The sequence below is a fragment of the Salvelinus sp. IW2-2015 genome, unplaced genomic scaffold (genome assembly GCF_002910315.2).
Source record: "Salvelinus sp. IW2-2015 unplaced genomic scaffold, ASM291031v2 Un_scaffold743, whole genome shotgun sequence".
Lineage (NCBI taxonomy): Eukaryota > Metazoa > Chordata > Actinopteri > Salmoniformes > Salmonidae > Salvelinus > Salvelinus sp. IW2-2015.
In genome coordinates this window covers 26778-87911 of record NW_019942602.1, presented here as the reverse complement: position 1 = coordinate 87911, position 61134 = coordinate 26778, and the positions used below count along the sequence as shown (strand labels likewise).

The window sequence follows — 61134 nt, the reverse complement described above, 5'->3', positions numbered from 1 at the left end:
ACGATTCCAGTGTTTTTTGCCTTTCCACCCAATACAATGGTCTGATCCCAGCCGGCGACCCTGTGCGACGCCGTAAAAGGGGCAAACGAGGCGGTCTCCTGGCCAGGCTTCGGAGACGGGCACATCGCGCTCCCTCCCTAGCATACATACTCGCCAATGTCCAGTCTCTTGACAATAAGGTTGATGAAATCCGAGCACGGGTAGCATTCCAGAGAGACATCAGGGATTGCAACGTGCTCTGCTTCACGGAAACATGGCTAACTCAAGAGACGCTAACGGAGTCGGTGCAGCCAGCTGGTTTCTTCATGCATCGCGCCGACAGAAACAAACATCTTTCTGGTAAGAAGAGGGGCGGGGGGGTATGCCTTATGATTAACGAGACGTGGTGTGATCATCATAACAACACACAGGAACTCAGTCATTCTGTTCACCTGATCTAGAATCCTCACAATAAAATGTCGACCGCATTATCTACCAAGGGAATTCTCTCGATCATAATCACAGCCGTATAATTCCCCCCCAAGCAGACACATCGATGGCCCTGAAGAACTTTATCTGACTCTTTGTAAACTGGAACCACACACCCTGAGGCTGCATTCATCGTAGCTGGGGATTTTAACAAGGCTAATCTAAAACAAAACTCCCTAAATTCTATCAGCATATCGATTGTGCTACCAGGGCTGGAAAAACCCTAGATCATTGTTATACTAATTTCCGCGACGCATATAAGGCCCTCCCCCGCCCCCCTTTCGAAAAGCTGACCACGACTCCATTTTGTTGATTCCAGCCTACAAACAGAACTAAAACAACAAGCTCCGCGCTCAGGTCTGTTCAACGCTGGTCCGACCAATCTGATTCCACGCTTCAAGACTGCTTCGATCACGCGGATTGGAATATGTTCCGCATTGCGTCCAACAACAATATTGACGAATATGCTGATTCGGTGAGCGAGTTCATTAGGAAGTGCATTGACGATGTCGTACCCACAGCAACGATTAAAACATTCCCAAACCAGAAACCGTGGATTGACGGCAGCATTCGCGTGAAACTGAAAGCGCGAACCACTGCTTTTAACCAGGGCAAGGTGACCGGAAGCATGACCGAATACAAACAGTGTAGCTATTCTCTCCGCAAGGCAATCAAACAGGCTAAGTCCCAGTACAGAGACAAAATCGAGTCGCAATTCAACAGCTCAGACACAAGAGGTATGTGGCAGGGTCTACAGTCAATCACGGATTACAAAAAGAAAAACCAGCCCCGTCGCGGACCAGGATGTCTTGCTCCCAGACAGGCTAAACAACTTTTTTGCCCGCTTTGAGGACAATACAGTGCCACTGACACGGCCCCCTACACAAACCTGCGGGCTCTCCTTCACTGCAGCCGAGGTGAGTAAAACATTTAACGTGTTAACCCTCGCAAGGCTGCAGGCCCAGACGGCATTCCCAGCCGCGTCCTCAGAGCATGCGCAGACCAGCTGGCTGGTGTGTTTACGGACATATTCAATCAATCCTTATCCAGTCTGCTGTTCCCACATGCTTCAAGAGGGCCACCATTGTTCCTGTTCCCAAGAAAGCTAAGGTAACTGAGCTAAACGACTACCGCCGTAGCACTCACTTCCGTCATCATGAAGTGCTTTGAGAGACTAGTCAAGGACCATATCACCTCCACCCTACCGGACACCCTAGACCCACTCCAATTTGCTTACCGACCCAATAGGTCCACAGACGACGCAATCGCAACCACACTGCACACTGCCCTAACCCATCTGGACAAGAGGAATACCCATGTGAGATGCTGTTCATCGATTACAGCTCAGCATTTACACCCATAGTACCCTCCAAACCTCGTCATCAAGCTCGAGACCCTGGGTCTCGACCCCGCCCTGTGCAACTGGGTCCTGGACTTCCTGACGGCGCCCCCAGGTGGTGAGGGTAGGTAACAACATCTCCACCCCGCTGATCCTCAACACTGGGGCCCCACAAGGGTGCGTTCTGAGCCCTCTCCTGTACTCCTGTTCACCCACGACTGCGTGGCCATGCACGCCTCCAACTCAATCATCAAGTTTGCGGATGACACTACAGTGGTAGGCTTGATTACAACAACGACGAGACGGCCTACAGGAGGAGGTGAGGGCCCTCGGAGTGTGGTGTCAGGAAAATACCTCACACTCAACGTCAACAAAACAAAGGAGATGATTTGTGGACTTCAGAAACAGCAGAGGAGCACCCCCTATCCACATCGACGGGTCAGTAGTGGAGAAGGTGGAAAGTTAAAGTTCCTCGGTGTACACATCACGGACAAACTGAATTGGTCCACCCACACAGACAGCGTCGTGAAGAAGGCGCAGCAGCGCTCTCAACCTCAGGAGGCTGAAGAAATTCGGCTTGTCACCAAAAGCACTCACAAACTTCTACAGATGCACAATCGAGAGCATCCTGTCGGGCTGTATCACCGCCTGGTACGGCAACTGCTCCGCCCACAACGTAAGGCCTCCAGAGGGTAGTGAGGTCTGCAGAACGCATCACCGGGGGCAAACTACCTGCCCTCCAGGACACTAACCACCCGATGTCACAGGAAGGCCATAAAGATCATCAAAGGAACAAACCACCCAAGCCACTGCCTGTTCACCCCGCTATCATCCAGAAGGCGAGGTCGTTTCGGGAAAGTCATATTCCTGGTAGGAACGATGATGAGTTGACGTTAATCGTATATTCAGTAGTTCCTCCCGACTGTATGTAATGAAACCTAAGATTACCTGGGGTACCGATGTAAGAAATAACACATAAAAAAACAAAATACTGCATATTTTCCAAGGAACGCGAAGCGAGGCGGCCATCTCGTTTCGGCGCCGGATGTCAATGTAGGTGAGTTTAACTGATCTCTCCTACCCAGGTCATGTCTCTAAATACACTGCAGATACCATCCTGTCCACACTGTCCCTCCCTCCAAAAATGAGAGTTGTTATTAACTACGAGCCAGACAACTCTGACAATGGGAGGCAATACTCAGATGAAGATGAATGCATAGATAATGGGGTATGTGAAAATGAAGACCACAATGAAATCCTGGATGAAAGCACTSATAGATGTTTGGAGGATCTAGGACTGTCAACATCAGAGCAACAGCAACAGGAGGGTCTGCCACCTGCAGAGACCTCAGTGTTGGTTACTCCAGTACCCTGTGATGGTAAGGAAAATAAAAAGGTCAAACACTCATCCATTGTTTGACTAATATAGCATCTAATTTCGAAATTATATACTGAACAAAAATATTAACGCAACATGCAATAATTTCAACGATTTTACTGAGTTACAGTTCATATAAGGAAATCAGTCAATTGAAATAAATGAATTAGGCCCTAATCTATGGACTTCACATGACTGGGCATGGGCGCAGCCATGCCTGGGAGGCGGTCCCATGGGAGCCAGGCCCAGCCAAACAGAATTAGTTTTTCCCCACAAACAGGATTCATTACAGACAAATACTCTTCAGTTTCATCAGCTGTCTGGGTGGCTGGTCTTAGACGACCAGGTGTGGAGGTGAAGAAGCCGGATGTGGAGGTTCTGGGCTGGCGTGGTTAGTTGGACATACTGCCAAATTCTCTAAAACGATGTTCGAGAGGCGGCTTATGGTAGAGTAATTAACATCCAATTCTCTGGCAATAGCTCTGGTGGACATTCCTGCAGTCAACATGCCAATTGCACGCTCCCTCAACATGAGACATCTTTGGCATTATGTTGCGTGACAAAACTGCACATTTTAGAGTGGCCTCTTATTTTCCCCGGCATAAGGTGCACCTGTGTAATGATTATGCTGTTTAATCAGCTTCTTGATATGCCACACCTTTCAGGTGGATGGATGATCTTGGCAAAGGAGAAAGGCTCACTAACAGGGATGTAAACAAATTTGTGCACGAAATTTGAGAGAAATAAGTATTTTGTGTATATGGAACATTTCTGGGATCTTTTATTTCAGCTCATGAAACATGGGACCAACACTTTACATGTTGTGTTTATATTTTTGTTCATATATACCATATATGGCATATATGGTGGTTATATAATCTGTTCTCCTGTATTTTCTCCTACAGAATTGAACTTGGATCGTTCTCTCAACGTAATGGTGAATGCTGACGAGCCATCCCAGGTTCTTACCTGCACTGGCCAACCTCTGCAAGGACATCAAGACGACCAAGTAGAAAAGGACAGCAAGCAGGTTGACAAGAAAGAAGAGGTGGTCAGAAAGGGAGACAAAAAGAAGGTGGTCAAAAAGGTTGACAAGAAACAAGAGCGATCCCCTGCACCCCAAAACAGGACTCATACATGTGAGTGTGGGAAGGTTTTCAAAAAACCATCACTGCTGACGCTACATATGGGAGTTCACACGATGCCATATCATTGTGACCAGTGTCCCAAACGATATGCTACTCCTGGGGCTCTGAAAAAACACCAGTTACTTCACACAGAAGAAAGAATATTTGCATGTGAACGCTGTGACCGGAGGTACAGGAGTGCATATGATCTCAAAGTGCACGTACGCATTCACTCTGGGGAGCGCCGTCACATGTGTACTATCTGTGGTAAGAGGTTTACCCAGCAGTGTGCAGTAGTGAGACACATGCGAATGCATGCTGGGGAGAATAATTATTTATGTAGCAAATGTGGTAAGGCATTTCTTAGCTCCGGAGAAGTGCGGCTGCATACACGAACGCACACAGGAGAAAACCCCCACACCTGTAAACATTGTGGAAAGGGTTTCAAAGCATCTTGCCATCTTACGGTTCATCTGCGATCTCACACAGGTGAGTGTCCTTACATCTGCACCCAATCCAAATCTTTCACTACTTCAGACTCTCTTAGAAAGCACATATATACTCACACTGGGGAGAAACCTCACCAGTGCTCAGAGTGTGGGAAAACATTTACTCAAAGGTGTAATATGGTAAATCATATGAGAAGAGTTTAAACTGGTTAAGATTCTCCAAAAGCACTCCAACAGAAAGAAACACAGAACGTTTATTTCAAACTCAAAGCATTTTTACAAGACTATGTAATAGGTAATTCCAATCGAAATATTGATTGGAATTATTGAGACAAGAAATTCCATGTATAATCCTGTTTTAAATACATGGTTTTACAGGTCCTCTTTTGTATATCAGATTATCATATCAAAACATGTTTTCCATTAAACTTCAAATCAAGGTTTGTCACATCTACACATGATATTCGCACTGCAAATAATGATTAGAAGTGGGATGATGATGACATTTACACAATTTAAACTGTTTGACCAACCAGATTCCTTAACACTTGTAAGATATGCATATACAAAGTATCCCGACTACCTCCAGAGGTCTTCAGGAAGATTTGATCACACTCAGTTCACTATGCGTCAATTGAATTGGCTACATGAGTTTATTTCCAAAATGCTATATCCACCAATTTTTCACATTGGTATTTTTTCACCTGAAATTATTGCTTGTGGGTAGCTTCATGCTTGTGTCAAATATAACTGTTCTCATATTATTCGTAGATTTTAGATGTATATTAAAACTATATATTTTTTAATGCAAAACACTATACAGTTGAAGTAGGAAGCTTACATACACTTACGTTGGAGTCATTAAAACTCGTTTTTCAACTACTCCACAAATTTCTTGTTAACAAACTATAGTTTTGGCAAGTCGGTTAGGACATCTACTTTGTGCATGACACAAGTAATTTTTCCAACAATTGTTTGCAGACAGATTATTTCACTTACAATTCACTGTATCACAATTCCAGTGGGTCAGAAGTTTACATACACTAAGTTGACTGTGCCTTTAAACAGCTTAGAAAATTCCAGAAATGTATGTTATGGCTTTAGAAGCTTCTGATAGGCTAATTGACATAATTTGAGTCATTTGGAGGTGTACCTGTGGATGTATTTCAAGGCCTACCTTCAAACTCAGTGCCTCTTTGCTTGACATCATGGGAAAATCAAAAGAAATCAGCCAAGACCTCAGAAAACAATTGTAGACCTCCACAAGTCTGGTTCATCCTTGGAAGCAATTTCCAAACGCCAGAAGGTACCACGTTCATCTGTACAAACAATAGTACTCAAGTATAACCATCATGGAACCACGCAGCCGTCATACCGCTCAGGAAGGAGACGCGTTCTGTCTCCTAGAGATGAATGTACTTTGGTGCGAAAAGTGCAAATCAATCCCAGAACAACAGCAAAGGACCTTGTGAAGATGCTGGAGGAAACGGGTACAGAAGTATCTATATCCATAGTAAAACAAGTCCTATATCGACATAAGCTGAAAGGCCACTCAGCAAGGAAGAAGCCACTGCTCCAAAACCGCCATAAAAAAGCCAGACTACGGTTTGCAACTGCACATGGTGACAAAGATCGTACTTTTTGGAGAAATGTCTTCTGGTCTGATAAAACAAAAATAGAACTGTTTGGCCATAATGACCATCGTTATGTTTGGAGGAATAAGGGGGAGGCTTGCAAGCCAAAGAACACCATCCCAACCGTGAAGCACGGGGGTGGCAGCATCATGTTGTGGGGGTGCTTTGCTTCAGGAGGGACTGGTGCACTTCACAAAATAGATGGCATCAATGAGGAGGGAAAATTTATGTGGATATATTGAAGGAACATCTCAAGACATTTGTCAGAAAGTTAAATCTTGGTTGCAAATGGGTCTTCCAAATGGACAATGACCCCAAGCATACTTCCAAAGTTGAGGCAAAATGGCTTAAGGACAACAAAGTCAAGGTTTTGGAGTGGCCATCACAAAGCCCTGATCTCAATCCTATAGAAAATTTGTGGGCAGAACTGAAAAAGTGTGTGCCATCAAGGAGGCCTACAAACCTGACTCAGTTACACAAGCTCTGTCAGGAGGAATGGGCCAAAATTCACCCAACTTATTGTGGGAAGCTTGTGGAAGGCTACCCGAAAGGTTTGACCTAAGTTTTACAATTTAAAGGCAATGCTACCAAATACTAATTGAGTTTATGTAAACTTCTGACCCACTAGGAATGTGATGAAAGAAATAACAGCTTAAATAAATAATTCTCTCTACTATTATTCTGACATTTCACATTCTTAAAATAAAGTGGTGATCCTAACTGACATAAAACAGGGAATTTTTACTAGGATTAAATGTCAGGAATTTTGAAAAACTGAGTTTAAATTAATTTGGCTAAGGTGTATCATTGTTTAGTTGAAATGGAATGTTTGAATACGGTATTTGACTGTGATATGTCGTGGTTGTCTCACCTAGCCATCTTAATCAGGGCACTTTAAAACCTCTACAGGGTTGGTGTCCCTAAACCAGTACAGTTGTTGCTCAATATGCGATAATGTAACGAGAATGACGTTGTAAACAACAGCCAACTTTCCAAAACATAGACATGTCTTATATGGGCAGAAAGCTTACATTCATGTTAATCTAAATGCAGTGTCCAATTTACAGTAGCTATTACAACAACAACAACAAAAACATGCAATTGTTTGAGGATAGTGCACAACAACAAAACACTTATCACGGCAACTGGTTTGATACATTCACCTCTGAAGGTAAATAATGTACTTACATTCAGTAATCTTGCTCTGATTTGTCATCCTGAGGGTCCCAGAGATATAATGTAGCATAATTTTGTTTAATAAAATCAATTTTATATTCAAATGTAGGAACTGGGTTTTACAGTTTGACCCCACTGCTGTCTCTGGCTCCACACCCACCCTTCCCGGCCATCTATATGTGTGAAGGTTAGTGTGTTTTCTGTAGGGAAGCTAATACTCCATTTGTGACATTCCTGGGAGTGTGTAAACTTAAATGTTTTATTACCATAGCATTTTTGTATGTTCTCTATAGGTATGTACTTGAAAATGTATAAATTGACCAATTCGGCACATTTGAGAAAACTGGCAGACTTGATACAAAATATCGTGTAGCGATGTAATTCTTCAATGGATCAGTTTGAAACTTTGCACACACACTGCTGTCATCTTGTGGACAACATCTAAATTACACCTAGAATCCTATCAATGTATGGCCAATCTCTTGCATTTCAAAGATGATGAAAAAAAACAAAAAACGCATGTTTATTTTTTGTATTTGTATTCATTTCACATTTCCACAAACTTCAAAGTGTTTCCTTTTCAAATGGTATCAATAATATGCATATCCTTGCTTCAGGTCCTGAGCTACAGGCAGTTAGACATGTCATTTTAGGCAGAAATTGAAGAAAAGGGTCCGGATCCTAGAGCGTTTGGTAACCTTATCCACGCTTTAAATCATATGTGAAATGCAAATTAACCCCGGCTGAAATGAATCCTCGACCTGCGCGAGTAGCGGGTCCAAGATCCAGGACCAGAGTGCCAGGTATTGTGACGCAGGAGCGCGAGTCCCGTGAAACTTTTTTGCCAGTTATAAACAAACTAGCTAGCTCACTAACATGTAGAATCTGCAAATTGTGTACTAATTGTAAATCGCTCGGGACAAGAGTATATGCTTAAATGACTAAAATGCCAAATGTAAATGTTTTACATACACATCTCATTACTGTATCGATGTCACAAATGTATAATTCGTACAGTTAAAAATGTAGCTAGACTTTGTTACAATCGACTACATAGCAGTAACCTAGGCCTACTACCTATTTCTCTGAGAGAAATGCGATATACCGTTTTGCAAAAAAAAAAAAGATTTGTCTCTGAAATAAAACCAAGTGATAGATTTCAAACAAATGTATGTCATTCAACAGCCCCATGCCATGATTAGGTAGCCTAGTGAAAAAAAATACCAATGTCTCATAAGTTCTTTAAACAATAAAAGATAATTTACCAACATTTCTGAAAATGAGAATGTCAAATGTGGGCACTGTCAGAGTGTGGACAAAATCAAGACAGGACTTACAGTACGTTAGCGCAAGGTATAAATGGCGCTTAACTTTGGGAAAGGCGTGCTGCAGGCGGGACACCTCGACAACATCCGGTGAAATTGCAGAGCGCGAAATTCAAACTACAGTATTATAAATATTTAACTTTCATAAAATCACAAGTGTAATACATCAAAATAAAGCTTAACTTCTTGTTAATCCAGCCGCTGTGTCAGATTTCAAAAAGGCTTTACGGTGAAAGCACACCATGCGATTATCTGAGGACAGTGCCCCGCGTACAAACTCATGAAAAACATATTTCAACCAGGCAGGTGCGACACGAAAGTCAGAAATAGCGATATAATAAATGCCTTAACTTTGATTATCTTCTTCTGTTGGCACTCCAAAAGGTCCCAGTTACATCACAAATGGTCCGTTTGTTCGATAATGTCCTTCTTTATATCCATAAAAACTCAGTTTAGCTGGCGTGCTTCAGTCAATAATCTACCCAGTTTCCCTCCATCAAAATGCATACAAAATGAATCCCAAACGTTACTAATAAACTTTTCCAAACAAGTCAAACAACGTTTATAATCAAACCGTAGGTACCCTAATACGTAAATAAATTATCAAATTTAAGACTGAGAATCGTTATTGTCTTTACCGGAGAAAAATACAAAAGAACATTTTGTATGTTTCCAAAAGCCAGCCTGAAACTCTTTCTAAAGACTGTTGACATGTAGTGGAAGCTCTAGGAACTGCAATCTGGGAGGACTTCGGCTTATAATAAAAGTGGTAGGCTGAATTTTTTTTGGGGGGGATGGTTTGTCCTCTGGGTTTTGCCTGCCATATCAGTTCTGTTATACTCACAGACATAATGTTAACAGTTTTAGAAACTTTAGAGTGTTTTCTATCCAAATCTACAAATTATATGCATATCCTAGCTTCTGGGCATGAGTAACAGGCAGTTTCCTTTGGGCATGCTTTTCATCCGGACGTCAAAATACTGCCCCCTATCCCAAACAAGTTTTTAAGGATGGATCGAAAATGGCGGAGCTTCGTGCTTTTTCAATTTCAGTCAAGGGGATATTGGTTTAGTTTTTTTTAAAATCTAGTCCAGGGTATGGTCATGTAATTTGTAATTGACGAAATTCATATATTTCTCAGTGTTTTAGAATTAGTTGCTTATTAGGCTATATACATTGATGTTCGCGATGGCGACCGTCATCTATGATTCTCCCCTGGGCGCGCAATATCAAGTGCGCCTATAGACTATTTGTGTGGTCTCAATCAAATTATTCTTAGCCTATAGGCTACGAAGTGCATGTTGAGAGAAGCACAGAGCAAAGTTATATTTCAAACAGTGGCGACGCGTCATTCAGGGCAGGTGAGCCCCACCTGTTTTTTGTGTGTGCCTGTTTTGCATGTTATTTTGGCATTAATACGTGTCACATATGAGTTTGCAAACAATGTAAAAAAACAAATAATCCTTGTGTCGGTGGTAGAAAAAGTACTCAATTTTCATACTTGAGTAGAAGATACCTTAGTAGAAAATGACTCAAGTAAAAGTGAAAGTCACCCAGTAAAATACTACTTGAGTAAAAGTATTTGGTGTAAAATATACTTAAGTATCAAAAGTATATGGAAATACTCAAATGTACTTAAGTATCAAAAGTAAATGTAAAAATTTAAATAAATTCAAATTCTGCTCCACGGGACGGTTGAGCTAACTTGTGCTAATGTGATTAGCATGACGTTGTAAGTAAGAATATAATGTCCCAGGACATAGACATGTCTTATATGGTCAGAAAGCTTCCTCTGACACATTGGTGCGGCTGGCTTCCGGGTTAAGCGAGCAGTGTGTCAAGAAGCAGTGCAGCTTGGCTCTCGACCGTCGCCGAGTCCGATGGGAAGTTGCAACGATGAGACAAGATCGTAACTACCAATTGGATATTAAGAAAAATGGGGTAACACCATGGGCCAGAAATGTTTGAATACATTGGCCATGCTGTCAATCCAGCATGACTTATGCCGCGTTCAAAACAACTGGAAACTCTGAACTAGGAAATCTCGGACTTCAGTGAATTCAAGACAATTGGGAACTTGGATAAATCTAGCTCAGACTGGGAAAATACGGAAAATTCCAAGTCGGGATTTTGGGCCTCTTTCTAGAGCCCACAAGAAAGACCGCCTCGCCACCTTCCTGTTCAAGTGAGCATAGCACAATAAGGTGAGTCCAAAAATGTATTGTATGCTGCTGCATAAATGATGTAATATGCCAGGGAGATATGTATACTGTTGCCAAGAAGGTAATACTAAGTGTATGTTGTGTAGTAAGCTGTTAGTAGCCCTTGTGCCTCACCCTAATAATTTGGTCCCTTTCCTCCCTCATAACTTAGCCTACTGTTCTGACTTGATGGTGCACGTGTAGCCTACAGTCTGTTTTAGAGAAATTTAATCATCGAATATTGTAAGAGCTTTCATTGTCTGCGTATATGCCCCCTTTATTTATCTTACGGTTCTGACTTGGTGTACAGGGAGAATACTGTAAGAACGGACCATGTTCTGAAATCTGTCTCTGTACATTTCAAAAGTGCTGAACAAACATTTACATTGACTATGTCCATCCTAGCTCGCTCATTAATGTCTTAATTGAAATAAAAATCGTTCCCTTATGCCATAATTTGTACATCTCAATTGTCAGTAGAAACCACATTTGTAAGCAAGTCAGTCATATCAGCTATGCTTTTTTAAAGGCAGTAAATGAGACTGCATGAACTGTTTCACTGCCAGACAAGGCTCCGCTGATAGCCAGGTGTAGCAGTGGTAAGAATTCATTAGGGTGCTTTTGGGACAGCTTTATGTAGGCCCTAACAGTTTGTGGGCACCGTTTGTCACCATTATAGTGCAATGAATGTATTGTTTAGTGTTGTGTTGTGTAGTGGTTTTGCTGGCATGCATATTACTTTTTTTTTTTTTTCACCAACATTTACATGCTGAAATCGCCACTGATTTCTAAGATAGCTGCTGGGATGGTGTAAGTAAAACTAGGCTGCATTATACACTGCAATGGATATTCCAAACCTGAAGCCTGGCCTGTTCTGCTCTCGCTGATCAAAAATGTTTTTATTTGCTGCCTAACCCAATGGTTGTGTTGTGTATAGGCCTACAGTGGCTGTTCAGGAGGAGAGTCAAAGGCTTCTTCCGAAATAATTTCTTAATAGGCCTACCCCAAAAAATATTCTGCGTGGACTAGCCTATAACCAATATTCTTTTCAGTTTGAGAAGAAGAGCGTGAATGTGAGAAGGTCCGGACATCAACTTTGATAGCTTGCTACTGCAATAATTGATTTTATTAAAAGCAATATGTTTCTTTCCCATGATGTAGGCTATTTATCAGTTATTGACCTCACAATAAGCCAGATTCGAGTAACTTACATTGTGCTGAAACTTGAAGCTGCAGCCACGGTACAATCAGTCAGACAGCTCATGGTGGTGAAAGTAGGCAAATTTGAGTAGGCATAATTAATTTCAATGTCTTTACTAACAACGAAGGCTTTGTGTTGATACACATTTCTTCCTATTTAGGAATAAGAGGTAGGGCTATCTGTTTGACTAGCGAAATTAGGCTATAGGCTGCTATATCCATAGATTTGTCCGTCAATTCCTTCACCCACCATGCATTCTTTAAATAGCCTACCGTTTCAGTGAAGGACTGTTAAGTTAATACCAAGACACGAACTGAGGGAGTATGAAAGGGTATGCCATAGGCCTATCTTTTTATCTACAAGACTAGTGGTGCAGAGAGTTTGTCTTGAGCCTTGTAGAAATAAGCTTCAAGTTCCTTGTCGTCCACATCACTAAGGAGCTAACACAGTCCACACACATATGCACAGTCGTGAAGAGGGCATGGCAGCGCCTCTTCTCCTTCAGGAAGCGGGAAAGATTTGGCATAGGCCCTTGGATCCTCAAAAAGTTCTACAGCTGCACCATCGAAGCGTCTTGACTGGCTGCATCACCTCTTGGTACGGCAAATGCACCACCCTTGACTGCAAAGCACTATAGAGGGTGGTCCGGACAACCCAGTACATCACTGGGGCCGAGCTCCCTGCCATCCAGGACCTCTATATCAGGCGAGGCCAGAGGAAGGCTGGAAAATTGCCAAAGACTCCAGGCCACCCAAGCCATAGACTGTTCACTCTGCTCCCGTCCGACAAAATGGTACCGGATCATCGGCTTTCGGACCAACAGGCTCCGAAACAGCTTCTACCCCCAATCCATAAGACTGCTAATTAGCCAGACTGCTAAATAGTCCATTAAGGATACCCAAACTATCTGCTTCAACAAAGTACTGATTTAAGGGTCTGAATACTTATGTAAATGTGATATTTCCTTTTTTTATTTTTTATAAATTAGCAAAAATTTCTACCAACCTCTTTTTGCATTGTCATTATGGGATGATGTGTGTAGATTGATGAGGGGGAAAAAACAATTAAATCAATTTTAGAATAAAGCTGTAACTTAACAAAAAGTCAAAGAGTCTGAATACTTTCCGAAGGCACTGTATATACAAACCATATACACACTCACTCACACCACTACATTGACACTCCCACACACATTCACATACACTACATATGCGCACACACACACACAGACCGACACAACACAAACGTACATACACATTCACACACACTTTTACATTCATCATTTGCTGCTGCTCTGTTATATATTTTACTCGTGTTATTATCTATCCTGATGCCTAGTCACTTTACCCTGCCTTCATGTACATATCTACCTCAAATACCTTATTATTATCTATCCTGATGCCTAGTCCCTTTTCCCTGCCTTCATGTACATATCTACCTCAAATACCTCGTACTTCTACACACCTATCTGGTACTGGTACTCGACTCTTGTGTATTTGTTTTCCTCCTCTTTTATTTTTAAACTCTGCGTTGTTGGGAAGCAAGCATTTCATGGTAAAGTCTACACCAATTGTATTCAGCACATAATTACAATGTGATGTCCATGGTTCAAATCCTTGTCTTCTTATCTTGTATTGGGTTATTGAGATACACGATGACTCAACAAATCTGCCAATCCTCAAGTGGCATAGTACAGTAGGATTGTTCAAGATACAAAATCATGTGTGGACAGACGAGATTGTAGCTTAATCTGATCCTGTCAGTTCCTAATTTCTTTACATTAGATAATATCATTCATTGAATGAGTCAGCTATGCCTTAATATTATTGCTGCAGGTCAACAAGATGACTTCTTGCAGTCCAAAAGTTCAAATATTGTCTTTTCATATTTTTTGTTGAAATCTGCTACAACAGAAACAAACACAAGAAAGGACAAACTTTCAACACTGGACTAAATGTATTAATTAAGCATTTCATATTATAACATCAGCTTATTACAATGATGCCATAGACATGGCAAAGTAATTTCTCTCAGATGTTTATGGGGAAAAGGAAGTAGATCATGTCATTCTCATTCACGACAGCTCCGTCCAACATAGAGAGCAATAGTAATGGTGCCTTTTTGTAGGCACTAACTCCGCCATGGTTCATTGGACAAAGCCTATGGGGAAATTAGTGGAGTTTTTGGAGGGTTTTTGGATAAACGCCAAAAATTAGTTCTGTGGTAAACACAGGCTTAGGAGATCTTATACGTTTTGTTCTATGAGGTCATCTTCATCAGCTAACGTCAATTTTTGTGAATTTTGAAGTATTTATGTAATAAAAAAAGCACAAAGCACATAAAGGCTTCATAACTCATAAAGGTCATGTTAAATGACTGATATTATCTCATAGAACAAAACGTTCCAGATCTCCTAAGCCTGTGTTAACCTCTGACCTTATTTCTGACATTTATCCCAAAACTCTATCCATTTTCCCCATGGGAATGGCTGAACGTATGAGAGGTACAGTTGAAGTCGTAAGTTTACACACACCGTAGCCAAATACATTTAAACTCGGTTTTTCACAATTCCTGACATTTAATCCATGTAAAAATTCCCTGTTTTAGGTCATTTAGGATCACCACGTTATTTTAGGAATGTGAAATGTCAGAGTAATAGTAGAGAGAATGATTTATTTCAGCTTTTATTTCTTTCATCACATTCCCAGTGGGTCAGAAGTTTACATACACTCAATTAGTATTTGGTAGCATTGCCTTTAAATTGTTTAACTTGGGTCAAATGTTTCGGGTAGCCTTCTACAAGCTTCCCACAATAAGTTGGATGAATTTTGGCCCATTCCTCCTGACAGAGCTGGTGTAACCGAGTCAGGTTTGTAGGCCTCCTTGCTCGCACACGCTTTTTTAGTTCTGCCCACAAATTGTTAATAGGATTGAGGTCAGGGCTTTGTGATGTCCATTTAGAAGACCCATTTGTGACCAAGCTTTAACTTCCTGACTGATGTCTTGAGATGTTGCTTCAATATATCCACATAATTTTCCTACCTCATGATGCCATCTATTTTGTGAAGTGCACCAGTCCCTCCTGCAGCAAAGCACCCCCACAACATGATGCTGCCACCCCCGTGATTCACGGTTGGGATGGTGTTCTTCGGCTTGCAAGCCTCCCCCTTTTCATCCTAACATAATGATTGTCATTATAGCTAAACAGATCTATTTTTGTTTCATCAGACCAGAGGACATTTCTCCAAAAAGTACGATCTTTGTCCCCAAGTACAGTTGCAAACCGTAGTCTGGGTTTTTTATGGCGGTTTTTGAGCAGTGGCGTCTTCCTGGCTGAGTGGCCTTTCAGGTTATGTCGATATAGGACTTGTTCTACTGTGGTTATAGATACTTTTGTACCTGTTTCCTCCAGCATCTTCACAAGGTCCTTTGCTGTTGTTCTGGGATTGATTTGCACTTTTCACACCAAAGTACATTCATCTCTAGGAGACAGAACGCGTCTCCTTCCTGAGCGGTATGACAGCTGCGTGGTCCCATGGTGTTTATACTTGCGTACTATTGTTTGTACAGATGAACATGGTACCTTCAGGTGTTTGGAAATTGCTCTCAAGGATGAACCAGACTTGTGGTGGTCTACAATTATTTTCTGAGGTCTTGGCTGATTTCTTTTGATTTTCCCATGATGTCAAGCAAAGAGGCACTGAGTTTGAAGGTAGGCCTTGAAATYCATCCACAGGTACACCTCCAATTGACTAAAATGATATCAATTAGCCTATCAGAAGCTTCTAAAGCCATAACATACATTTCTGGAATTTTCCAAGCTGTTTAAAGGCACAGTCAACTTAGTGTATGTAAACTTATGATCCACTGGAATTGTGATACCGTGAATTGTAAGTGAAATAATCTGTCTGCAAACAATTGTTGGAAAAATTACATGCATAAAGTAGATGTCCTAACCGACTTGCCAAAACTATAGTTTGTTAACAAGAAATTTGTGGAGTGGTTGAAAAACGAGTTTTAATGACTCCAACCTAAGTGTATGTAAACTTCCGACTTCAACTGTAACTAATTTCCGTCTTCTAGGACTACAAGCTGGCGAGCTCTATTATCATCCATATTAATTAATGTTGATGGATAAGAGGCAGCTCCCCAGAAAACTGCAGATGACTTTGACATCCGTCTGACAAGGTAAGCAGGCTGGACAAGCCTTTTCCACAATGATGAGCTCTCTAATTTTCTTGGTAAGATGGCAGGAGAACAGTAACAGCAATTCTGTTGACGTTTGAAACAAAAATATATACCATTAATAATATTTCATTATAATACATTTAAAATACGGAAGTGGAGCTGCCTCAGTTAGGGTTTTGACTAGGTGGTATACAGGAACAGTTTTGTAGCAGGTTGGGAGAACTTACGCAGCAGGTTAGGAGAATTTTGCTATTTTAGTGGGCAATATTATAAACCCTCAATTAAACTAAATTATATATTGCAATGACTAAATACAAAGAGAATAATATGTGTGGTATGCATCTTTCTTTTTTAAATGAGGACCTTTATTCTGAAGGATTGTTTTTAAACATCACCCGGAAGTACAGTACTTCGTCGATGTCAATGATTTGTTTGTTAGTAAAAGCACCGATAGATGAGTAGAACATCTTTGGTAAAAGTAATTGGATGTGCAAATGTTGGCTATCTATAGAAAACGGGTTTAGTTTGCTAGCTAACTAGTATAGTATTAGCTAGCTTGCATGCAGATATCAACCTTTTTAGCCACGTTGTAAGCGCTTAGTGTATATTCTAGGCTTGGTCACTCTATCTAACGTTAGCATCAAACTCTTTAGCTAGCTAACAGTAGCTTGTTCCAGTGGCTATTTTTCTTTGCAAACTAACTATGGATAACATTATTGATCCAGCATCAGAACAAGGTTAGTTTGTGTTAAATTTAGCCAAGTAACTAAACGTAGAAAAATTATGTCATGACTCATTTGTTTTGTTTTTACATGGACCATTCATATATGTCCTATAGCCTACACATCGCTTGTAATATTAACTAGCTGAGTTTTGGAATTTATTTGTTTATCTGTTAATTGCTCTTCTCTTCGGTGACAGATCTCCCTCTGTTCTCCTTGCGTCTCCTGGTTCCACCTCTACGCCTGATGTCTGCTTTCATGTGGCAAGTGGCTCAACAACGTAATGTGATGCAATATGGGAAGCTGGAGGAGTTTGTGACTTTTGTGACAGAGATGGTTCCAGAGTTGCTGAGCTCCAGGCAGAGGACACAACTCATTCTTGGACTAAGAGCAAGGGTGAGAGAGGTGGAAATGTTGAGGGTTGGGATGGGAAGAGTCTTATGATGGAACAAACTATGGGCAGCTACTAGCTGCAATTACTGTACGTCTGCCCTGGCCCTGGTCTGATTAATCAGGCTGTAATACACAATTCATTGGTACATACAACCTGCAACGAATGCCTGCAAAATCATGTAAATGTTCATTACAAGCCAGAATGTTGAATAAAATTACATTTAAACTTACTCTGTCTGGGGGATTGTCCTTCAGCTGTTGCGCCAAACATTTCCACAGGAAAGTATTGTTTACCCAACCTTTTAGAGTTATGGTTCAGCACCTAGGTAAAATTAGTTTTATATTGGATATTTGTCATTCTCTCTTCAACAGCTATAGAACCAACCGTTCCGTGACAATGGAAAAGTGTATATTCTGAATCAGGGGAGGATGGAGAACAATCCACACCTTTTTTTGTGAATATTTTTCAATATTTCTTTCCCCTACAATTCCACAAACAAAAAAATCTTCATCCTCCCGATTCAGAATATACCATTTTCATTGTCATGGCAAGATTGGAGAGAGAAAAAATACAATATACAATTAACTTTACCTTAGTAGGCCCTAGACAATACTTTCCTGTGGATATTTATCTAAAATTTCAAGCATCTGAAGGACAAACCACACAGACAACCGGTAGAGTAAGTTTACATTTAACTTTATTCAACATTCTGGCTTGTAAGGAACACTTACACAATTTTGCAGGCATTCATTTTAGGCTGTATGTACCAATAAATTGTGTATTAGAGCCTGATTAATCAGACTACCCTGGCCCTAGTCCTGCTTTTCACATATCCACCTCTGTTCCAGCTGGTTTTAGAGTTGTGTTGCAGTGCGGGCACAGCTGACCTGCTGACCATCCAGGCCCACCTGGACATAATCCACACATTGACAGAAAAGTCTTTAKACAAAGAGGTTAGTTAAATAGGCAACACATTATGAATGAGACACTGGAGAACATTATTTCTGAGGGATAAACTCCTGTACATTTGTCTGATGTTTTGTTTGCACCTAATGACAGAGTCATGGTGATGACTTGGAGGCTGCAGATTGTAACTTTGTGGAGCTGGTCCAAACCCTGCTGGAAGACCCTTCTGAGAGGGAGCATTTCTTCCAGGTGAGGAACTTTCTCTCTAGACTTCTTTATGATCCTTTTGCTTGAATATATTTCTGAAGTAGGCTACCAGTTCAACATCTACTTAGATCAACTGCTCCTCCATTGTTCCCACAATTAAGGGAGGAGGCTGATGACATAACATCAGACCAACTCCTTGAATGGCCTACGCTTGAAGTTTGCACTATTGTGCTTAGTTCCAAAATGGCTGGAGTGCATCTTTAATGGAGACATTTCATGCTAAATTGTCTATATTTACAGGAGGTGTTCCCAGTCCACTATGGCCCTCGGTATGACACAGCGCTGCAGACACTGGTGTGGGAGTTCTCTCCAGACTGGAGGAGCTGCTGCCTGTACCAGGCCTCACGCAGGTATGGAGGAAAAGATCTCAGTTCTAAAAGATTGACGGAACATGGCGTCATGTGGCTCTACAGATGAATTTAATGGTGTTCTGGTCATTTCAAAATGTGTCTAAAACCTCAAGTGGCTGGTACAATGTATTAACTCTTATTAGCTGTATTCCCTTGCCCTGCCTCTCTTAGACAACACATGGCTCCGTGCTGCCCCTCTGTCCTGGAGGGATGTGGACAGACTGTCTTGACCCTGAACAACTGAAGACAGTGCTGCAGCACCATCAGCGTCATGGAAACCTGAACAAGTGTAAGTCTCCATCCAGATAAGGGTTATGAGTAAATAGTCCAATTGACACCTCTTGTATTTTTTACTTGGCAATGTAGGTGAGTTTAACTGATCTCTCCTACCCAGGTCATGTCTCTAAATACACTGCAGATACCATCCTGTCCACACTGTCCCTCCTCCAAAAATGAGAGTTATTAACTATGAGCCAGACAACTCTGACAATGGGAGGCAATACTCAGATGAAGATGAATGCATAGATAATGGGGTATGTGAAAATGAAGACCACAATGAAATCCTGGATGAAAGCACTCATAGATGTTTGGAGGATCTAGGACTGTCAACATCAGAGCAACAGCAACAGGAGGGTCTGCCACTGCAAGAGACCTCAGTGTTGGTTACTCCAGTACCCTGTGATGGTAAGGAAAATAAAAAGGTCAAACACTCATCCATTGTTTGACTAATAAAGTATACGAATTACAATGTAACTGCCAAAATAATATAAACACTTCAGTAAATGAGGGATACGAAGTATATTGAAAGCAGGTGCTTCCACACAGGTGTGGTTCTTGATTTAATTAAACAATTAAAGTCACATCATGCTTAGGGTCATGTATAAAAATGCTGGGCAGGCCATTATTTTGCCTTCTATGGCTATGCCCCCATCCACAATGCACGAATGGTAACTAAATGGTTTGAGCATGAAAACGATGTTAACTATGTGCCATGGCCGTCGGTAACAGATCTCAACCCAATTGAACACTTATGGAAGATTATGGAGAGGTGCCTGAGACAGCATTTACACCACCATCAACAAAGCACAAAATTATGGAATTTATTGTGGAAGAAGGGTATAGAGTTCCAATAGAGTTCCAGACACTTGTAGAATCTATGCCAAGGTGCTCAACTCGTGGTGGCTCAAAACCCTTTTAAAACATTTTATATTGGTGTTTCCTTTAGTTTGTCAGTTACCTGTGTAAAGTAAATTTATATATATATATGTGGTTGTAATCTTATCATGTATTTTCTCCTTACAGAATTTAACTTGGATCATTCTCTCAACGTAATGGTGATTGCTGACGAGCCATCCCAGGTTCTTACCTGCACTCTACCTCCATTCTCTCACAGTGAAATGGCCAACCTCTGCAAGGACATCAAGACCGACCAAGTAGAAAAGGACAGCAAGCAGGTTGACAAGAAAAAAAAGGTGGTCAGAAAGGGAGACAAAAAGAGGGTGATCAAACAGGTTGACAAGAAAAAAAAGGTGGTCAGAAAGGGAGACAAAAAGAGGGTGATCAAACAGGTTGACAAGAAAAAAAAGTTGGTCAGAAAGGGGGACAAAAAGAGGGTGATCAAACAGGTTGACAAGAAAACAAAGGTGGTCATAAAGGTTGACAAGAAACAAGAGGGATCCCCTGCACCCCAAAACAGGACTCATACATGTGAGTGTGGGAAGGTTTTCAAAAAACCATCACTGCTGACGCTACATATGGGAGTTCACACGATGCCATATCATTGTGACCAGTGTCCCAAACGATATGCTACACCTGGGGCTCTGAAAAAACACCAGTTACTTCACACAGAAGAAAGACCATTTGCATGTGAACGCTGTGACCGGAGGTACAGGAGTGCATATGATCTCAAAGTGCACGTACGCATTCACTCTGGGGAGCGCCGTCACATGTGTACTATCTGTGGTAAGAGGTTTACCCAGCAGTGTGCACTAGTGAGACACATGCGAATGCATGCTGGGGAGAAGAATTATTTATGTAGCATATGTGGTAAGGCATTCCTTACCTTAGGAGAACTGCGGCTGCATACACGAACGCACACAGGAGAAAACCCCCACACCTGTAAACATTGTGGAAAGGGTTTCAAAGCATCTTGCCATCTTATGGTTCATCTGCGATCTCACACAGGCGAGCGTCCTTACACCTGCACCCAATGTCCCAAATCTTTCACTACTTCAGACGCTCTTAGAAAGCACGTATATACTCACACTGGGGAGAAACCTCACCAGTGCTCAGAGTGTGGGAAAACATTTTCTCAAAGGGGTAATATGGTAAATCATATGAGAAGAGTTCATAAACCGGTTAAGATTCTCCAAAAGCACTCCAACAGAAAGACAGACAAAGTCTCGTAAAAAAATAAAATAACAATTGAGATCAAAAGAAACCATGTAGGAGTTAATTCCAATGTAAATACTAGTAGTATACACATGATTTTACAGGTCCTCTTTTGTATATCAGATTATCATACCAAAACATGTTTTTCAATAAACTTCTTCAGATTTCTCATGTCTACACATGATATTCAAGACTACAAATAACGATGATTTTAGAAGTGGGATTATGATTGACCCAATTTAAACGGTTTAAACCTCCAGATTCCTTTACACTTGTAAAATATGGAGAAACAATGCATCCCCAACTACCTCCAGAGGTGTTCAGGGAGATCTGATCGCATTCGGTTTATGATGTCTTTTTAATTGTCTACACTTCTAAAAATGTGGGCACAATCAGAATGTTGAAGATCAGAACTTATGTTAGAGCAAGGTATAAACGGGCTTGATTCAATCTTTATTGCAGAAGATTCGCATTATAGCTTGATTAAAATTGAAAGGCAATGTTCCTGTGTTTGCGGAGACTGCGTTCACAGTAAACGCTGCATATGTCGATTCAATCGGAAATAACCTTTAAATTTGAGCACAGATCTTCTGTGATACGGATTGAATCCAGCCAGTCTATACATTTCTCTCCCAGATCTGCAAAACCAGTGGTGCAGAGTTTGAGGTCCAGGGTTCAAATCCATCTTGTTTGTTGGGTTATTGAGATACACAATATGACTCAACAAATCTGCCAATCCAAGTGGTGTATTAGGATTATTCCAAGATACAAAATCATGTTTGGACAGACAAAATTGTAGCTTCTAATCCTCTCAGTTCCTTATTTCTTTACATTAGGTAATATCATTCATTGAATGAGTCAGCTGTGCCATAATATTAGTGCTGCAGGACAACAAAACAATTTCTTGCAGTCAAAGTTCAAATATTGTCTCTTCATTTGAGTTGGAATCCACTACAACAGAAAACAACGACAAACTTTCAACACTGGTCTAAATGTATTAAGCATTTCATATTACAATGATATCATAGACGTGGCAAAGTCATTTCTCTCAGATGTTTGTGGGGAAAAGTAGAACATGACATTCTCATACATGACAGCTCCGTCCGACATGTTGGCAAAGTTTCCTCCCAATCATTTACACTTTGGGCTGGTTTCCCGTCAGCCTAGTCCTAGACTAAAAACTGTGTTCACGGGAGATTCTCCATTGAACGTTCTTCTCAATCCAAAACTAGGTTTAAGGCTGGATTTAATCCGCATCGCTGAAGAGCTGCGTCAGAGTTTCTAAACCCAGAGACTTCCGGGAATGCTTGTGAAACAGACCAAGCAAACCAGGCTGGGGTTTGAGAAGTCAATGAGAGAAATAAAATAAAAATATAAATGAGTTCTCAATTTAAAGGCACAACCTAGCTTCGAGACAATATCTTAAGTAGTTGAACATGTTATTACTCCAACCTCGTGAAAGTGACAAACTAACACGTTTACATTTTTGTGCCTTTGATTTGAGGCCTGCACATGCGCAGTACGGTGCGAGACGACCGTTAGACCCGATGACGTGTTTCTGCAGAGCATAGCTAGCCAATGTCGCCATGACATCGCCTACAAGTATGATCAGGGATTTCTTTTGGAGAAGCAGTTTGCATCTACGTTACTGTCTTTGGCTGCACAATAGAAATGTAAAGGCAATGTTCCCGCATTCGTGGAGACCGCATTCATGGTAAACGTGGCATATGTCGGCTCAATCAGAAATTATATAAACATTTCAATCGCGCTAGAGCGCTACAGATTGAATCCAGCTCTTAATCTGTGTCTGAAAAACCGTTGATTTCAGACATGTTTACAAAGATGGGCCCTTAAAAGACTTCTAAGAACACCATACTCAGTTGGTGCAACATTTAAGAACTGTCCTAATAGATGCGTAGATTAGATTTATTTTTACCCCAAGAGATTTCAGTGCAGTCATTCTAGCGAGCAATGATACCCACCATCGCAGATTGTTCAGAAATAGTTTGTTAGAAACAGGTAAGATTGGCATTCCTGAAACATTTTGTTGAAATGTAATTTTATCTCTGAAAAATTAAGCTAATTGATTGCACCCAAATTGGTCAATTAAATGTTTAGGATTCCGATAAAATTCAATAAACAAAGTACCCAACATCCAATTTGTACCAAAAATATTAATTGGTAGGTAGAAGTTTGGTCCAGACGTTGGATACTTTGTTTATTGAATATTATCTGAATCTTATTAAAAATCTTAATTTCTCAGATTAAATTCTATTTCAACAAAATAATGTTTCAGGAATGCTAATCGTATCGGTTACTCACTACTGAAACGATTTCAGAAAAATCTGAGATTGGTGTTGAAATCCTCTTGTGCTTTTTGAGGTGGAACGACCCTGCATCTTTGGGCATTTAGTGGTATGTTGTGTTTAATAACCACCAAAAGATGGGGCACTTTTTAGGGTTTAAAAACCCTATTTGTTTACGGTTTACATTTCAGTGTCCTCTGACCTATTATGACATTTGAGTGAATGCACTGGTCTGGGACCAAGACATGCCACCGTAGAAGACAGAGCCATGCAGTCAGTAACATACACTGTGATAAACATTATACTTCCATACATATAACTCCACTATCATCGTAAGCCTCTGGTCATTTCAACAATACAAAAACGTCAATGAAACCAAGCCATCAGTGCATGCACCAAGCTGTCCACAGAGTAGCYGGATAAAACAAAAGTTAATTCATATTACGTACAACTATTGTCTTTGTCAGCATTATGCATTATTTTAAATATTGTAAAAATATTCCAATACTATGTAGTGATTATTTACAATTCAGTAAGGCATGCTAGTCTCCGCTGTGTACGTTGTTAAGAGCCATTGTTCTTGTGTTAGTGGGTTACAGTTCGGTTACATTTCGACGACACAGCTCAACCCTTCTTCATGATCCAAACTAGGACATCAATAATACTGAATGGAACGAGCTTTAGGTCAGTCTGTTGACCTTGAAGTGCGTCCACCGGCTTTGCTGTTGGTGGGGTTCCCTGGTATCAACTAGTCCACAACAACCTCTTATCTCACACAGTCCTCTCTCCACGAGGCTGAAGAGCCACAGAGTGGAGTTCGATCTATTGACAGATACAGTCCAATAACAATGCTCACCATTACAAATGCATCACTTTTAAAGTGGAGGCAGATACAGTGGCCCCTGTAAAGGTATTTACAGAGCACGTTCTGTTTTAACAAATTAAGTACATTCAGGTTGACCGCTACCAATCACATTGTCTAACTTACTTTGGTTCATGTGAGACATCTTTTAACTTCATAAAAATGATTAGCCATGTAAGACAAACAAACCTACAATTCTTCAAGAGGTTACAAATGAGAAAAGAAAACCACTCAACACAAACAAGACATCTATAAAAACTAAGTGGTAAGTACAAATTGTACAGGCCCTTCCAAAGTAAAAGTGCAACGGTAAACTTACAGCATACTAAAAGATTCCAACAATGAAAGTGAGTAACCACATAAATTGCATAATGTAACATTTTTGCATGTATAATCAATATGAAATGACCAACATTAAGATCCTAGCTAAATGTTTTGTGAGAAGTATTCTGCCACCCAGTGGCAGACCAGATTCTACAGCTATTGACATTGGTCACACAAAAAAAAACAATTCACAAAACTGATCAACAATTAGTCACTAGACTGCTGTGTTGACAATAAATGGTGCATCGGATCTCTGGAGCATAGCTGCCATGTCTATAAGTATCTGTTATAACAGCCTTTACTGTTCTTAAAGTCTTTAAAACAGAAAAATACATCTAATAAGGCAGTCAGATATGGCTCTGCTACACACCACAGGTCTCACACAAGGTGGCCTATCTGTGTAAAATATGGTTTTCTGACCCATTCTGTTTCTGTAACAAATGGCCATTAGACGTTTGAGACCTCGGTCTTTGTAAATCATGGTTGTCTGAAGATATTTTCATTTCCTCTATATCGCCTGATCTCAAAGGGACTTTCTTCAGTCTCAACCCCTACAAACATCTGGATTTCCTCATGGTTGTCCAGGTGCAGCAGTTGACTCTTTAGTTAAGTCATCACATGACTGTGATTGTGCACTTTACTAGTACATTAGCTTGCTATATGATGGTAACAGAGTGCTAGGTGGTGTTAATACCATATTTCTCACATCTACTCAGTCATGGTACTCAATCTTCGAGAGGAGATGGAGAAGTACACAGAGGTGAGGCTAAAACGTTCTGTTTGAAATTGGGCCTTATGTACCTCAAAAGATGCTATGCTTTTCAAACAGTCATGCAAGGACATGGTCGAGCTCTCCAGCTATCTACCAGTGGCAGAACAGCCAAAATGAGGCAAACATTCTAAATCCTATAGTCTTGACAAAACTGTTGAGGGTCTCTGTGTGTTCTCATGGAAGATAGAGAAAACTCAGCAGAGAGAAGGAAGGATGGCATTGTGGGAGGACAGGGTGGAGATCAGGAGGCTAGTGGGATGAGCTGATGGCGCAAGTGCTCATTGTAATGGTTGTTTCCATGTGTTTGGTACCATTCCATTCCAGCCATTACATTGAGCCCATCCTCCTATAGCTCCTCCCACCAGCCTCCTCTGGTGGAGCTCCAATGGAGATGATAAGAGATGGATCCTCCAGGGGAGAAGCTGACTCAACTCCAGCAGAGGGTCACTGATGGTAGCCAGCAGAAGGTAACGGTCAGGGGTCAGACATAGATGCCCTCAGGGTTGAGGCCTGAAGACACTGGACTCTGCAGAGCCCGGAGGTCACTGGGGAGGAGGCGGGAGGAGCCCAGCCGTTTCAACGAGCCTGACTGGAGGTCTGGAGAGAGGGGGGAGGAGGAAGTCATCAAAAAGTCTACATTAAAGTAGTATTTTTTATTTTAAATTATACTTTACTTTCAGGTTGAGCAGTTAGTGTGTAGATTTGACTGGCGTGACAAAACGTAACATTACTAGCCAAATACAGAGCTTTACAAAAACCTGACATGGTGTACTAACTTCCACTAGGGGGTAGTGTTGGATAATACAATCATGTTTGAAATGTCTGAGCCAAGATTGTTTTTGCCCAATCTGACTAGGATGCTTTGTAATGCTTGTGTGTACCTGTCTTATTCTTCTGGTCATTGGGCTGGGCTGGTAGAACGGTGACCTTGGTGCCCGTCTGATGGATGAACTGCTGAAGGTTCACCTGTCTCAGCTCCCTGGTCAACTGCTCCAACTCCTGCTCCTTCTCCTGTAACAAACAACCACTCAACTAGTAATTAACTTCCCCTGCAGTTTCTACTGTCAGTTCCACTTCCCTGTATACTTGGTTTGTCCACTGATGGGTGCCCGCCTGGCCATTCGTACCTAACGAGCAACTTTATAGATTCATACGATGTTTCAAATATTATACTTTTCTCTTGTGGAATTTTATTCCTTTACATTTAAGGCTATTTGCAGGTGGAATTGTTGCATTGAGAAGAACCTTTAAATCAGACAGTTTACAGTTACATACATGTTGCAGGTTGTTAAACCCACTAATAAAAGGAGCAGTTTTCTACTAATTGGTCTTTTGACCAATCACAACAGATCTTTTCACATCAGCTCTTTTTCAGAGCTGATCTGATTGGTCAAAAGACCAATTAGTGAAAATAAGATCAGTATTGGGCTGCCTGTCTAAACGCAGCCTATGTGGTGTACTCCACCCTGTAAGTAAACGTTACATCATGAGGACTAATAAGAGGCGTCCAAAATGTTCCTACTAAAAACACAGGGCCCTTTTCAATCAAACACAGTAACTTCAAAAACATCTTTCCCAAGCAGTGAGAAACCATGCTTGAATTAATAAACAGTTCTGTTTCATTGTAAACATGGTTTTGTCAAGGACATGAATCTAAACGAATATTCATTCAACGCCAGAAAAATGTAAAATATAATACAGTTGAAGTCGGAAGTTTACATACACTTGGGTTGGAGTCATTATAACTCGTTTTTCAACCACTCCACAAATGTCTTGTTAACAAACTATAGTTTTGGCAAATTGGTTAGGACATCTACTTTGTGCATGACAAGTAATTTTTCCAACAGTTGATTACAGACAGATTATTTCACTGTATCGCAATTCCAGTGGGTCAGAAGTTTACATACACTAAGTTGACTGTGCCTTTAAACAGCTTGGAAAATTCCAGAAAATGTAATGGCTTTAGAAGCTTCTGTTAGGCTAATTGACATAATTTTTTGTCAATTGGAGGTGTACCTGTGGATGTATTTCAAGGCCTACCTTCAAACTCAGTGCCTCTTTGCTTGACATCATGGGAAAATCAAAAGAAAAAATCAGCAAGACTCGAAAAAAATGGAGAACTCCAAAGTCTGGTTCATCCTTGGGAGCAATTTCCAATGCCTGAAGGTACCATGTTAATCTGTACAAACAATAGTACGCAAGTATAAACACCATGGGACCACGCAGCCATCATACCGCTCAGGAAGGACACGCGTTCTGTCTCCTAGAGACAAATGTACTTTGGTGCGAAAAGTGCAAATCAATCCCAGAACAGCAAAATACCTTGTGAAGATGCTGGAGGAAACAGGTACATAGTATCTATATCCACAGTAAAACAAGTCCTATATCGACATAACCTGAAAGACGCTCAGCAAGGAAGAAGCCACTGCTCCAAGCCATAAAAAAACCAGACTACGGTTTGCAACTGCACATGGTGACAAAGATCGTACTTTTTGGAGAAATGTATTCTGGTCTGATGAAACAAAAATAGAACTGTTTGGCCATAATGACCATCGTTATTTTGGAGGAAAGGGGGAGGCTTGCAAGCCGAAGAACACATCCCAACCGTGAAGCACGGGGTGGCAGCATCATGTTGTGGGGGTGCTTGCTGCAGGAGGGACTGGTGCACTCACAAATAGATGGCATCATGAGGCAGGAAAATTATGTGGATATATTGAAGCAACATCTCAAGAATGACCCAAGCATACTTTCAAAGTTGTGGCAAAATGGCTTAAGGAACAACAAAGTCAAGGTATTGAGTGGCCATCACAAAGCCCTGACCTCAATCCTATAGAAAATTTGTGGGCAGAACTGAAAAAGAGTGTGCAAGCAAGGAGGCCTACAAACCTGACTCAGTTACACCAGCTCTGTCAGGAGGAATGGTCCAAAATTCTCCAAACTTATTGTGGGACGCTTGTGGAAGGCTACCTGAAACATTTGATCCAAGTTAAACAATTTAAAGGCAATGCTACCAAATACTAATTGAGTGTATGTAAACTTCTGACCCACTGGGAACGTGATGAAAGAAATAACAGCTGAAATAAATCATTCTCTCCTACTATATCTGACATTTCACATCTTTAAAATAAAGTGGTGATCCTAACTGGCCGACCACAGGGAATTTTTACATGGATTAAATGTCAGGAATTGTGAAAAACTGAGTATAAATGTATTTGACTAAGGTGTATGTAAACTTCGACTTCAACTGTGTATATATATATATATATATATATATATATATATAATATATATATATATAATACTATAAACACTTCACACACAACACACAGTACCAGTCAAAAGTTTGGACACACCTACTCATTCCAGGGTATTTCTTTATTTTTACTATTTTCTACATTGTAGAATAATAGTGAAGACATCGAACTATGAAATAACACATATGGAATCATGTAGTAACCAAAAAAGTGTTTAATAAATTTATATTTGAGATTCTTCAAAGTATCCACCCTTCACCTCGATAACAGCTTTGCACACTCTTGGAATTCTCCCAACCAGCTTCATAAGGTAGTCACCTAGAATGCATTTCAATTAACAGGTGTCCCTTGTTAAAAGTTCATTTTTAGAATGAATAATGCGTAAGTTGTGTTGTGACAAGGTAGGGGTGGTATACAGAAGATAGCCCTATTTGGTAAAAGACCAAGTCCATATTATGGCAAGAACAGCTCAAATAAGCAAATGACAGTCCATCGTTACTTTAAACCTCTTATGGCTGAGATCGGCTAAGATCCCGTTAACGGGATCGATTTGACAACAGCCAGTGAAAGTGCAGGGCGCCAAATTCAAACAACAGAAATCTCATAATTAAAATTCCTCAAACATACAAGTATTTCACACCAAATTAAAGCTACACTTGATGTGAATCCAGCCAACGTGTCAGATTTCAAAAAGGCTTTACGACAAAAGCACACCAAACAATTATGTTAGGTCAGTGCCTAGTCATAGAAAAACACAGCCATTTTTCCAGACAAAGAGAGGAGTCACAAAAAGCAGAAATAGATATAAAATGAATCACTAACCTTTGATGATCTTCATCAGATGACACTCATAGGACTTCATGTTACACAATACATATATGTTTTGTTCGATAAAGTGCATATTTATATCCAAAAATCTCAGTTTACATTGGCGCGTTACGTTCAGTAATGTTTTGCTTCCAAAACATCTGGTGATTTTGCAGAGAGCCACGTCAATTTACAGAAATAGTCATCATAAACTTTAATATAAGATACAGGTGTTATACACAGAATTAGAGATATACTTCTCCTTAACTTCTTATGGCTGGGGGCAGTATTGAGTATCTTGGATGAATAAGGTGCCCAGAGTAAACTGCCTGCTACTCAGTCCCAGAAGCTAAGATATGCATATTATTAGTATTTGGATAGAAAACACTCTGAAGTTTCTAAAACTGTTTGAATGGTGTCTGTGAGTATAACAGAACTCATATGGCAGGCAAAAACCTGAGACAAAATCCAACCAGGAAGTTGGAAATCTGAGGTTTGTAGTTTTTCAACTCATCGCTTATCAAATATACAGTGGGATATTGGTCATATTGCACTTCCTAAGGCTTCCACTAGATGACAACAGTCTTTAGAACCTTGTTTGATGCTTCTACTGTGAAGGAGGGGGGAATGAGTGCTCTTTGAGTCAGGGGTCTGGCAGAGTGCCATGAGCTGACTATGCGCGTTCACGTGAGAGTTAGCTTGCGTTCCATTGCATTTCTGAAGACAAAGGATTTCTCCAGTTGAAACATTATTGAAGATTTATGATAAAAACATCCTAAAGATTGATTCTATACATCGTTTGACATGTTTCTACGGACTGTAAGACTTTGTCTGCTCGCGCCTCATGAATTTGTATTACTGGGCTAAACGCACGAACAAAAGGAGGTATTTGGACATAAATTATGTAATTTATCAAACAAATCAAACATTTATTATGGAACTGGGATTCCTGGGAGTGCATTCTGATGAAGATCATCAAAGGTAAGTGAATATTTATAACGCTATTTCTGACTTACTGGACTCCAACATGGCGGATATCTGTATGGCTGGTTTTGTGTCTGAGCACTGTACTCAGATTACTGCATGGTTTGCTTTTTCCGTAAAGTTTTTGAAACCTGACACAGCGGTTGCATTAAGACATGAAGGTCAGTCAATCCGGAAAAGTTCAAGAACTTTGAAAGTTTCTTCAAGAGCAGTCGCAAAACCATCAAGCGCTATGATGAGAACTGGCTCTCATGAGGACCACCACAGGAAAGGAAGAGCCAGATTTACCTCTGCGCAGAGGATACGTTCATTAGAGTTAACTGCACCTCAGATTACAGCCCTGATAAATGCTTCACAGAGTTCAAGTAACACAGCATCTCAACATCAACTGTTCAGAGGTGACTGCATGAATCAGGTCTTCATGGTCGAATGCTGCAAAGAAACCACCTCTAAAAGACACCAATAGAACAAGAGACTTGCTTGGGCCAAAAACATGAGCAATGGACATAAGACGGATGGACATCTGTCCTTTGGTCTGATGAGTCCAAATTTGAGATTTTTGGTTCCAACCGTTGTGTTTTTGTGAGATGCAGGGTAGTGATGAATGGATGATTCCGCAGTTGTGGTTCCCACTGTGAAGCATGGAGGAGGTGATGTGTGGGGGTACTTTGCTGGTGACACTGTCTGTGATTTATTTAGAATTCAAGGCACACTTAAACCAGCATGGCTACCACAGCATTGCTGCAGCGATACGCCATCCCATCTGTTTGCACTTAGTGAGACTATCATTTGTTTTTCAACAGAACAATGACCCAACCACCGTCCAGGCTGTGTAAGGGCTATTTGACCAAGGAGAGTGATGTGTGCATCAGATCACCAACCTCACCCAATTGAGATGGTTTGGGATGAGTTGGACCGCAGAGTGAAGAAAAGCAGCCAACAAGTGCTCAGCATATGTGGGAACTCCTTCAAGACTGTTGGAAAAGCATTCCAGGTGAAGCTGGTTGAGAGAATGCCAAGAGTGTGCAAAGCTGTCATCAAGGCAAAGGGTGGCTACTTTGAAGAATCTCAAATAGAAATTTATTAAACACTTTTTTTGGTTACTACATGATTCCATATGTGTTATTTCATAGTTTTGATGTCTTCAGTATTATTCTACAATGTAGAAAATAGTAAAAATAAAGAAAAATCCTTGAATGAGTAGGTGCACTGTATATGTTCCAGATGGGCTTACGTGTCTTACTTCATTATAATTCTTTCTGCAAAAGGTATCATCACAGTATAATCACCATTATCCATTTTACATACGGTGTTTGTGTCTCTTCCAATCAATGATAAATGTTGTTTTCAACCCTATTTTGCAGAATTTGTGTATGTACAATCACTGTTTTCCTATACATTTTTCCTTCTACCAAAGCTCACCTGTAGTTTCTTGCTGGACTGTCCCAGTGAGCGGTCCACAGCCCTGCAGCTGCTCTCCAGCTGCACTCTGTGTTGAACCTGCTGCTCCAGCTCCGCCCTAACCTTCCCCAGCTGGGCCCGGGCCTCCTTTTCGTCCGCCTGCCTGCTCTGCTCAGTCTCCTGTTCTAGGTCAGCCTCCATGCCCTGGATACGGGTTAGGTACTCCCCCAGCCGGGCTTCGCACTCCCGCACCCGTCCAATCAGCTCCTGGAACTGCTCCCTCAGCTGCCGCTCGCTCTCCTGCTCGATCTGCAGCTCGTTCTGCCAGAACTCCTCCTCGGACATCTCCACCTCGTTCCTCCGCAGCTGCTGCTCCAGACGCGCCAGCTCCTCCTCCAGCACACCGACGCCCCCCTGACCCTCAACGCACACACCACCATCACCGCTTTCCCAGCCATGTAGCTCCGCCTCACAGCCCTGCAACCGGCTCTCCAGTAGCTGGAGCTTGTCCTTCTGCAGCTGGACCAAGCGCACCAGCTCCCGGGCTGGACTGAGGGGCACAGACACCACCCCCCTGCCCTGGTTCAGTGCTCTCTGCTGCTGCTTGGCCTCGGCATCTCTGCCCTTCCCAAAAATATCCCTCAAGCCCTTGACCCCAGCCGTGAAGGTGAGGGACTTACGTTTGGGCTCCCGACGCTTGAGTGAGCGGTCATTGGCCGACGGGCGCAGCTTGGCCAAAGGAGGCAGGCTCTGGCGGTAGAGGCCGCGCTCGGGCACACGGAATGTGCCGTCGGAGTTGGGACGTTCACTGAGGGAGGGGCCGGTGCGCTGGAGAACCAACTGCACGTCGCTGGCATACTGGCCCCACATGTTGAGGGACACCACAGGGTTCTCATGCGGTGCCAAGTGGCGTTCCGTCTCCCGCCATCTCTCAATCAACGTGTACCTGCCAGTACGCCCTGCAAAAGAGTGAAATAATGATTTGATCAGATTCATTAATTGGAGCTTTACTAAGTAACTGGGCTTAGATGACCAATGTACAGTAGTCACACGGCAACGTTGTTTGCTATTTCTTGCCACATACCAGCCGGTGACCAGTTACATACAGACCAGTAGCTAGACTACACTCTGCAGTAGCAGCAGATTAGAGATCATCTACCATTGACTGTGTCATTGTTATCCCCTCCTGCATTCGGAAACACAGCACCAACCCTAATCTGAACTCTTTAACTCTGCTAAGAACAGGGAAACTCTATGGAAGAACCATTCACAATTACCCCACTTGCTTTGAGACACAGTTTAGTGGGTGTGCACTGTGCAGAGTTTTCAGAGTAATGGGTTGTTTTTTCTAGGAAGAACCCAACAGGGATTTCTCTATTCAAATATAGGAGCAGTTGTTCAGTTCCCATTCATACTAGGGTTGGAGTAAGGTTCAATAAAATTCCTCCAGACCCAAATCTGTGTGTGTGTGTTCTGCGGCAGATAAGAGCACAAGCCACAGTCTTTCCCCTCTCAACAGCAGAACCCCTATGAAAGGAACACAGTTGTCACTACAGCTGAATCTGGCTGAAGGCCTTTCACATCAAAGTACCCTGGACCAGACAAAAGCCTGAACACATACAAAAGAGGCCTTGGACCATAACTCCTGTACTGTTGATGAAAAGACACAGTATTTAGCTGTTAGTCCTACAATCATGTATCTGTGCATGGATCACAATGGAATAGCATGTACAAATCCAATGGATTCATTTAACCCTTATATGCTACCTCTAGGACCTCCAAGTATTTTCTCTAAAAGCAAATGACCTACAGTGGGGAGAACAAGTATTTGATACACTGCCGATTTTGAAGGTTTTCCTACTTACAAAGCATGTAGAGGTCTGTAATTTTTATCATAGGTACACTTCAACTGTGAGAGACGGAATCTAAAACAAAAATCCAGAAAATCACATTGTATGATTTTTAAGTAATTAATTTGCATTTTATTGCGTGACATAAGTATTTGATACATCAGAAAAGCAGAACTTAATATTTGGTACAGAAACCTTTGTTTGCAATTACAAAGATCATACGTTTCCTGTAGTTATTGACCAGGTTTGCACACACTGCAGCAGGGATTTTGGCCCACTCCTCCATACATACCTTCTCCAGATCCTTCAGGTTTCGGGGCTGTCGCTGGGCAATACGGACGTTCAGCTCCCTCCAAAGATTTTCTATTGGGTTCAGGTCTGGAGACTGGCTAGGCCACTCCAGGACCTTGAGATGCTTCTTACTTCTTACTTCTTACTCCTTAGTTTCCCTGGCTGTGTGTTTCGGGTCGTTGTCATGCTGGAAGATCCAGCCACGACCCATCTTCAATGCTCTTACTGAGGGAAGGAGGTTGTTGGCCAAGATCTCGCGATACATGGCCCCATCCATCCTCCCCTCAGATAGCTGGTGCAGTCGTTTCCTGTCCCTTTGCAGAAAAATCCCTCAAAGAAGGATGTTTCCAACCTCCATGCTTCACGGTTGGGAGGGTCCTTCGTGGGGTGAATAGTTGACTCACTATCTTGCTGTCTCCAAACTGGCGAGTGAGTTAGGACCAAAAACTCTGATGGTCTTGCTCAATCAGACCACAATACCTTTCTCCCATTCCATCACATCGTGGATCATCCTAGATGGTCATTGGCAAAGGCTTCTTCAGACAGGCCTGGGGACATGCACCGGCTTAAGGCAGGGGGAGACCTAGCGTGCGCTGCAGGATTTTAATCCATGACGGCGTAGTGGTGTTACTAATGTTGTTTCTTTGACATGTCGGTCCCAGCTCTCGCTCAGAGCATTGACAACAGGTCGCAGCGTGTAGTTCTGGGCTGATCCCTCACCTTCCTCATGATCATTGATGCCCCACGCCAGGTGAAATCTTGCATGGGCCGCCAGACCGAGGGTGATTGACCGTCATCTTGGAACTTCTTCCATTTTCTAATAATTGTGCCAACAGTGTTTCCTTCTCACCAAGCTGCTTGCCTATTGTCCTGTAGCCCATCCAAGCCTTGTGCAGGTCTACAATTTATCCCTGATGTCCTTACACAGCTCTCTGGTCTTGGCCATTGTGAGAGGTTGGAATCTGTTTGATTGAGTGTGTGGACAGGTGTCTTTTATACAGGTAACGAGTTCAAAAGGGTGCAGTTATACAGGTAATGAGTGGAGAAGACAGGAGGGCTTCTTAAAAGAAAAAACTAACAGGTCTGTGAGAGCCGGAATTCTTACTGGTTGGTAGGTGATCAAATACTTATGTCATGCAATAAAATGCAAATTAATTATTTAAAAATCATAACAATGTGATTTTCTGGATTTTTGTTTTTAGATTCCGTCTCTCACAGTTGAAGTGTACTATGATAAAATTACAGGACCTCTACATGCTTTGTAGTAGGAAACCTGCAAAATCGGCAGTGTATCAAATACTTTGTTCTCCCCTGTATATAAACCATTGATCACCTCTCCCACAGAATTTTGGTTCTAAGCAGTGCAAAGTGCAAGTGCAAAACTGTGCCAGTATGAACTGAAAACAGTATGAAATGACAGCAGTATTTAAAAATATATATATTTCACCTTTATTTAAACAGGTAGGCCAGTTGAGAACAAGTTCTCATTTACAACTGCGACCTGGCCAAGACAAAGCAAAGCAATGCGACACAAACAGAGTTACACATGGGATAAACAAACGTACAAACAATAACACAATATAAAAAAATCTATATACAGTATGTGCAAATGTAGTAAGATTAGGGAGGTAAGGCAATAATTAGGCCATAGTGGTGAAATAATTACAATTAGGCAATGAAACACTGGAGTGATAAATGTGCAGAAGATGAATGTTCAAGTAGAGATACTGTGGTCCAAAGGAGAAAAAAAATCACAATATGGGGATGAGGTAGTTGGGTGGGCTATTTATAGATGGGCTGTGTACAGATCCAATGATCGGTAAGCTGCTCTGACAGCTGATGCTTAAAGTTAGTGAGGGAGATATAGACTCCAGCTTCAGTGATTTTTGCAATTCGTTCCAATTATTGGCAGCAGAGAACTGGAAGGAAAGGCGGCCAAAGTAGGAGTTGGCCTTGGGGATGACCAGTGAAATATACCTGCTGGAGCGCGTGCTATGGGTGGGTGCTGCTATGGTGACCAGTGAGCTGAGATAAGGCGGGGCTTTACCTAGCAAGGACTTATAGATGACCTGGAGCCAGCGGGTTTGGCAACGAATATGAAGCGAGGGCCAGCCAACGAGAGGATCCAGGTCGCAGTGGTGGGTAGTATATGGAGCTTTGGTGACAAAACGGATGGCACTGTGATAGACTACATCCAGTTTGCTGAGTAGAGTGTTGGAGGCTATTTTGTAAATGACATCGCCGAAGTCAAGGATCGGTAGGATAGTCAGTTTTACGAGGGTATGTTTGGCAGCATGAGTGAAGGATGCTTTGTTGCGAAATAGGAAGCCGATTATAGATTTCCTTTTGGATTGGAGATGCTTAATGTGAGTCTGGAAGGAGAGTTTACAGTCTAACCAGACATCTAGGTATCTGTAGTTGTCCACTTATTCTAACTCAGAACCATCTAGAGTAGTGATGCTAGACAGGCGGGCGGGTGCAGGCAGTGATCGGTTGAAGAGCATGCATTTAGTTTTACTTACATTTAAGAACAGTTGGAGTCCACGGAAGGAGTGTTGTATGGCATTGAAGCTCGTCTGGAGGTTTAACACAGTGTCCAAAGAGGGGCCAGATGTATACAGAATGGTGTTGTCTGCGTAGAGGTGGATCAGAGAATCTCCAGCAGCAAGAGCGACATCATTGATGTATACAGAGAAAAGAGTCGACCCGAGAATTGAACCCTGTGGCACCCCCATAGAGACTGCCAGAGGTCCGGACAACAGGCCCTCGGATTTGACACACTGAACTCTATCTGAGAAGTAGTTGGTGAACCAGGCGAGGCAGTCATTTGAGAAACCAAGGCTGTTGAGTCTGCTGAATGCAGTGATTGACAGAGTCGAAAGCCTTGGCCAGGTCGATGAAGACAGCTGCACAATATTATCTTTTATCGATGGCGGTTATGATATCGTTTAGGACCTTGAGCGTGGCTGAGGTGCACCCATGACCAGCTCGGAAACCAGATTGCATAGCGGAGAAGGTACGGTGGGATTCGAAATGGTCGGTGATCTGTTTGTTAACTTGGCTTTCGAAGACCTTAGAAAGGCAGGGTAGGATAGATATAGGTCTATAGCAGTTTGGGTCTAGAGTCTCTCCCCCTTTGATGAGGGGGGTGACCGCGGCAGCTTTCCAATCTTTAGGGATCTCAGATGATACGAAAGAGAGGTTGAACAGGCTAGTAATAGGGGTTGCAACAATTGTGGTGGATAATTTTAGAAAGAGAGGGTCCAAATTGTCTAGCCCAGCTGATTTGTAGGGGTCCAGATTTTGCAGCTCTTGAAATTAAATGACGGCAGTATGAACTGACAGCAGTATGAAATGAAAACAGTATGAAATGAAAACAGTATAAACTGAAAGCAGGGTATTGTCGGGCTGAGCCATACTCACAGACTGTTCAATACATCTCCATAATGCAAAAGAGGTGAACCTTTAAAAGTGGCTCCATGCTGGTTCTACAGCTATTTCTCCCTAGAAGCGGTGGGAACAGACAGCTTCTTTCAAACTTATTTTGTTGCCTCTACATGTGGGCTGGGGTAATAGCTTCTCATACATAAATGCGATATCATTATGAGAATCATTACAGTCTTCATGTAGTTCTCTCTTCTCCTCAGCGAGCATCTCAATGACATCTACGAATCATCCCAAAACAGTTAATCTTGATTCTCACAATCTCCCAGTCATCTCGCATCTTGATTCTCACAATCTCCGTTCACTCCCAGTCAACTCTCATCTTGGTGCACTCCACCATCTTTAGCATCTCTCAGAAACGGACTGTCAAATATGCTGCATGCACTGTGGATGTGTGTCCTGGAAAAGGATCCATTCTCACACGAAGTGTGGTAAGGCTTAAAGCGGTACAGTAGTTCACTTTAGTTGAATCTTATTTTCAATTTATCCCTTGATCTCTCTTTAATTATATATTTTTTGTTGAGTTTTGGACAATATTGCAGGATGGATTGACTCACCAATGGCCTGGGCTAGGGCGATGACCACCTCCTGGCATGTGGTGAGCTCTGTGACGCCACATACGATCCGCTGCACTCCATCCACCCACACTTTCAGCTCCATGGCTCTCATCGAAGGGGCGTCGTCATTCCTCATCCACACAAGGGGGCGCTACACAGGATCTCTCCAGCATTCTATAGAACAGAGTCTGTCAAATGCTGGGTTTACTATATAGCTCTGTGAGTTCACTGTATTCCAAAATGCACACACACGAAAACTGAAATACAGACACTCACAAACAATGCTAAATTATCCATCTTGCTCAGTAAGCTTAAAAATGTACAAATCAGAGGTTCTGGGAAATTGCAACTTTCTTGGTGACTACAACTGAGATGAGACAGCAAAGAAGATGCCAGTTCATTGATGTGAATTAAACCACTCAACATCGCTTCGTATCTTTGACCACATTGCAGCTGTGCCAATAATCACAATAACACACCTACTCTGGTGCAGGGTTTCCCAAACTTGGTCCTGGCGCCCCCTCCACCTGGGTGCACGTTTTAATTTTTACACTTGCACTTCACAGCTGCTTCAAATAATCAAAGCTTGATGATGAGTTGTTATTGAATCAGCTGTGTAGTGCTGGGGCAAAAACCAAAACGTGCACCCAGGGTTGGGCCCCAGGACCAAGTTTGAGAAACCCTGCTCTAGTGTCTTATTTGTCATAGTCCTCTCCTATTACTGCTACAGTCAATATTGGCAGCCAGCCAATCCCATAGAATCAGAGCATTGAATTTCCAAACCGATGGGGGTTACATGGATAGAAAAAAAGCTTATAAATCAAAACCGCACACTCTCAACAATTGGGAATCTGTTGCTGCACTACATGCACTTTAAAGCTAGTTTAGGAGTCCCTCTGTAGCTACTACCAAGGACGAAGGAGAAACTTCAGCAGAAGTTCAGTTGCAGTTTCTGGTTTCACATTTAATCATTGGAATAATGGGTTTAATGCAGTGTCTGTCGGTCTGTCTCGAAGCCCTATCTGACGATGGCGGTTCTATTTGGTAATGCCTACGGGAAAGCTTTCTCTGGTCGCTTGCATGAGGAACCCTTTAAACTGCTGACACAATCACCTTAGCTGAAAGGCACTCATTACAGACCTGGCAAGGCATCAGGCAGACGCAACAGTGCAGATCTGAACCGCCAGCCCCCCGGGCCAGGGAAACACAGATGCCCGGAGTTTAAGCGTCATTTTTTATCCCTGTCTCGGAACGGCCATCCGTTTTCCCGTTTCGTCCCATTATCCACTTTCTGATCCTTAACTCCCTAATGACACGTAAGACGGCAACAGCTCCCTTGCCTCTTTAAGCATCTTCATCACACCTGCTGCCAGCAACACAACAATTCCCTGTCACGTTCCCTCTGGTTTGACACCATCCTGCCACGGGTATCCCTCCGAGACGCCTCTGGTTACTGAGGCCTTCCCTGACTGAGCTAGTCGTGTTGTGTTGCACTGGGAACTGGCAGAGTGATTTGTAACTGTAGACAGTTACTGCAGAATCCCCAGGCCAGAGCCGCCTGGTAACTGGCTGTTAATAGGGCTATTCCCATGCTGCACACAGCCCAGGGGTAGGAGAGTGAGGTGCAGGCTACCAGGTGTTAAGCGTTCACATGGAAATTATATTTTGGGTAGCAGAGGGGTAAAGATATGGGATTATATGATACAATGTAGAGGATTGGTGGTTTTCCAATCTAATAAATTCCATTCCTCAAGCATTTGATAAAATCATAAAAATACCCTTTGTGGAATACTGAGAAATATGGATTGGGGTATAGAATCTTGACCACAGGACCTCTGAAGGCAGGGGCTGGGTGTCAGACTGAGGAGCTCCCTGTGAGATTCTCTCTCCATCCTCTATTCAACATCTGTCACGTGTTAAGTTTAACTGAAACCACCCTTCTTCGACTGAGAGCCTTGATGGAAAAATAAGCTTGACTACTAAGGATGAAGGATGTCATTACTTCACAAGGGCGAAATTGTGGTGTACATATTGGCGGGGGGGCATCCTCCCAAAAATGTTGGGGGACATTTTTAAATGCTAAACAAAGAGCAAATGTATCCAACAAATGTGTAGAGTCACAAGTTTGATGGAGTCATTGTGTGCTATGAATATGGGAACAAATACTTAACTTCTACTACTTTAATACACATAAGTGAATTTGTCACAATACTTTTGCTCCCCTAAAATGGGACTACATACAAAAAGTGCTGTCATTTCTAAACGGTTCACCCGATATGGATTCAAATGCTCTCGAATTAAAGCTGACAGTCTGTAGTCTGTTATTTCACAGTTTTGATGTCTTCACTACTATTCTACAATGTAGAAAATAGTACAATAAAGAAAAACCCTTGAATGAGTAGGTGTCCAAACTTTTGACTGGTGCTGTATATACACTGCTCAAAAAAATAAAGGGAACACTTAAACAACACAATGTAACTCCAAGTCAATCACACTTCTGTGAAATCAAACTGTCCACTTAGGAAGCAACACTGATTGAACAAGGTAAACTTTTCACGGATGCTGTTGTGCAAATGGAATAGACAAAGGTTGGAAGCATTATAGGGCAACTGTAGCAAGACACCACCGCAAAAAAAGGAGTGATTCCTGCAGGTGGTGGACCACAGAGCGCAGCCTTCTCTGTTCCCTATGGCTTCCTGGGTGATGTTGTTGGTCACTTTTGGAATGCTGGCGGTGTGCTCGTCACTCTAGTGGGGTAGCATGAGACGGAGTCTGACAACCCACACAAGTGGGCTCAGGTGAGTGCAGGTTCATCCAGGATGGCACATCAGATGGCGAGCTGTTGGCAAGAAAGGTTTTTGCTGTGTCTGTCAGCGTTAGTGTCGCAGAGCCATGGGAGGCGCTACCAGGAGACAAGGCCACGTACTGCAGGGGAGACGTGGGAGGAGGCCGTAGGAGGCAACAACCAGCAGCAGCAGACCGCTACCTCCGCCTTTATGCAAGGAGGTGCACTGCCAGCGCCCTGCAAAATGACTCCAGCAGGCCACAAATGGCGCATGTGGTCTGCTCAAGGACGGTCAAAAACAGACTCAATGAGGGTGTATGAGGGCCCGACGTCCACGGGTGGGGGGTTGTTGCTTACGCTCCAACACCGTGGCAGGACGTTTTGGACATTTGCCAGAGGAACAGCCAAGATTGGCAATTCGCCACTGGCGCCCTGTGCTTTCACAGATGAAAGCAGGTTCACACTGCAGCACTAGTGGCACATGGTGACAGACGTGGACAGAGTCCGCTGGAGAGCGACCGCGTGGAGGAACATTCTGCCACCTGCAACATCCTCCAGCAATGACCGTTTGGGGTGTGGGGTGCAGTTCATGGTGTGGGGTGGCATTGTCTTTTGTGGGGCCGCACAGCCCTCCATGTGGGCTCGCGCAGAGGTAGCTCTTGAACTGCCATTAGTACCGGCGAGATGAGGATCTGCTCAGACCTCCCTTGTGAGACCATATGCTGACACATGCACATTTGTGGCCTGCTGGAGGTCATTTTGCAGGGGCTCTGGCAGTGCACCTCCTTGCATAAAAGGCGGAGGTAGCGGTCCTGCTGCTGGGGTTGTTGCCCTCCTACGGCCTCCTCCACGTCTCCTGATGTACTGGCCTGTCTCCTGGTAGCGCCTCCATGCTCTGGACACTACGCTGACAAACACAGCAAACCTTTTTGCCACACTCGCATTGATGTGCCATCCTGGATGAACTGCACTACCTGAGCCACTTGTGTGGGTGTAGACTCCGTCTCATGCTACCACTAGAGTGAGAGCACCGCCAGCATTCAAAAGTGACCAAACATCAGCCAGGGAAGCATAGGAACGAGAGGTGGTCTGTGGTCACCACCTGCAGAATCACTCCTTTTTTGGGGGGTGTCTTACTAATTGCCTATAATTTTCCACCCTTTTGTCTATTCAATTTGTGCAACTAACAGCATGTGAAATTATTGTCAATGCAGTGTTGCTCCCTAAGTGGATTTGATTTCACAGAAGTGTGATTGACTTGGAGTTACATTGTGTTGTTTGAGAGTGTTCCTTTAATTTGTTTTTGGAGGGCAGTGGTATTATATGTTGTTTTATATGCTCGTGATTCCCTATGGGATGTGGGGCTGCTTGAACAATAATTGACTGTAGCAGTAATGGAGGAGGAGGAATATGAAAAGTAAGTACGAAGCGAGAGCAGGGTTTTTTCCCAAACTCGGTCCGCTGGGGCCCCCTCTGGGCAAAATTTTGGTCGCCCGCTTTGGTAATGTTTGTACTGTTACTTCATGCATGTAAGGCTCACACTGCACATCTGACCTCAAGCCAGCCCATAACAAAGGGACTATACAAAATGTGTAATGAATTAGGGGCATGTTTACGTCAAAGGTTAGATTTCTGTGGTCTTGATTATGCCAAAGTATTGTGTTTGGGGTGAGAGAATGATCAAGTCAGGTACCATGGTTCTTTGGTGGATCATGTATAAATGTCATCCGACTCAGAAAACTCTTCAAATTGGCTTTGTAGAAAACACCTGTCTTTCATCAAAATATTGATGTAATTTGGATGCCTAATGCCTTAATAGATGTTATTAAACAATGAAATACATAATCAATTATCATCAATGTGGAAAATACGCTGTAATGGATGACACAACATTGCTAATCAAATACAGTACTACTGTTACTGTCTTAATGCCAATTGACACTCAATCATAGTTTTGACCCTAGTTGAACTAACAAAGACCACATACACACAATATTGTGTGTTCCTAATTACCAACAGGACATGGTATGGACACATCTATGAGAATATTTGTGCTGAAGTCATTCGCCCCTCCATCGTAAGATTATCACTTAGGAATTAGGCAACCAGATGCAAGCACAGCCTCAGAATTGGCAGGAGAAACTTGAGCCCTTGAGCGTCATTTAGCCTACTTGCAGTGTTTGAATGCTTCACAGACAAATTAGTATAGCTACATGCATAAAACATTTGATAGTGCGTTTTCCTTAATACCTCATTTCTGGTGGTACCAAATTCCCTTTCAGTCAGGAGTGGGAAATCTGGACTTTTCTTCAGTACAGACTAAATCATGGTGCCAGTTTAGGCAAGAGATTGTGAAACACGATGACCTAAAGATGGCAGGTCTCCTTGGTCTTTGGTGGTTCCCTGCTCAGGGTCCGAGCACATGGCTGAAGCCTGCTTTCCCTGACAGCTGAGGGGCTACAGTATCTACAGTTTACCCAGGAAGGGTGGCCGTCTGGCCTCCACTGAAAACCTGGAGCTAAACTTAGGGTTCCCTTTAGCCTGGCCCTCTATTCAACCTGCATTCTCTCCATGCCTCGAAGACAGGGGGAGGGGAAGGACTCTACTGCACAGTAAGCTCACAGAAGAGTGAAAGGTTGGCAGTTTTGCAAAGCTTCGCAGGAGAGAAAATGTGAGAATAGAAGTTGCTATGGTTGAGCCACATAATAAATTGCTCTTTGATATCATGATGTTGCCTGTTATTAAGTTGAGTTATTTCTTTAGTAAATAGGAAATCCAAATACTATACTAATCCATTAAAAGTACAGTTGATAAAATACAGATATTATTCCAGATTTTCCACTGGTAAAACCAAAGATGAACCTGAGTGATAGACCAATGCACTACGGAGAGAACTTTAAAGGATCCAAGGATGTGTTCACAGAGGAGGGGGGTTGTTCTAACAAGTGAAACACAAACAAAAAAGCATGCTGACGAGTGGACCGCCCACATGGGCAGTGCTGGCATGACTGGATGAAAACAATATCTCGCCATGGCAACTGGCCCCTAGATTTGTAAGGACCCAACAACACTGACCGGATTGGTTGGCTCAGCCCTGGGAAAGAACAAACATTCACTGGCAATTAGGAAATAATCCATGTTTTTTTGTCACTTCGCGTTTTTTCTACAATATGGTCAGAGTGGAGTGGACTAGACCGTGGATAAGCATAAACTCTCTTTATCAAAGCTAGAGGTAAGAGAGTTCCTCAGTGCAGGTTTTGTCTGGGTAATATATATATTTTTAAAACAATACAGGAGAGGAAAAGTGTTGCAGCAGATGACATTGAACACAATGACATCATTCAGCATTTTTACTCCACGTCAGCAATTGATGACCGTTACACACACACACACACACACACACACACACACACACACACACACACACACACACACACACACTGACTCTGGCCTACATCACAGACACATTTGCAGAATCATAGACAAAAACACAGCCACAGCAACAGACAATAAAACCAGAAGCCATGTTAATGTTAATGATGCCTGGGCTGGCTTGGTGGGGTCTTGGTGTGAGTATTTTTTTGTAAGGGGCCGAACAGAGCCCTCTTAAAGCTAGAATTCGCAGTTGAAACAATAAAGTGACACACCGCCTCGGTTTTGGTAAAAAGCTGAGGGATGGGCCTGGACAAATGTAACCACTCTCAAATTCATAGAGTTAATGATGCAAGGACTGACCACTGGATTTGCCCCAAACATAACACTTTGTATTCAGGACATATAGTTAATTGCAGTCCTTAACGATTACAAGCAACCCATAACATGATGCAGCCACCACTATGCTTGAAAATATAGAGAGTGGTACTCAGTAATGTGTTGTATTGGATTTGCCCCAAGCATAACACTTTGTATTCAGGACATATAATTAATTGCAGTATACATTTACTGCCTTTTTTCCAAACAGGATGCATGTTTTGGAATATTTCCTTCTTTTCAATGTCAATTAAGTTAGTATTGTGGACAGTGGCATGTATTCATGGATGCCAAGGGAAGTCAGGATTCCCCCAAAAATGTACCTAGAAAAAAACATAAAAGAATGTACATTTTGTCTCTATTTTATACCTTTCTTACAATTCGCCAGAGGCTGAATGTATCTCACCAGAGAGAGGATCAGAGCAAGTGAAACAGCACCCCCTCTGCCTGTGTATGTGTAGGCAATCTGTCTGGTCAAAAATAGTATGACATTGTTGCTGCCCATAGCGTTGAATGCAAGGGAAGCCTGCGAGCATTTGGCCTCCCTTGATAGAAAAAAAGTATAAAATAATAGCCAATCAGCGTTGAGCTAAACTGAGTGAGCTCAAATATGAAATGGTCCTGGCGCACTAAAAAAAAGTGTTTGGATTTGACTTCACGCCTACACTCTTAGAAAAAAAAGGTGCTATCTAGAACCAAAAGTGTTCTTCGGCTGTCCCCATAGGAGAACCTTTTGAAGAATCCCTTTTGGGTCCAGGTATAACCATGTTTGTTCCAGGTAGAACCCTTTTGGGTTCCACAGAGGGTGGAAAAGGGTTCTATGTGAAAGAGTATCACATCGAGAGAATTTCGTCATTGACAAAAACAACTTGAATTGTTGCATCTTGGCTAATTTAGGAAAATAACACATGGATGGAGGTAGGAATTTGGACTTGTGGTTTTACTTAATTCTCCATACTGGCCAATGATTATAATGGCGATTCTGATCCAACCATAAATGTATACATTGTGCCCCTGGACTGAGGATGGAAGTTCAATATGAAGCTAGATGTAGAAGGCTAATGTTAACAAGCTAACATTGCCCATGAAAGGAAGTTAGGCTAGCGAGCAAGCATTTAAGCAAGGTAGCCTAGGACAACAAAAAATAAAAGCATGTACTGTATGACAGAGCCATAGACAGGATGGCATTGGCGTTTCTCTACTTGAACGCTTGCACACACACAAAAAATCTGAACCATGGACAACCACATCATATTTATCTTATGTTGATTGGACTAAATAGTTTTTAGTATCTTTTAGTTGTCACTGTATTAGACTAAGCAAAGGTGATTTGATGATGTTGAAATGTTGAAGTTGAAATGGTGCTGGAATAGTGGAGGCTGGAATAGTGTTTTCTTTGGGACTTGCGGTAACTCTCCGTGGTTCTAAATCAATAGTTGTTAAAGTAGTAAACTCTGTAGCTGTATTAAGGTATCCATTGGCCTCATGGTGAAATCCCTGAGCGGTTTCCTTCCTCTCCAGCAAGTGAGTTAGGAAGGACGCCTGTATCTTTGTAGTGACTGGGTGTATTTATACACCATCCAAAGTGTAATTAATAACTTTACCATTATATGTAGGCCAGTGACACAAAATCTCAATTTAATAAATGTTAAATTCAGGCTGTAACACAACAAAATGTGGAAAAAGTCAAAAAAATGGATGTAGCAACTAAGGATTCTAGATTTACAAGCTCTCCATTGCAGAGAGTTTATCAGCCTAATTGTGCTGACATTTTTTGCCTGTATTTTATACTAATTGTTGGTATGGTGACGATGCCTTCATGCTTCAGAAACCAAGCCAAGGGAACTCTGTCCTTTGAAACAGCTAATAGAAATGTCAAAGTGGGCGGCTAGTCTTTCAAGTGTGAAAAAATGGAAATGTCAAGATTTTACCTCAACATATCCCTTGGATAAAGTGATATTTCATTTTGAAGCAAAGATGGTTTGGAATTAAAACAGGTAAAATGCCTGACTCATTCCACCATAGCGAGAAGAAGGCCTAAACAGACAATTGATGTTAGGGTGCTGTACTGGAAATAAAATGGATAGTATTGCTGATTGGCAGTCGGCATCATCAGTCATTTGTCAAATATCTCCATCCCCAACCGTTGCATTCTTCACAAGACATGCCATATTCAACAGGTGAGATTTGCACAGGTAAGCCCCTCAGCAGGAGGACCACAGACTTGTCCCACTCTCTGCAGAGGAGTTCCTAAGATGGTCTTGCCTGGAATTATATCACAGAGATTTCCCAAAATTTCTCAAAAACTGGGTGTTTTCAACACTTGTTACAACACGTGACTGACATTTCTTACTCACAATACCTGAAACTTGAGCCTAGACTTACCTTTCCAGCAGCACAAGCAGCGAATTTTGTTTTTACTTATATAACAGGGAGCTTCAGCTTAGTCAGTCACCAAACAGACAGTTTTGGTCTCTCTGGTGCCCTTTAAGAGCGATGGAGGAAGGGAGAACGGAATTCAGCTCCTTTGGACCGAATCAGCTAGTCTGATCAGTATTTCCAAATGCCTCACTGTCATCAGAGTTTAAAGAGGTTCAGTTTATAATGAAGGCAGGCAAGAATTCATAGTGAGAAGAGAAAAAAAAGGAAACAATATGCACTTTGCCACACAGAGAGATGTCAGTTTTGTTAGAATCAGGGGAGGTTATTATTAGTAGTAGACTGGTAGCCTTACGCTCAGTTCAGAGATGTTCATTTAAAGTCACCGAGTGAGGTTAATGAGGCAATAATTTACTGCGCCGTTGTGGTGACTCACTGGGCACAGCGAGAATCTATTTCTTGATCTCATTCAGTGCTGGAAATGACTGAGCAAATGCTGCTCCTAGAAAAATTCTAGCACTTGGCTGTTAATCTATAGTTGAACAAGATTAACTTTCAAATCAATTCCATTATATAGGCTTTAAGAGTTCCAAAAATAAATGACCTTCCCCAGTAGGCCTTTTCTTGAAAGATCACAGGATGAGTGAATGAGCTCACTCAAGTGTTGCGTAGTTGGACTGACAGGGTACTGGCTAGTCTTGCTTGGCCAGATTTACTAGATGACTTTACCTGAATATTGGAAGATTTGCCTCAAATTATAACCAAAGCACATGCTTAGAACCTTGTGTTTTGGAAAGGTTCAGTACATGCTTAGAACCTTGTGTTTTGGAAAGGTTCAGTACATGCTTAGAACCTTGTGTTTTGGAAAGGTTCAGTACATGCTTAGAACCTTGTGTTTTGGAACGGTTCAATACAAAAGAAGAGACACATGGTAGAGTCCCACATGACCAAGTGTGGCTGTCAAGATCTAACTTAGTCTGCTCTGAAGGGGGGCAAGGGTTGCAGGATTAGTGCCTCATGGAGTAATTGAAGGAAAAGACTGCAGCTTCGAATGAATCTCAATTTCAGGAGGGGTAGTTCAACAGGACACGATATGAAGTATCTTCAAATTAAAACACAAAATGTGCCTTCAACTGATGCTGCTACTTATACAACAGTCTGGTGGTCTACTGTAGTCGGCAGACATTATCAAAACCATATCTTCCACTACTGATGACAATACCAGCGTAAAAACAAAATAGATGTTTGAATCTGCATGTTTGGTTCATAACGGTTTTTATTTTATTTATAAATGCACAGCCGCCTTTTCCAGTTCTAAGGCCAACCTTAACGAATAGGAATAGTGAACTAAGACACATAGCTAAATCAGCTCACTCTGTTGGTCACATGCTTAAAATCCCATCACTCAGGATGGCGCACCTAATCATCTTCCACTGCATCGCTCCTAGTGAGAAAATGTGGAGCCTCAAAGGTTGAACGTAAGCAGCTTGGGGAGAGCAATAAGCTGTTAACCCTGTAAGAAGAGGAGCTTATGTTGACAACAGGGGATGGAGAAAGCCAAGTAGTAGTAAACAAGCCACAGCGTGCAATCTGTCATGTGTTTTCACAAGTTCATCTGGGTTCTCAATAGTCCTTTCAGTAACTGGTGTACCAAGGCGCTCAATATTTAATGGAATGTACGAAACATTAGGAACACCTGCTCTTTCCATTACATAGACTGACCAGGTGAATCCAGGTGAAAGATATGATCCCTTATTGATGTCACTTGATAAATCCACTTCAATCCCTGTAGATGAAGGAGGAGAAAGGTTAAAGAAGGATTTTTAAGCCTTGAGACAATTGAGACATGGATTGTGTGTGTGCGCCATTCAGAGGGTGAATGGGCAAGGCACACTGGTTTGAGTGTGTCAAGAACTGCAACGCTGCTGGGTTTTTCACACGCAACAGTTTCCAGTGTGTATCAAGAATGGTCCACCACCCAAAGGACTTCCAGCCAACTTGACACAACTGTGGGAAGCATTGGAGTCAACATGGGCCAGCATCTCTGTGGAACGCATTCAACACTTTTGCAAGCTATCGGAAAGCCTCCCTGGTCTTTGTGATTGAATCTGTGTTTGAAATTCACTGCATGACTGAGGGACCTTACAGATACTTGTGAATCTAGGCTAACAATTTGAATCAGCTGTGTAGTGCTAGGTCAAAAAACAAAACGTGCACCCAGAGGGCTCCAGGACCGAGTTTGGGAAACACTGTCCTAGGCCACTATTGTGAGCTTATTGTATGAGGAGGATTTCAAGTATTCTAGCAATTTGTGCTACTGTATAACAGCATCTAGATCAGAGATTCCATGCGTGGGTGAGAGGCAGGGGTACACAACTCCTGTCCGGCTAGAGGACCGCAGTATATGCCAGGTTTTCCACCTTGGCCTTTCACAGACTAATTAAGACCTGGTGTGTAGATCCTCAAGACACACTAGTTGAAATAATAACTAGCTTAGCTAATAATTAGTTGCTATATGGAGTGTGTACACTTTACCTTTCATCCAAAAACAATGAGCCCTAAACATGTGCAACCTTCCAACACTCCCCCAGCTATGCTCGACAGAGAGGAGTTTTAGCCCATGTGCAATTTTCACTTTAAAATGTATACCCAACAAAAACCAATGATTGCAAAGTTAAACAAAACATAACATTTCTATGCACTACTTTTAACAATTTCCACTGAACATTTTACAAAAACACATTTACTTGAAGAACAGTGCAGATGCAATGTTGGGTAACAGAATGACAGACAGCACAAACAGTCATTCTCTTACCAAACTTTGCATCTGCACTGTACTTCAAGTAAATGTGTTTTTGTCACATTTTCCATGTATGTTGTTAAAAAGTAGTCCTCATTCCTTTGGTTTATTTCAAGGATGAACTTTAATTCCAAATGTGGGTCCTGGTAGGCCACCTGTAATTACAGACCAGTGTATATACTCTAGCAATGAAATAAGATCCACGACTCTGGAGAAACATGCTCAGGTCTCCCCACAGGGGGAAGAGGAGGCCTACAGTGCGGGGGAGTAAATCCTGGTCTCTCTTGATGTCTGAAGCTGCCTGAAAACAACTATTTCTGCCCCACCCACTGTACAACCCTGGTAATCCCTCAAAGATTTTGGACCCTCTGATAATTAAAATGTGTTTTAGCTAAAAGACACAGTATAAAAAGTACTTCATCCCCAAAGCTGGTCTGCTCTTTTAGGTTTAGCAAAGGACGTTTTCTAGTGTTGTTTCATTCCAGCGGTACTGTATGCCTCCGTTCACCTCTTCCCAGTATTTTATTGGCAAACTGGAATATTTAATCACTGCTGATAACATTCAGCAAATCCACCTGTATAACACCAACAATGCCTCATTTCCCGTGATGCCACTCATCAGCTGTCACCATTAACAGGGATTCCATAAAACCCGTGTTTGTGTTGTTCACCGGCTGTGCTACATGCAGTTTCACAGTCCTTTACCTCACAGATTAGTATCAATCCTAAAAGAGCTTTGAACCATTACACAATGTAAATTCACGACTAACACAGCCCCATACACGGACAGTGTATTGATGTGAGGAGAAAAGTACTGTCAGTGACAGTACAAACACGTGTTGAACTCTGCTTGAGTTCAGTGGATTGTCTGTTTGATTGCACATTGTCATACCATGTAAACCATCCAGTAGGTGGTTGTTCACTTGAAGGGCAAAATAACCAAACCAAAATATATTGGAGTATTTTATTTTATTTTATATTTATTTATTTAATTAACTTTTACTCCTTTTTCTCCTCAATTTCGTGATATCCAACTGGTAGTTACCGTCTTGTCTCATCGCTGCAACTCCCGTACGGACTCGGGAGAGGCAAAGGTTGAGAGCCGTGCGTCCTCTGAAACACAACCCAACCAAGCCTCTTGCTTCTTGATACAATTCTCACATAACCCGGAAGCCAGCCGCACCAATGTGCCGGAGGAAACACCGTGCACCTGGCGACCGTGTCAGCGTGCACTGCGCCGGGCCCGCCACAGGAGTCGCTAGTGCGCGATGGGACAAGAACATCCCTGCTCGGCAAACCCTCCTCTAATCTGAATGACGCTGGGCCAATTGTGCGCATGGGTCTCCCGGTCGCGGCCAGCTGTGACAGAGCCTGAACTCGAACCCAGAATCTCTAGTGGCACAGCTAGCAGTGTGATGCAGTGTGATCCAGTGCCTTAGATCACTGCGCCACTCAGGAGGCCCTCTGGACTGTTTTAAATCGTAAGAGTAAACAGCAACAATTTGAAAAGATGTGAGTTTTTGCTTTTTCTGAAACTTCTGCTGTCCCTTTTACAACTTGTAGTTCTACTTTCAGTGGTTCTTTATTTTACGATAGGCCTACTATTTCCACTGCTTTAATAGGAAATTACCAGTATGTATATATGTAGTAACAATGTGTACTTTCTGGTAAATAACTGGTAACAACATGGCATGGTATCTATTGGTGCCTAGTGGTACCTGTTCAAATGAATCCCAAAGAAACAAACAATTAATTGGTTATTGCATTGTGTGATTACCATTGTACCCTGTAACTTTTCAGTAAATACCTGGTAACTTATGTACCATGTAATAAAGTGCTACTCTAAATGTCCTTGGCAAGAAGCTCAATAGGGACTCAGACTCCAACTTGTTAGACAAACAGTCAGCAGAAAACAGAACTGCCACATCAAACAAAGAAATGAGACGGAAGGTTCAATTCAAACAAGCAGCACTTATGCTTATGTTTTTTCACCACTGTCACATAAAATAGGTGCCTTCAGAAGTATTCATACCAATTGACTTATTCCACACTTTGATGTGATACAGCCTGAATTCAAAATGGATTAAATAGATTTTTCCCCCTCACCTTCTACACTATTATGTTTGCAAATCCATTGAAAATTAAATACAGGAATATCTCATTTACATAAGTATTCACACCCCTGAGTCAATTGGCCCAGCGTCGTCCGGGGTAGGCCGTCATTGTAAATAAGAATTGACAGACTCAATAGATCTATAAAATAGGTTCAGAATATTAGGGGTCAAAGAAAGAAAGGCATCTACAGTGCCTCCAGAAAGTATTCACACCCCTTGACTTATTCCACATTTTGTGTTCAAAATTGATTAAATTGTTGTTTTTTCACCCATCTACACACAATACCCCATAATGACAAAGTGAAAACATGTTTTTAGACATTTTTGCAAATGTATTGAAAATGAAATATAAAACATTTATGTAAGTATTCACAGCAGAGTCGATACTTTGTAGAATCACCTTTGGCAGCGATTACAATTTAGTCTTTCTCTTAGAGCTTTGCAAACCTCAATTGTACAATATTCTTCAAGTTCTGTCAAGTTGGTCGTTGATCATTGCTAGACAGCCATTTTCAAGTCTTGCCATAGATTTTCAAGCCGATTTATATCAAATCTGTAACTAGGCCACTCAGGAACATTCAATGTCGTCTTAGTAAACCACCAGTGTATATTTGGCCTTGTGTTTTAGGTTATTGTACTGCTGATATGTGAATTTGTCTCACAGTGTCTGGTGGAAAGCAGACTTAGGCAAAATCCTAGAGGAAAACCTGGTTGAGCTTAGCTCTATTCCGTTATTTATTTTTATATCCTAAAAAACTCCTATTCCTTGCCGATGACAAGCATACCCATAACATGATGCAGCCAACACCATGCTTGAAAATATGAAAAGTGGTACTCCCTGATGTGTTGGATTTGCCCAAAACATAACACTTTCTATTCAGGACATAAAGTTAAGTTATTTTCCACATATTTGGCAGTTTTACTTTAGTGCCTTATTGCAAACAGGATGCATGTTTTTGAATATTTCTATTCTGTAGAGGCTTCCTTTTTTCCACTCTGTCATTTAGGTTAATATTGTGGAGTAATGTTGAACCATCCTCAGTTTTCTATCACAGGCCTCATGGTTTTGTTCCTCTCCAGCAGCTGAGTTAGGAAGGACACCTGCATCTTTGTAGTGACTGGGTGTATTGATACACCATCCAAAGTTTAAATAAAAACTTCACCATGCTCAAAAGGATATTTAATGTTTGCTTTTTTATTATTACCCCTCTACCATTACGGGCAATTTGCAAGGCATTGGAAAACCTCCCTGTTCTTTGTGGTTGAATCTGTGTTTGAAATTCACTGCTCAACTGAGGGTCCTTACAATTAATTGTATGTGTGGGGTACAGAGGTGAGGTAATCATTCAAAAATCATGATAACCACTATTATCACACACAGAGTGAGTCCATGCAAAACATTTTTACTGCTGACTCAAGACATTTCAGCTTTTCATTTTTTATTCATTTGTAAAAATGTCTAAAAACATAATTCCCCTGACATTATGGGGTATTGTGCATAGGCCAGTGACACACAGTCTCAAATTAATCCATTTTAAATTCAGGCTGTCACACAACAAAATGTGGACAAGTCAAGGGGGTGTGAATACTTTGTGAAGGCACTGTAGATTATTTTCAACATAGATGCTATCAGTTTTGGGAGAGAGCATGAATGTTATGGCACAGTACAGTCATTGAAAAAGCCTATTGCATGAACATGATGACAGGTTTGATTGAATCCAGCCCCTTGTGTCACACACAACTTTCAGACGGCCTGGAGCATTACACAATATTTCTAGTTGTTGGATACATTTATTTAAAAAATTTAAAGAATTGCTCACCAATGTTTAATATATATTATAAATATATTTGTAGTCATTTTCAGGTCCTGTTGACAAGTTTAATCGAGTTACAGTAGTGACCACACACACTTTTTCTTATTAATCCAAATTCTATTGACATTCAAAGTGGCAAGGTATTCTCTCTGCAACCAGTTCAGATATTTGTTTAGGTCACCTAGCCTACTCAAGGGGTCCTACATCCATAGGCTATTAAATTAGAGAAAATGTCCCTAATCCCATTTGGCAGTATTTTTTATATGATCAGACTCTTTTTTTGGAACCCAAACTTAATATTTGAGGCCACACAAAATGTATGTGGGTATATTTCTCTTGGTAGAAATAACATAGATTAATTAATTTAGTGAGAATGAAAATGCATTGGCTATACCACTGCAATTTTACATTTCCAGCTATAAGCACCATCATACTTGAGTTATGGTGGGCTCTTTTTTTGCTCTTAACGCTGTACTGCGAAGGCATTGGCTGCGCCTATTGCAAAATCCATTTACCTCTTTCCAGCCGCAGTCCTCCGGCTAAAAGTGTATGAGAAGCTCCCCTCTTTCTCTGGTCCCACTCTGAATTCGCTCAGGCATTCAATCCGGTGATATATAATTGTTCTCCGCAGGTTATTTTATTGCATAATCCAAAGGTTTATATATTGTGCAAATAGGCTACCTAATTAAAGTTTGCGCTCTGCATATTCACGCGTGTTTACTGTGCAATCCGTTGTAGGACATCAGATTCCAGCTCCTTTTTGTGTAATGTTGGCAACTGTAAGGGGACCGCAGAGTATGTATCATTTCCGGGTAAATTCCTTCAGCCTTCACAATAAAGGTCCCTCGTATAATATAAAAAATAAATTATATAAAGGGAAAGGGGGATACCTAGTCAGTTGTAGAACTGAATGCCTTCAACTGAAATGTGTCTTCTGCATTTAGCTCAACCCCTCTGAATCAGAGAGGTGGGTGGGGCTGCCTTAATTGACATTCACGTCTTCGGCGCCCTGGGAACAGAGGGTTACCACCTTGCTCAGGGGCAGAACGACAGATTTTCAGCCCAGGGATTCGATCCAGCATCCTTTCGGTTACTGGCCCAACGCTCTAATACAATATTAAGCTATATTTAGTCAAATATAAGTGACGTTTGCAAGTATTTTGTTTTGTTTTAATCAAGAACATTATGCCTACAACATGTGTTATGCACATGTTGAACTTTTTTATAATTTTTTTATTTTTATTTAACCAGGTAGGCCAGTTGAGAACAAGTTATCATTTACAACTGCGACCTGGCCAAGATAAAGCAAAGCAGTGTGACACAAACAACACAGAGTTACACATGGAATAAACAAACATACAGTCAATAACACAACCGAAAAAGTCTATATACAGTGTTTGCAAATGAGGTAAGATAAGGGAGGTAAGGAAATAAATAGGCCATAGCGGCGAAATAATTACAATTTAGCAATTAAACAATGGAGTGATAGATCTGCAGAATATGAATGTGCAAGTAGAGATACTGGGGTGCAAAGGAGCAAAAAATAATAAATAAATAACAGTTTGGGGATGAGGTAGTTGGATGGGCTATTTATAGCTGGGCTATGTACAGGTGCAGTGATCTGTGAGCTGCTCTGACAGCTGGTGCTGGTGGGTTTGGCAACGGATGTGAAGCGAGGGCCAGCCAACGAGAGCATACAGGTCGCAGTGGTGGGTAGTATATGGGGCTTTGGTGACAAAACGGATGGCACTGTGATAGACTGCATCCAATTTGTTGAGTAGAGTGTAGGGAGGCTATTTTGTCAATGACATCGCCGAAGTCAAGGATCGGCAGCATAGTCAGTTTTACGAGGGTATGTTTGGCAGCATGAGTGAAGGATGCTTTGTTGCGAAATAGGAAGCTGATTCTAGATTTAATTTTGGATTGGAGATGGTTAATGTGAGTCTGGAAGTAGAGTTTACAGTCTAACCAGACACCTAGGTATTTGTAATCGTCCACATATTCTATGTCAGAACCATCGGGCGGGCAGGTGCGGCAGCGATTGGTTGAAGAGCATGCATTTAGTTTTACTTGCAATTAAGGGCAATTGGAGGCCACGGAAGGAGAGTTGTATGGCATTGAAGCTCGTCTGGAAGTTAGTTAACACAGTGTCCAAAGAAGGGCCAGAAGTATACATAATGGTGTCGTCTGCGTAGAGCTGGATCAGAGAATCACCAGCAGCAAGAGTGACATTGATGTATACAGAGAAAAGAGTCGGCCCGAGAATTGAACCCTCTGGCACCCCCATAGAGACTGCCAGAGGTCCGGACAACAGCCCCTTCCGATTTGACACTCTGAACTCCTTAGAAAGGCAGGGTAGGATATATATAGGTCTGTAGGGGTTTGGGTCTGGAGTGTCTCCCCCTTTGAAGAGGGGGATGACCGCTGCAGCTTTCCAATCTTTGGGGAGCTCAGACGATACGAAAGAGTGGTTGAACAGGCTAGTAATAGGGGTTGCAACAATTTCAGCAAATCATTTTAGAAAGAGAGGGTCCAGATTGTCTAGCCCGGCTGAATTGTAGGGGTCCAAATTTTGCAGCTCTTTCAGAACATCAGCTATCTGGATTTGGTTGAAGGAGAAATGGGGGAGGCTTGGGCAAGTTGCTGTGGGGGGTGCAGGGCTGTTGACCGGGGTAGGGGTAGCCAGGTGGAAAGCATGGCCAGCCGTAGAAAAATGCTTATTAAAATTCTCAATTATCGTGGATTTATCGGTGGTGACAGTTTCCTAGCCTCAGTGCAGTGGGCAGCTGGGAGGAGGTGCTCTTATTCTCCATGGACTTTAGTGTCCCAAAACCTTTTGGAGTTTGTGCTACAGGATGCAAATTTCTGTTTGAAAAAGCTAGCCTTTGCTTTCTTAACTGCCTGTGTATGTATATTGGTTCCTAGCTTCCCTGAAAAGTTGCATATCGCGGGGCCTATTCGATGCTAATGCAATACGCCACAGGATGTTTTTGTGCTGGTCAAAGGAAGTCAGGTCTGGAGTGAACCAAGGGCTATATCTGTTTCTGGTTCTAGATTTTTTGAATGGGGCATGCTTATTTAAGATGGTGAGGAAAGCACTTTTAAAGAATAATCAGGAGGCATCCTCTACTGACGGAATGAGGTCAATATCCTTCCAGGATACCCAGGCCAGGTTGATTAGAAAGGCCTGCTCACTGAAGTGTTTTAGGGAGCGTTTGACAGTGATGAGGGGTGGTCGTTTGACCGCAGACCCATTACGGATGCAGGCAATGAGGCAGTGATCGCTGAGATCCTGGTTGAAGACAACAGAAGTGTATTTGGAGGGAAGGTTGGTTATGATGATATCTATGAGGGTGCGTGTGTTTACAGATTTGGGGTTGTACCTGGTAGGTTCATTGATAATTTGTGTGAGATTGAGGGCATCAAGCTTAGATTGTTGTATGGCCGGGGTGTTAAGCATGTCCCAGTTTAGGTCACCTAACAGCACGAGCTGTGAAGATAGATGGGGGGCAATAAATTCACATATGGTGTCCAGGGCACAGCTGGGGGCAGAAGGTGGTCTAGAGCAAGCGGCAACGGTGAGAGACTTGTTTGTGGAAAGGTGGATTTTTAAAAGTAGAAGCTCAAATTGTTTGGGCACAGACCTGGATAGTAAGACAGAACTCTGCAGGCTATCTCTGCAGTAGATTGCAACTCCGCCCCCTTTGGCAGTTCTATCTTGTCGGAAAATGTTATAGTTAGGGATGACCATTTCAGCGTTTTTGGTGGTCTTCCTGAGCCAGGATTCAGACATGGCTAGGACATCCGGGTTGGCAGAGTGTGCTAAAGCAGTGAATAAAACAAACTTCTAATGTTAACATGCATGTAAACAAGGCTTTTACGGTTACAGAAGTCAACAAATGAGAGCGCCTGGGGAATGGGAGTGTAGCTAGGCACTGCAGGGCCTGGATTAACCTCTACATCACCAGAGGAACAGAGGAGGAGTGGGATAAGGGTACGGCTAAAGGCTATAAGAACTGGTCGTCTAGTACGTTCGGAGCACGGTAGAATAGATTCAAGGCATAATGTACAGACAAAGGTATGGTAGGATGTGAATACAGTGGAGGTAAACCTAGGCATTGAGTGACAATGAGAGAGGTATTGTCTCTAGAGACACCATTTAAACCAGGTGAGGTCACCGCATGTGTGGGAGGTGGAACAAAAGGGTCAGCTAAGGTATATTGAGCAGGGCTGGAGGCTCTACAGTGAAATAAGACAATAATCACTAACCAAAACAGCAATGGACAAGACATATTGACATTACGGAGAGGCATGTGTAGCCGAGTGATCATAGTGTCCAGTGAGTAGCTAGGCGAGCTGGAGGCACGGCGATTCAGACAGCTAGCGGGCCGGGGCTAGCAGAAGGGCCTTAGAGGGACGTCGCAATGAAAAAAGTCTGTTGTAGCCCCCTAGTGCGGTTACGTTGGCAGACCAGTCGTGATGGATCAGCAGGGCTCCGTGTAGTAAAAGGGTCTAGGTATAGTAGCCCAAGAAATTGGCTGATGGACCTCTTCAGCTAACAGTCCGATATGCTCTAGACAGCTAGCGGGCCGCGGCTAGCAGGCTAGCAGATGGACATTCAGGGGACATCGCAACGGAGGAGCCTGTTGAAAAAAACCCTCGGGCGGATTACGTCGGTAGTCCAGTCGTGATGAATCGGCGGGGCTCCGTATCGGCAGTAAAAGGGGTCCAGGCCAATTGGCAAAATAGGTATTGTAGCCCAAGGAGTGGCTGATGAACCTCTTCAGCTAGCCGGGAGATAGCTAGCTGCAATGATCCAGGTGAAAAAGATCAGAGCTTGCAGTAGGAATCCAGAGATATGGAGAAGAAGAAGTCCGATGGGTTGAATCTCACTGTGCAGACTGGCACAGAGTTGTCCGGGCTAAAGGTTAGCTGATGACCGCTAGCAGTGGCTAGCTGACTAAAAGCTAGAGGCTAGTTAGCTGGCTAGCTTCTGTTGGGGGTTCCGGTTCTAAAGTAAAGAAAATAGCACATCCATACCACATTGGGTGAGGCTGGTTGCAGGAGAGTATGTTGAAGTTGAGGTTAAGAAAAATATTTTTTAAATATATGCGAAGAAAAAAGATATAAAAAGATATATACACGGGACACGACAAGACAAAGACAAAGAGGCCTGACTGCTACGCCAACTGAACAGAAAACAAATATTGATTGTGTTTCTGGGTAGATCCCTACTTTCATGGAAGCACAATTAATTTGATGTACAGTCCAATATGTTTTTGCAATACAACAAAATACAAATTACATTTTAATAATATAACGTAGCAATTAAACTAAGATTAAACTGCGGGCTGGACTCAAACTCAGGTCCCAGTCTAGTTCTAAGGGTAGGTAGCCTACAGTGGTGGCTAGCGGCACTTAAAATGGGGAGGACGGCTAGTAGTAATGGCTAGAACAGAATAAATGGAATGGTCTCAAACACATCAAACACCTGGTTTCTATGTGTTCTATGTGTCCGTTCACTCCATTCATTATTATGAGCCGTCCTCCCCTCACCAGCCTCCTCTGGTAGCCTACCCTTAGAACTAGAGGGACCTGAGTTTGAGTCCAGGGCGCAGGCTAGGATCGTTACACTACCCCACTCCTTTGGGATGTGCACAGAATGTATCAACGTGAACATGGATTTCCTATCATTTACTAAGCAGTTTCACTGGGAACTTTTATTTTGATGGCAGCTATCGGAATAAGAAGTTATATTATTGCCAGTTGTTGGTTATTATTGCCAGGATTACAGATCTCTCACTGCTCACGCTTGTAAATTACATTGTAATGTAGATGGGACACTGCAAGGCATTGTGGACAGGTTTAAAGCTGCACATACCAATTGGAACCGCAGATCCACTTTTCCTTAGGTTCTGAGCACTTAACAGTCAGCAATGTGCAGGAATGTGCTGTTTATCAGTAAACTCATTAACTGTCTCATCTGCATCATCCTAAAATTGTTTTCTAACCCAAAATAAACGATGGATGTGTGGTGTACTTTTGGTTGACGATGTAAAAATGATCTACAACCCTACCAATGTTATGCTTTTGAGGATACCCGCCTTTAACTAAAAGGCCTTTGTGATTCTCTGCATATTCAACAATTTTTGTTAAAATAAAAAGCTAGCGGGAGGTGTGTATGTGGGGGGGAGGGTTGTTCAAAGCCTGAAACTAAACAAATGATATACATAAAACAATTTGGAGGTACCTAGAAGGCACAACCATATATGCCTTTTTTAAGAACAACATTTGTCTCTTTCTTTCTGTAAACAGACCAGCCTCCAATCTCCTGTCTACCATCACTGCTCAGGATGGAAGCATTATAATTGCTCCAGTAATCAACAACTCACTGTAGGAGATTCTTTTAACATTAACTCTCTCTCTATGTCTCTCGCTCTCTCTCTGTCTCTCGCTCTCTCACTGTCTCTCGCTCTCTCACTGTCTCTCGCTCTCTCTCTGTCTCTCTCTGCAGTGTGTTGCGTGAGTTGGTCCATTTTACTTACCCCCAGTGTGCAGAGAGACCCAGAACCCATATTGTGCTGCATCCAGTACCACTGCAATATGAAGATAAATATAAAGACAAACAAAACCAAGACAAATAACATATTTCATTATAACTGCATATGCATAAGGCATTATAATGCATGGGTGCGCTAATAGCTTATATTGTATTGTGCATTATATTGCATTTTGCATATGCATGCGCGTATCATGCATTATTATAAAGAGAGCACTCATAGGAGGTGCTACCATACATACAGTATAAGTAAATGTGGCTAAATGGTTTTGAATGTGTTGCAGAGGATGACACTACTGATATATAAAGTCCATTAAACCACATAGCACTACATTATACCTTATAGTGGCTGAGTAGTTTCATCCATACGGGTGACGAAAGGACGATTCTGATAAGTTTGTATCTTGTGTTATATTCTCCCTCCTTACAGACGTCATACAGAGAGTTAAAGATCAACATAAAGCCCAGCTGAAGGAGAAGTCTGTTTGTGTTTGAAGGCATGTCAGTGGATTAAATGTCCCTCAACGGCATTTACACAGAGCTATACATCACACCGGGAGAGAGT

The 61134-nt window shown here is 42.1% G+C and overlaps 3 protein-coding genes across 13 annotated transcripts; 2 read left to right on the top strand and 1 right to left on the bottom strand.

Moving 5' to 3' along the window:
• The first annotated feature begins 2859 nt into the window (after positions 1-2859).
• LOC112068812 (gastrula zinc finger protein XlCGF57.1-like) lies at positions 2860-21683 on the top strand. Of its 3 annotated transcripts, XM_024136019.2 has the most exons (3): positions 19297-19414; positions 19520-19809; positions 20428-21683. In XM_024136019.2, exons 2-3 carry the CDS (start codon positions 19578-19580, stop codon positions 21531-21533), a joined length of 1338 nt encoding a protein of 445 aa, XP_023991787.1. In that variant the 5' UTR covers positions 19297-19414; positions 19520-19577; the 3' UTR covers positions 21534-21683. The 3 variants fall into 3 exon arrangements, with proteins under 3 accessions (XP_023991792.1, XP_070294408.1, XP_023991787.1); XM_024136024.2 differs by lacking the exons at positions 19297-19414; positions 19520-19809; positions 20428-21683 and adding exons at positions 2860-3186; positions 4091-8049; XM_070438307.1 differs by lacking the exons at positions 19297-19414; positions 19520-19809 and adding an exon at positions 2861-3186.
• Positions 16901-19369, top strand: LOC112068815 (TERF1-interacting nuclear factor 2-like). The gene is made up of 6 exons (XM_024136025.2): positions 16901-17223; positions 17408-17604; positions 18451-18555; positions 18662-18757; positions 19016-19125; positions 19297-19369. The coding sequence occupies exons 1-6, from the start codon at positions 17190-17192 to the stop codon at positions 19367-19369; spliced, it is 615 nt and encodes a 204-aa protein (XP_023991793.2). The 5' UTR covers positions 16901-17189.
• Positions 21684-24234: 2551 nt separating the features above from the next.
• Positions 24235-54773, bottom strand: LOC112068813 (ras association domain-containing protein 8). Of its 9 annotated transcripts, XM_070438310.1 has the most exons (6): positions 54526-54773; positions 36890-38542; positions 35815-35868; positions 32248-33185; positions 26662-26791; positions 24235-26377 (listed from the first exon to the last, which is right to left on the bottom strand). In XM_070438310.1, exons 4-6 carry the CDS (start codon positions 33094-33096, stop codon positions 26262-26264), a joined length of 1095 nt encoding a protein of 364 aa, XP_070294411.1. In that variant the 5' UTR covers positions 33097-33185; positions 35815-35868; positions 36890-38542; positions 54526-54773; the 3' UTR covers positions 24235-26261. The 9 variants fall into 9 exon arrangements, with proteins under 9 accessions (XP_070294411.1, XP_023991788.1, XP_070294410.1 ...); XM_024136020.2 differs by lacking the exon at positions 35815-35868 and having other exon boundaries at positions 38369-38556; XM_070438309.1 differs by lacking the exon at positions 35815-35868.
• Between the last annotated feature and the right edge of the window lie 6361 nt (positions 54774-61134).

Excerpts from the sequence above, each read along its gene's own strand:
- LOC112068813 (XM_024136020.2), bottom strand. The coding sequence starts at position 38,504 with ATGAGGAATGACGACGCCCCTTCGATGAGAGCCATGGAGCTGAAAGTG. Across the intron at positions 33,186-38,368 it reads CGCCCTAGCCCAGGCCATTG|GGCGTACTGGCAGGTACACG; the intron begins GTGAGTCAATCC and ends ACTCTTTTGCAG. Across the intron at positions 26,792-32,247 it reads AGTCCAGCAAGAAACTACAG|GAGAAGGAGCAGGAGTTGGA; the intron begins GTGAGCTTTGGT and ends TGTTTGTTACAG.